This window comes from Lepus europaeus, chromosome 9, assembly GCF_033115175.1.
Source record: "Lepus europaeus isolate LE1 chromosome 9, mLepTim1.pri, whole genome shotgun sequence".
Classification (NCBI taxonomy): Eukaryota; Metazoa; Chordata; class Mammalia; order Lagomorpha; family Leporidae; genus Lepus; species Lepus europaeus.
The window spans coordinates 71,592,265-71,646,199 of NC_084835.1; the positions used below are offsets into that span (position 1 = coordinate 71,592,265).

Here is a 53,935-nt window from a genome sequence, read left to right on the forward strand (position 1 = left end):
ACAAACAAACAATTCTTTAAAAAATAAAGAAAAAAATAGGCCGGCGCCGCGGCTCACTAGGCTAATCCTCCGCCTTGCGGCGCTGGCACACCGGGTTCTAGTCCCGGTTGGGGCACCGATCCTGTCCCGGTTGCCCCTCTTCCAGGCCAGCTCTCTGCTGTGGCCAGGGAGTGCAGTGGAGGATGGCCCAAGTTCTTGGGCCCTGTACCCCATGGGAGACAAGGATAAGCACCTGGCTCCTGCCATCGGAACAGCGCGGTGCGCTGGCCGCAGCGCGCCTACCGCGGCAGCCATTGGAGGGTGAACCAACGGCAAAAAGGAAGACCTTTCTCTCTCTGTCTCCCTCTACTGTCCACTCTGCCTGTCAAAAAACAAAACAAAACAAAACAAAACAAAAAACACACATTTAAAAAAAAAGAAGAAAATAAAAAAAAAAGCATATTAGATGGAATGTAAAAATACTACCACAATGTCATAGTGCTTTATCAAAAGTTTGTTTTGATATCTGTACCACTACGGGACACACTAATGGCTAGTATCCCTAAGACATCCAGATGAATGTGTTGCCTGCTTTTCACAGGAACAAGCCGTCTGTTCCTGGAAATAATGGACACACTAAGGGCTGGGCTTCCTGGCAGCAGGTGCCCCTTCCTGACAGTTGCTTTGTTTTCTCATTTTCCGTCTTCTCTGTATTAACTGTTCTATGTCTCCGCATTTTCACTGGAACTTGCATCTTCAACCTCTGAGGCGACAGCAGTGCTGCAGGGTCAGCACCTGTGCCTGTGGACGGCACATTTGTCTTCAAGTCCCCTTAGGTAGAGTTGTCTTAGGGAACGTTCCTGACACACCTCGGAGCCACCAGCTTTGCAGAAGCTAGGCACACCTGAGGGGAGTCCCAGGGCCTCGGGCACCAGTGCTGACACACGGTGGGGCCAACCAACACCTGACGCTTGCTGTAGATGATGTCGGAGGGCAGGGACTCTACCTGGCCTTTCCAATTCCCAAGGCTGACTTGAACTTGTCTTCTTGCACTTTGCTGTGTCTCACCTTTGCCACCGTTGAATCACTGCGTGAGTATTCACCATCAGGCACATGGCAGGGTGTTCCGGTTGGGGCTCTGAGTGCTGGTATTTCAACTGTGGCACAGGTTTTGGTGACACGGCACAGATCTGTCAGGTATGTATGTAGTGGAGGAGCTACGGCATAGAAGCTGCATCTCTGCACCCTGGGAGACACTGCCGGGTTCCTGGAATGCTTGCAGCATTGCACACCCACAGCACGAGCTCCCTTGCATGCCCCCCTCCCTGCCAACGAGGAGCTGTCATTCCCATGTGATTGCCTGACTGCTCTGTGCATTCATGCTCAAAACATCATGTTATACAAAATAATGTTATCAGTCAATTTAGGAATTCAAGCACCAAAAAGGGCTTCAAGACCAGAAATTAGTGAATTGACTGAGGTATGTAAGTATTAGGCAAACAGAACAAACAAGTTAAAGCTGTAACTTCGACATCATTTAAATAAATAGGCACGTCAGTCTGCTCATCAGGCATGTGGCGTGACCACAGTGTGCATAAGCTGTGCTGGGGGGGGGGGCTGCTTTGCTCTCCTTCATTTTTGGGGTGCAGTTTTCTGTGTGCTCCCCTGAGGCTCCCCGAGGCCAGCGCCTGTCCACATCGGTGTGGTCCGTGCCTGGTCATCCGACCCAGGCACTGAGCCCAGCATCCACAAGCACGTGTTCCCGGAAACTGCACCCCCCAGGGAGCGGCGGCCTCTCCCCCACCCGGGTTGCACCTAGCAAGGACCGGACCTGGGGCCACACATAGATATAGCCCCAATAACGGGAATGACCCCATGGAAGTGGCAGGTGCTGAGATGACCACGCGTGGGAGTCAGGCGAGGGAAGGCTGGTGTGAGGGACAGAGATCCCGGCAGGACAGTGGGGTGTCGTAGCCAGGGTCACCTGGGCCCCCCGAGTCCCCACGCTTACTTCAGCACTGGCTGCTGCTGGGAAGCCCTCCTGAGCCCTGCCGCCGTGGCGAGGAAGCTGTATGTGCAGCTCTGTCGCTGAGGGTCGTGCACGGGGAAGATGAGGAACAGAGCCACGGATCCCCTGCCAAGGACAAGTCTCCTGAGAAGAGATGAGCCTTGCTGGCTCACGCCCCTGATGGGTTGTTAGCGCGCCCCAACCTGGCCCATCCCAGTGGAAGGAGAGAAATGGAGCCCAGTGCTGACGGGCTGGGCACGGGTGCTCTTCTTCCACGGCGCTTGTGGGAATAGTTTCCCTCGTTTCTGGGGAAGACTGGACAGTCTAGATTTCGTGAAAACGGAACTCTGTTAATTTCCCCAGCCCCAGAACCTAGAGAGTCACTTTGGACATACAAGTCTCAGTCAACAAACACTTGGCCAAGTGGACGCTACGTGTCGGGTCCTGTTGTCGCAGGAGTTCTGGGGTTGGCATGTGGGAGGCGTGAGAGAGCAGTGGCCGCATCTGCCGCTCCAGCCACTCAGGTCTGTGTCTCTTCCCCACGAGGGGTGCCGGCTGCTTCCTTTTACCGAATCCCTCGGAAGTGACACCGCGTCTGTGTCGCAGCTCTTGCTGTTACAGTTCTGATGTTACCGCTCTGTGGACCACTGCCTCTCCTCTTCCACCGGGTCACAGCTTCTCTCCCCTTTGCTCCCTGAGCATCGTGGTCTCCTGGGCTACAACTGTTCTTCTCTGCCAGATTCTCTGAGGAGTGCGGCAGTCTTTGGTGCCACAGCTCCTGCTGTCTGCTGGATCCTTGTCTGGGACGAGTGAGGCACTGGGACAAGGAGGGAGTGAGCAAAGCGAAGGTTTAAGAAGGAGGCAGAGAAAGCCCCCCCCCCTCCCCGTAGCCACAGGGCTGCTCCCCAAGTGCCTGGGGAAGGTACCGCCTATGTCACTGGCATTCCACCTGGGAGCTGGTTTGAGTCCCAGCTGCTCCACTTCTTGTCCAGCTCCCTGCCAATGTGCCTGGGGAGAGCGGCAGAAGATGGCCTGGGGGCTTTGGCCCCTGCCACCACATGGGAGACCCAGATGAAGCTCCTGGCTCTGGCTTCAGCCTGGCTCAGCCCCCGCCATTCTGCCAACTGAGGAGTAAACCAGCTGAAGGAAGTTCTCTCTCTCTCTCTCTCTTTCTCTCCCTCTCCTCCTCTCCCCCTCTCTCCCTCCCTGTAACTCTGACTTTAAAATAAATGAATCTTAAAAAAAAAAAAAAAAACTGCCTGGCTGGGATTTTTATCAATTCCAAAGGTTCAAGTTCACCTGATTGGTCAAGTTGAAGATAATGAGGTAGTATATATAAACCAATCAGGGAGCCACCAGAGCCTGAGTATGATTGGCTTGACCAGGAACCAATCACCGAGCTCACGGTACATGTGGAAGTGGGAAGTGTGTTCAAACAGGTCCACGACAGGCGGCACCGTTCAGCAGATGGAACCACATCTGGAGGTGACGTTGAACCTGTGTCCCACCCTCCATCCCTCAGAGTTCCTGGATGGCCAAGTCAGGCGGGGTCTTCCTTTCCTACCCAGGGCCCTGGGGTCCCTATCAGAGGCAGGAGGAGTCTATGTCTCCTCCCCAGGAGATGGGGCACATGCTTTCACCTCATTCCATTTTTTAAAATTTTTAAAAATACTTAATTGAAAGAGTTACAGAGAGAGAGGGAGAGACAGGGATAGAGGTCTTCCATCTACTGGCTCACTCTCTAGATGGCCACAATGGCCAGGGTTGGGCCAGGCTGAAGCCAGGAGCCAGGAGCTACTTCCAGGCCTCCCATATGGGTGCACAGCACTTGAGCCATCTTCTGCTGTTTCCCAGGCCACTGGCATGGAGCTAGATCAGAAGTGCAGCAGCTGGGAGAGGAACCAGGACCAGACGGGGTGCGGGCGTCCTGGGTGCCAGCCCCCGCCACATTGTCTGATGGAGCACGGCTCTCTGTTCCAGCTCCCTGACGTTCGCAGAGGCTCCTGTGTGACAGCCATCTGTCTCCAGGTCCCTCTCTCGTGTGTGACAGCCGTCTGTCACAGCTCCCACTCTCCTGTGTGACAGCCGTCTGTCACAGCTCCCTCTCTCCCGTGTGACAGCCGTCTGTCACAGCTCCCTCTCCTGTGTGACAGCCGTCTGTCACAGCTCCCTCTCTCGTGTGTGACAGCCGTCTGTCACAGCTCCCTCTCTCCTGTGTGACAGCCGTCTGTCACAGCTCCCTCTCTCGTGTGTGACAGCCGTCTGTCACAGCTCCCTCTCTCCCGTGTGACAGCCGTCTGTCACAGCTCCCTCTCTCCTGTGTGACAGCCATCTGTCCACAGCTCCATCTCTCCCGTGTGACAGCCGTCTGTCACAGCTCCCTCTCTCCTGTGTGACAGCCGTCTGTCACAGCTCCCTCTCTCGTGTGTGACAGCCGTCTGTCACAGCTCCCTCTCTCCCGTGTGACAGCCGTCTGTCACAGCTCCCTCTCTCCTGTGTGACAGCCGTCTGTCACAGCTCCCTCTCTCCCGTGTGACAGCCGTCTGTCACAGCTCCCTCTCTCGTGTGTGACAGCCGTCTGTCACAGCTCCCTCTCTCCCGTGTGACAGCCGTCTGTCACAGCTCCCTCTCTGCTGTGTGACAGCCGTCTGTCACAGCTCCCTCTCTCGTGTGTGACAGCCGTCTGTCACAGCTCCCTCTCTCCCGTGTGACAGCCGTCTGTCACAGCTCCCTCTCTCCCGTGTGACAGCCGTCTGTCACAGCTCCCTCTCTCCCGTGTGACAGCCGTCTGTCACAGCTCCCTCTCTCGTGTGTGACAGCCGTCTGTCACAGCTCCCTCTCTCCCGTGTGACAGCCATCTGTCCACAGCTCCCTCTCTCCCGTGTGACAGCCGTCTGTCACAGCTCCCTCTCTCCTGTGTGACAGCCATCTGTCCACAGCTCCCTCTCTCCTGTGTGACAGCCATCTGTCACAGCTCCCTCTCTCCTGTGTGACAGCCGTCAGTCACAGCTCCCTCTCTCGTGTGTGACAGCCGTCTGTCACAGCTCCCTCTCTCCCGTGTGACAGCCGTCTGTCACAGCTCCCTCTCTCCTGTGTGACAGCCGTCTTCACAGCTCCCTCTCTGCTGTGTGACAGCCGTCTGTCACAGCTCCCTCTCTCCCGTGTGACAGCCGTCTGTCACAGCTCCCTCTCTCGTGTGTGACAGCCGTCTGTCACAGCTTCCTCTCTGCTGTGTGACAGCCATCTGTCCACAGCTCCCTCTCTCCCGTGTGACAGCCGTCTGTCACAGCTCCCTCTCTCCTGTGTGACAGCCGTCTGTCACAGCTCCCTCTCTCGTGTGTGACAGCCGTCTGTCACAGCTCCCTCTCTGCTGTGTGACAGCCGTCTGTCACAGCTCCCTCTCTCGTGTGTGACAGCCGTCTGTCACAGCTCCCTCTCTGCTGTGTGACAGCCGTCTGTCACAGCTCCCTCTCTCGTGTGTGACAGCCGTCTGTCACAGCTCCCTCTCTGCTGTGTGACAGCCGTCTGTCACAGCTCCCTCTCTCCTGTGTGGCAGCCGTCTGTCACAGCTCCCTCTCTGCTGTGTGACAGCCATCTGTCTCCAGGTCCCTCTCTCGTGTGTGACAGCCGTCTGTCACAGCTCCCTCTCTGCTGTGTGACAGCCGTCTGTCACAGCTCCCTCTCTCGTGTGTGACAGCTGTCTGTCACAGCTCCCTCTCCCCTGTGTGACAGCCGTCTGTCTCACAGCTTCCTCTCAGCAGGTGTGGGTTGAGTAGCTTCTTAGGCTTCTATGCTGTAGCTTCTCTGCCCAGTGCTTTGTCTCCTGACCACAAAGAATGAGGCCACAGACAGGAAGGGGAGCCGAGTAAGGAAGTTTACTGAAAGGAAAGAGAAAACACCCCGCAACCACCTGCGGCCCCAAGAGAGGGGCTGGGCAGCACCGCCTGGCTCTAATTTGTATGTGTTTCTAAAGGAGGACGTTTGCCTGATTGGTCAAGGCATATGCTAATGAGGTAGTCTATGAGAACCTATCAGGCAAGCTGCTGAGCCTGACTGTGATTGGCTTGGCCCTGAACCAATCATCAGAGGGAAGTTAGGCCTAAGCCCACAGGGGCCCATGGTGGGCGGGGCCTGGTGAGAAGCAGGAACCAATCAGCAAAGCCAGGAGGGGCCGGCAGCCCCAGGACTCAGTAAGGTCACCCAACAGCAATGTCCTGGGCTACTCAGGTGGGTGCCTGCCCTCCAGGGGCCGCTGCGTCACTACCTTAATTTTCAAGATAACACATGGACCTTCTGAGCCGGCGCTTCATTAAATTTGCCCTTGAAGAGTTCAAAATAAAAGTGTTGGCCGGCGCCGCGGCTCAATATGCTAACCCTCCACCAGCGGCGCTGGCACACTGGGTTCTAGTCCCGGTTGGGGCGCTGGATTCTGTCCCGGTTGCTCCTCTTCCAGGCCAGCTCTCTGCTGTGGCCCAGCAGTACAGTGGAGAATGGCCCAGGTGCTTGGGCCCTGCACCCCATGGGAGACCAGGAGAAGCACCTGGCTCCTGGCTTTGCATCAGCGCAGTGCTCTGGCTGCAGTGGCCATGAGTGAGTGAACCAATGGAAAAGGAAGACCTTTCTTTTCTCTCTGTCTCTCTCTCTCACTGTCCACTCTGCCTGTCAAAAGAAATAAATAAATAAATACATAAATACACAAATAAAATATTAAGACATCACCTCTGAGCACACTTATGGCAGCATCGTTGCTTGGTAGCAGAGAAAATGCACACAGAGTGAACGCCACGTGAGAGAGGCTGACAGACCCACGCTAGGAGCAGCATCAGCCACAGAAAGGAACACGTCCGCTGACCAGACTTCCCTGAGAATGCAGAGAAAACAGAAATAACACGTATGATGGAACCCACCCTTTCACCAAGGCAGGCCAAACGAAGCCCGAAAAGTAGGCAGAGTAGTTGGGGGTTAGCAGCAGCCCCTGGGGACAGGTGGAAGCTGGCCCTCACGACAGAGAAATCCCCCCAGGTCCTCGATTTGGGCGTATCGGAACCCCACGATCGCAGTTCCCAGTCGCCAGACAGTCAAGAGAGGGCCCCTGTGACCATCAGCAGAAGAAGGTCAGGAGGTTCAGACCCCTGTGGACCACACATGTGGACAACGGCAGGCCTGCAGCACACGGTGCTTGAGAGGTTAGAAAAGTGGTCCCCAGGCCTGTTTGGTCCATCCCACGGGTCCATTCAGCATCTGGAAGCCCAGGGCCACTGCTAGTGGTAGGTCAGCAGTCAAGAGGGCTGGATTTGGGGTATCCAGAGAGAAGCAAGGACAAGCCAGACCTCGCTTTGTCTTTGCACCTGCATGGCCGGCTCGCGAGAGTGTAGGCTGTTGCTGCTGCTCTGCCTTCTAAGTCCCCCACGTGCCATGCTCTAGGGCGACTCCACACAGGACCCAAACCAGGAAACCATGGCTGCCATGAAGATGCACCAGTGGGGCCGGGGCCCTGGGGCATCACGGGCACCCGGCCTGCTCGTGAACCCACCAGCGCGCTCACCCGAGACAGTGCTTCGGGGGCGGCTCTACCACGCTTGGGGCAGGGATTCTGAGACACGCCTACTCCATGGGCTGGAATCTGAGAAGTGAGCCGGCTCTGGAGTATGCCTGGTCAGGCCTTGCTGGAGCTGAACCCCGTCGCACCTCGGCCTGCCGCTCCCTTGTCATCACTGGGTCTGCAACGTGGGCTGCCGACTGCCAGGACTCATCCAGATCTTTCCCTGGACACACTGCTGCACGGGTACTCGCATGTTGGTGTCTGCTTCAAACGGGACTGTGTTTAAACAGCCAGTGCTGAGAAGGTGGGAAGATGGGGGGCTGGCGCTGGCTGCTCACCACTGGTAGATGAAGAAGCAGCCACGCTGGCTGGCTGGGGAATGGATGGTGCCCGGCGCAAGGTAGGAGGCTTTGGGAAAATGTCCCAGAAGACAGATACCGTGCACAATGCAATGATCCAGACGCCCAAATAACCTGGGGCAACCGCGAGCAGAGGGTTGGCTGCTGCTGCCCACCTGTACCCACACACCGCAAAGGGATGGTGAGGGACCGAGGGCTGTTGCTGAATGGCTAATTGGCAAACGTGGAGGCTGGAGAGGCTCTGAGGGGCTTACAGAGAAAGCTGCATCTCTCACGGGGCACAAGGCAGAGTAGTGGGCAGCTGGCCCAGTGTTAAAATCAGAATTCCTAAGACGCTACTTGGCAGGGCCAGTGCAGTGGCATAGCGGGCAAAGCCACCCTGCAAAGCCAGCATCCTGCATGGCTGGAGCCCTGGAAGCTCCACTTTTGGTCCAGCTCCCTGCTAATCCACCTGTGAAAGCAGCAAAGGATGGCCCAAGTGATTGGGCCCCTGCAGCCATGTGGGAGACCCGGAAGAAGCTCCTGGCTCCTGATTTGGCCTGGCCCAGCCCTGCACACTGCTGCCCTCTGGGGAATGAACCAGCAAATGGAAGAGATTCTCTCTCTCTCTCTCTCCCTCTCTCTCTCTCTCTCTCTCTCTTCACCCCTGTCTCTTTCTCTCTCTCTCACTCTCTCTCTCCCTCTCCCCCTCCCTGCCTCCTTCCCTCCCTGTCTCTTTCACTCTCTTTGCCTTTCAAACAAATAAATAAATGTTTTTTTTGAAAAAAGACTGGAAATCCATGCATATAAGAGGTCTTCAAAAAGTTATGAATTGTGAAAAAACCATGCATAGATCTCAAAGCTGTTTGTATTAATAGAAATGGATGTTTTTGTTGCACTTTCCATGAACTTTTGGAAGAGTTCTTGTAACACTGAACACTTCCTCAGAAGCAAGGACAAAAGAACCACTCAAGGAGCCAATGTCAAAGTCACTGCTGGGTGCCTCGCAGCACTGTCTCTCCCGGCTGGGGTGTGGCGGCCGCTATTCGGTGAGCGGACTTGCCAGGGAAAGGCCTGGCTCTCACCAGAAGATCATTGCATGAGGATGCATGGAAAGAGGGGTGAACCAGGCACTCGAGGCTGAGAAGAATGAGTGTCCCAGGAGGCTGACAGGGCACAGAGGAGGGACACTGAGGAGGCAGACAGTGAAACGGGGGCCGCAAGGTCACTCCCCAGAGGACACGTCACTCCCCAGAGGACACGTCACTCCCCAGGGACACCTCATTCCCCAAGGACACGTCACTCCCTAAGGACACATCATCCCAAGGCCATCCAGTCACTGCATCCATGATGGAGACCCCAGGATCACTAAGAAGCTCACAGTCAGCACTGAGGTGAGAGAGCTGGACACGAAGCTTGTGTCCCGAAGCCACAGAGGCTGGTGGCAGCAATGACTAAATGCATGTGAACTAGGAGCTTGGAGGGACCAGCATGTGGGGAGTGGGCAGACGGCCAACTGCAATCTCAGGAGCAAACAGACGCACAAGCAGCTTGCTCTTAGCCAAGCAACCCCCAAGGCCAACATCAGAGGTGGAGACTAAAGCTGTTGTCCAGTCTAGAGTCCCAGTTGCACACTTTGTTCTCCATCCCTACACAACACTCAGGGCCAGAACCCACTGATGGAAGCAGACTCAGATTCACGGAGTGAGCAGCCGGCAGGGCGATGGCGAGCGTGTCCAGGCCGCACATCTCTACTCTGAGGTGCTCCTAGATTGCTCCAACTGCCACACTTCCCACGAGCTAGCAGGCAGCTGCCACAAGAAAGGTTCACGCACAGAACTGTGCGGCTGCGTGTGGACAGATTGCTCGGGGAGGGGTGCAAGTCTGGGAAGAGACCCTCTGAGGTGTCAGGGAGGGCCTCACGGGAAGAGAGTGAACAGGGAGAGAAGCCCACGTGGCTGTCCAGGGACACAGTGGCCCCGGGGTGTGCAGTGCACTGACCCAGAGTCCGACCCTTCCCCTGCAAGGCAGGGAAGCTGGAGCCTGGAATGTGCATGTTTAGCTGTGGAGATCATGGCAGCTCATCGTGTGAGGCAAAGGCATACTCACATGACGCTGCCCTGAGAGTGCGCGCTCACGCCTCGAACGTGAACCCCGGTAGGTGCACCCCACACCTGGGGCTCAATAAGCCCCTTTCATGAGCATCTTGCACTACAGGAGATGCCATCAGGGTGCAGATTGGACTTTGGAATTAAAATGATTTGCTCTGCTAAATACCAGACACACTTGGCAAAGGTGAACCCATTTTGTGACCCCAGCATGGGTTCCTAATGTATTTGCAGGAACTTTAGAGATTTCAGAGCCGATTTAATGAAAACATGAAAGAATTGTAATAGGTTCCTGACTTGATAAGGCTCCAGGGATATTTACAACAAAAGCAAAGCAGCCTCCTGCAGAGGTCTGGGACTCACAGCCAAAACTTCATTCAGAAAGAACTCTCATCATGGTCTCCTGAAGCCGCGAGCACAGCCCGCTCCCCCAGCCCGGCCTCTGCTCTGCTCACCCCCACAGCCTGTCGCTGTCTCCGCTCCCTAGGAAGCCCCACACCTCCCCGCCAGCTTCCGGAGTGCAGCCAGCACCTGCTTGTTCCTCAGGCTGTAGATGAGGGGGTTCAGCATCGGGGTGAGCACGTTGCTGAACACAGACAGCGCCTGGTCCTGCTCTGGGCTGTGGGAAGAGGTGAAGCTCATGTAAATGAAGATGTTTGGGCGGGCGGAAGAAGAGACTCACCACCGTGAGGTGGGAGGAGCAGGTGGCCAGGACCTTCCGCCTGCCCTTGACGGAGCTCATGCGGAGCACAGCGAGGAAGATGAGCGTGTAGGAGGCTGTGATGAGACCGAAGGGGACGACCAGCAGCACCACGCTGGTCACCACCACCACGGACTGATACACGGACGTGTCCTCGCAGGACAGCTTGATGAGGACAGGGACCTCGCAGAAGAAGGGCTGGATCTCCCGGGACCCACAGATGGGGAAGTGCAGAGGGTAAACTGTGTGAACTAAGGAGCTGGCCGAGCCTCCAACCCAACACCCAGCCACCATGTGCAGGCAGAACCTGGGGCTCATGATGGCGGGGTAGCGCAGTGGGTTGCACACAGCCACGTAGCGGTCATACGCCATGAGGGTCAGGATGAGGCACTCAGACATCCCCAGCAACAGGAAGAAGAAGCTCTGTGTCCCGCAGCCAACCCAGGAGATGCCCCTCTCCCCTGTGAAGAAGTTGGTGGCCATCTTGGGGACGATGGTGGAGGTCAGTGTCAGGTCGATGAGGGAGAGCTGGCTGAGCAGGACGTACATGGGCGTGTGCAGCCGGGCGTCCCCCAGGATCAGGACGATCAGAAGAGCGTTTCCCAGGAAGGCCAGGACGTAGACGAGGACCACGGCGGCATTGAGGAGCAGGGAGTGCCGGGACCCAGGGAAGAGCCCGGCCAGGAGGAAGTCCGTGGCCGAAGAGGCGTTCCCACCCACCATGCCGCTGCAGGCACAAGGGAGACCACAAGTGCCACCACCACGCGTGACAGACTCGTGTCAGTCTGGGGGCCAGCGTTCGAGAACCTTCCCCCCAGCTCCGGGTTCTCACATAGCCTTTGCCCGCATCTCAGGGAGAGCACTTTCCCGTGTCTCTTGAACAATCACCTGACTTGGTAAATACAGAATACTGGACACACGACCCACGCCAGCACTAACCGGCCTCTGCTGAGCTGAGTTCTTCCGATTTTCTTCTTTCTTTCTTTCTTCTTTCTAAGTGGGAGAATCCTATAAATACGAACACCCATTTCTAGAAATACAGGCTTAAACTGCTACACACTGTTTATGTTAGCCGTGGGCCCTAGCTAAGAACTTTTGTGCATTGGAGCACAAATGAAGGAAATTCTAATCAGTTCTTTCAATTTGGCTTTATAAATTATAAATCAATTACTTGGTTACATCCTAATGAAATATCCTACTGTTTGCTTTCCTCTTGTTGGGTAATTGTCCTTATGTTATACACAGGGTGACAGAAATTGCTAGACGCACAGAACTGCCAACCATCAGTGTTCTGAATTACTGACCGAGGAAAGCTCTGGGATTTAACAGAGAATCTGACATCTACAGTGACTGATGACACGCCTGTCCTGTGTCTCAGACACAGACCTGGAGCTCTGCCCAGTGGTCTCCGCGGCCCCTGGCCCTGCTGCACGCGCCGCTGCACCTCTGCTCTCTGCAGGTTGAGCAGCTCCAGGAGCGCAGCCGCCCGCACTTGCACAGGCACCTGCATGCAATGAACTTCTGGCGAGAGCCAGGCCTTTCCCTGGCAAGTCGGCTCATAGAACAGTGGACGCCCCACCCCAGCCGGGAGACAGTGCTGCCAGGCAGAAGTTTCCAGATGCTCAGCCTCCCGAACAGAGGGGCTCTGCTCAGCACGGGTCAAAACTCCCTGAAGTCCAGTCTGTTACTGCAGCCAGAGACCACTAATGTAAAGCCATGCCCCCCTCGGTCTTACACTGGCTGTTCAGCTGGCCGTCTGTATTCACAGTACTGTGTGCATTTTGGACAAAAGATCAGTTCAGAAGAAAAACCACTGCTTGGATTTGAGCCGTCAGTCCAGTGAACTACAAATGCGGCGGGACTGGCTGACCTTGCCGGTCAGCGACCATGAGCACAAATTTGCTGCACACCACACTCACATCAGTTCAGGGAGTGCCAGCAACGAGTGCGTGCGCAGCCTGCGTGGTCCACTCACTATCATAGCACACTTGCTGAGCGCTCACGAGGGCAGCAGTGACCTGGGACAGGGCCTAAGCAGATCAGAGGCCAGTGTGCAGCACTGCCCAGCACCAGCCCCTGCGGTGACCCTTGACAGTGGCCGTCAGAACCTTTAACTGCCCTGTTCTGTAATCCTCTCCGCTCCAGACGCCACCTGTCCGTCATAAGGCTGTGGGCTTACAACTCAGAGAATGCAACTGTCAAGTTTAGACACAGCCAACTAATGTTCAAACACTAAAAGCTGGAGCAAAGAAACATTCAAATGTGTCTAGCTCACTCCCACTTTAACTTAAGGACATCAAACTTTTACTTTGTATCTTATAAATACACATTAACTCTGTGGGGACTGAAACCAGACCCTGACAGTGTTCTTTGAGTAGAAATGCAAACATCACAGCAAAGAACTCTGCATCACTTCATACAATAAAGCCTATTGCGCCATTAAATGATTTCAGCTGACTAAGCCTTTTTGGGGTCAGCTCTGCACATGTTTCTGTTACTTGCTTTGTAAACAAGAAGGCTGAGCTGTGGGAGGGAAGAGTGCGATGCTGTGTGCGTTAGCCTGTAGGCTGCACTGCAGTCTCCCAGGTCCTGACGACCTTCCGGGCTCCGGACCCCTCTTGTTAGCGTGCTCGAGGTTGGGCTGTGAGGGCACAGACAGTGCAGACATCGACAAAGTCAGCAAACGGCCATAGCTCAGGAAGCAAACTACCACAAGCCACAGGATAAGTTCAACGGGTTGTCCTACCTGCTGACTGAGTTTGGGCACATGATGGTGCCCCGTGTTCTACTGGGTTTGGTCAGACAAGAGTACCGATCACACCACAACCCCTGCCTTATACCCTCGACAAAAAACAGCTCAAAATGGATCAGGGATTTAAACATAAGACGAGAAACCGTAAAACCACTGGAGGAAAACACAGGGCAAGGACTCCAAGACATCGGCACAGGCAGTGGCTTTTTGGATCAGACTCCCCAAGTCCCAGCAATAAAGGCAAAAGTAGACAAATGGGAGTGCATAAAGCCAAGCAGCTTCTGTACAGCCCGGGAAAGTGAAGCGGGAGGAGAGAGCTGACAGAATGGGATCATATGTCTGCACACCTTGCGTCTGGATCTTTCACACAGAGCCCAAACAGAAATACCGATTCCAGGCAGACTTCCCCTCCACGCGGACTCTGAGCAGGCTGAGCCTAACACAGGCCTGGCCCAGCGCTGTGTTGCACGCATTGTATAGGGTGAACCAGCAGATGAACAATTTCTGTCTCTCTCTGTTACTCTGCTTTTCACATAAATTAATGAAATTAATCTTTAAAAAATAAAATAATGCACTGAGATACTTAAATATATATTTTAAGGCAATAAATATGAAAATGTAACTGAATATCTCTGAGGAGAAAGGGAAATAGGATCTGGAAAATATGAATTACTTTACCTGCAACTGTTTTCAATAAAACGTATAAAGCAAATAAAAAATAGAAGTTTCAGTAAAAACAGAATGTGACCAGTTCAGTAGGAGACAGACCAGGAAACGTAAGACTACTGCAGTGCCAGGATCCCATTTGGACATTGGTTCAAGTCCCGGCTATCTACTTCCGCTACTGCTCTATGGCCTGGGAAGGCAATAGAAGATGGCCCAAGTCCTTGGGCCCCTGCGCCCATATGGAAGACCCAGAAGAAGCTCTTGGCTCCTGGTCAGATTGGAGCAGCTCCAGCTGTTGCGGCCATTTGGAGTGAACCAGCAGATGGAAGACCTCTCTGTCTCTACCTCTGCCTCTCTGTAACTCTGCCTTCAAATAAATACATAAATCTTAAAAAAAAAAAAAGATTGGTGGAAAGAATTGTGGAAAGACCCCTGATGGCTACAGGTTTCCGATGGCTCTGACACACTGCCGTTGGCGGGGTCAGGGTCTGGAGAGCAGTGGGGCTCCGTGGCAAGCAGGCCAGACTTTGCAGCGTGGGGCTGAAGGTCCTGGGAGAGGACCCGTGTGGTGCTCAGGAGCCCGCTGAAGCTGACACTCGTGTTTGAAGGCTTGGGGGTGTCTGAGACGTGGGAAGACAGCTCTGTCCTCACAGCAGGACAGAGAGCAAACACTGGTTCCAGCTCAGAGATTTTGACTGGGGGGCAGCGTCTGAGCATGGGAACAACCAGGACCAGACCCGACTCAGGGTGGAGGGCCACCCTTGTGGAGTGGAGAAGACCCTGGCCCAGGCTGGGCTTCCACGAGTCACTCAGACTCCAGGTGATGCCATGACCTTGCCACCAGTTCCACCATTCACTCTCAGCATTCTAAATAAAAGCTCACACAGGAGCTGGTGCTGTGCTCTAGCAGGTGAAGCCACCGCCTGCTGTGCCAGCATCCCATAGGGGTGCCGCTTTGTGGCTCAGCTGTGCCACTTCTGATTCTGCTCCGTGCTAATGCGCCTGGGAAAGCAGCAGAAGATGGCCTAAGAACTTAGGGTGCGCCTAAGACACTGCCCTTGGCTTTCCTCACTGACCTTAGCTTGGATTTTAGGGGCCTTCCTAAGAAGCAGGCTACTGTCTTTGGGAAATGATAGGAAAAGGAGGTTTAGACTCCAGCTGAGTGCCCTTCAGCCTGGGATCCTGACCCCATCCAGGTCTCCCAGGCACTGAGGGATGGGGCTGTGTTTGCCTAATTGTGCACAGTCAAGGGGATGGCATCGGGGCAGGATAGGAACAGTCAGCAGCCCAGAGGGCCTTGGGAGCTCTTCCTGCTGGAAGGGTCCATATACTGGACCTGGAGGAAGTGACCTCACTTCCTTGGTGATGGGCCACAACAGACCATGGAACTCTGGTAACCAGGCACCCAGATTCTAGTGGTAGCCATTGCCAGCTCACTTGATAGGAAGCGTTGCAGGGAGAACTATGTTCCCTTGCTGCTGCCCTTCAAGGCGAGGCTCTGGCCGAGCCAAAGCCCAGAATGAAGGTCTCTTCCAGCGTGTAACACGCTGGCTGAGCTCTCACTATGGACGCCTGTGGCCACGGGGCAGGAGGCAGCCACAGGTAACAGGGTTTAGCAGCCCTGGGAAATCCCGGCCAGGCCCAGAGTCTCTGGTGACCCCGCGTGGGCTGTCCTCCCAACCCCATGAAGGGGACAAGAGGAGGGGCCCTTCCTGCACAGCACCAGGATTCAGGCATTGGATGAGGGTTGTGGTGTTGTCCGTACACATTCCAGGGATGGAGCGGATGGGAAATTGGGTGTTGGGGGCCATTTTGTCTACTCAGGGTTTCCACGTGAGTTCTCCTGTGTCACCTGGAGTCCTCCTGGCTGGGGGTATACCCACATGTCCCTCCGTATGTGACCTGGGGAGTGGAAATACTCACAGGGGTGTCTCCTGTGGGACATTGACGCCTTCTGGCCTGGCTCCGGGCACTCTGTTTGCAGGGCTCCACGCTGGAGATCAGCAATGATTCCCATGAGGAACTCATCTTCTCAGGCAATGGACAGGTGCGTCAGGCCAACAGCCGTGGACAGCGCTGGGCTGGGCTGAGGGAGGGGCCTAGGGAGATACACAGGTGGGGACTCAAGATGACCAGGCTGGGCCGAGGACCAGAGCCTGGATATAGGCACCTCTGGGCCCCGTCCTGGTGTTTCCCACCCGAGTGACTGACCCCAGTCTGGTTCCTAAGAGATCTCACTCCTTTGCTGTCCACAGACAGCTGGGTTATGGCAACCCCATGTTGGGTACTGGTGGGATGTTCAGGGGACAGGTTACTACTGGTACCCTGGATACGAAGTCAAGAGCGTCCACGTGTGTGACAGCAATGGGTTCCCCCCCAGCCCATGAATCCCGGGCAGGGGTCAGCTCCACTGTGCTTCATGACCTCCCCACAACCCCCGATGGAGAACCCAAACCCCACACACAGGGTGAGGCTTACACGAGAGAGAGAGAGAGAGAGAGAGAGAGAGAGAGAGAGAGAGAGAGAGACTACTCCATGCATGTGTCAGCAGCATGTCCCTGGGTCTCAGCCCTGGAGCCCCCACCCATCTTCATCCTGTTCCATGAGAAAGGACATTTGTCCTGTGGCTCAGAGGGGATTCCAGTGCTTGTCCCCAGCTGCCCTGCTGCAGGTCACGGCCTCAGAGAGCGCCCCTGGAGCCTGGTCTGCTGGACAGTCACAGCCCAGGGCCCCACACGAGGGCGGCCCTCACACAGGAGTTTGCACACAGTGCTGGGGGCTGGATGTCCCTGTCTCCTGCTTGTGCATGTCCATCTCCGTTCCCATGTTCTCGTGTTCTCCTGTGCTTCTCTGTGTCCTTGTCCCCTCTCCTTATCAGCACGGCAGTCCTGGGGCCCACACCATGGCCTGGCATAACGTCCATCAACTCCTCAGGAGTGCATGGCACATGCAACCACACTCAGGGACCCAGGTGTCAGAGCATCACCGTCACTCTCACAGGAGCTAATGCCCTGCTGAGACAGAGGCCCAGACAGCACATTCTGGGAGAGGGGCTGAGGTGTCCTCCTGGAGCAGCCATGGTCAAATCACCGTGCAGAAGGGCTGTGGCCGGGACACCGCCAGCTGCCATCTCTGCACTGCTGCTCCCAGCTGCTGGCCTCCCTGGGGGGATACTCTGCTCTCCCCACTCTCCCAAGCTGCTCTGTATGTGGCCAACAGTCACTCTGGACCTTTCAGGCCCAACCCCCCAGGGATGTGAGCGATCACCTGCTGCAGCTGGATGCCCTCTGTGAGGGGGTCTTCTCCCAGCCCAGACTCCCGTGGTTGGGGGTCCCTGGAGCCTCCTCTGACTCCTGTCCCTGCTGGTCCTCCCTAGTTTGGAGGTGTGTCCACACTGCACCTGGCAGAGGTCTGCCCCCTGCGGAGCCTGCAGCCAGGCACCAAGGCGAAGCTGGAGGAGTCCCTGGTCCCGGCCTCCCCAGGAAGAACCATTGCTTACCTGTCCATTTTGCTGTGCTCATATGGCGACTTCAGCACTGTTCCGTATTTCCTGGACCAGATATTCCACAGGTGAGCGTCTGTGCCCTCCAGGCACAGGGGCCTCTGCTGCCCCCTAGCCGTGGCTCTCTGTGCCTGCGTGCTCCTCTGAGAAGGGGGGTGGTGTGGGTGTGAGCCTCAGGAGTTGTACAGGGACCATGTGACTGCAGACATGGCAGGGGCCTGGTGCCTGCTCCGTGGCCAGGGCTGCTGGCACTGCGCTCATCCCTCTTCTTCTGGTCTCTGCACCCTCGGGACTCAATAGCCCACGGCACTCGAGGTTTGGAAAACCCCACAGAGAGCAGCCCTGCCTTCCCATCTGTAAAGGAGGCCTCCCAGCCCCAGTCCCTGATACAGACAGAGCAGGGCCCGGGCACTGGGTGTTGGGCCCAGGCCCCTCAGCTCTCTGGCAAGGATCCGTGTGGGGTTCATCCCCACAGCACGTGAATTTTAAACACTCTGGGCAGTCACTTTGCAGACACGTGTCACAGCTCAGCGAGCAAAGCAGACAGCATTCCCGGGGCCTCATGACCTGGGAGGACCAGACTCTCCCAGCTGAACGCCTGCCCGGGTCCTGTCCACAGGGTCAGAGGGGAGAGGATCGTCCTCCCATGGTCTTGCCAGGATGTCAGAGCCCAGGCCCCACTAGGACGTCACGGACTGTGGGTCCAGTCGGAGGCCTTCTGTCCCTGCCAACTGTGGGAGCAAAATGTGGGCTGTGGCTGGGGAGGGACAGACAGGGTGTGGATCTCCCACTTCCTGTGACTCCTCTTAGAGCACTGAGGCCCGGGGACTCCCCGCGAAGGAAAGGAGAACAGAGCTGGGAAGGGGGTCCCAGACCTGCAAAGGAGAGAGGATGCTAGGGCGCAGAGCAGCCAGGGGTCCATAGCCAGGACAGGTGCTTCCCAGCTCCACCCATGCTCCCGGCCCCCTCCCCAGGATGCCAAGACCTACAGAGGTCCTAGATACCTGCTCCTAAGTCTGCCTGGAGCCTCTGTGCTGAGCACCAGGGGCCCTCCCCTCAGGAAAGAAGGTCCCTGGGAGGCTGTCACCACGGGTGTGCACCAGCCCTGTTGACCAGGTCTGCCACGGCCAGGACAGCCCAGGAGGGCTTGGGGGGTGGGTCATGCTCTGGACAGGCTGAGGCATGCCCAGGGCCCCAGAGCCACAGAGGGGCCCCTGGCAGTGCAGTGTGGTGGCCAAGGCCAGCCTCTGACCCCGCTGCCCTCGCTTGCGTCCCCAGCAACATGGCTTCCTTCCTGGGACGCTGCAGAGACCTGTACGAGGCAGAGCTCCATGGCCACACCAGCCTTCCACTGCTGAAGATGAAGGTGGGCTGCAAGCCTGTCAGCCTGCCTGGAGGAGACCTGGGGACCCAGGTGTATTTTCTGTATGCCCTGCCCGGACACGCCCAGCGCCCTGAGGCCACAGCAGACGGTGAGGGGCAGCGCAGTCTGCAGGTCTCTCAGGGGTGGTGTTTGGGGCTGGACTCCCCTTCCAGGCGGTGCGACCCCTCGGGGTTTGCAGAGGCCACTGGAAGGTGATTCACGTTGGCGACCCTTTCTCTTCTTCCAGCTCCCGCTCTGCGTGCAGGGCCACCACCCTTCCGCGCACTGGCTCTCGAGCCAGCTGCAGCACCGCTGGCTCAGCCAGGACCTGCTCCAGAGCCAGGGCCAGCTTCCCCACGGGGCCTGCCCCCATGCGCACAGTCAGCACCAGGGCCAGCTCCACAGGCCTCCTCTGGATGGGCTGGGCCTGCAGAGGAGCTGCCTGGGGCGGAGATGGTTGACATCACCGCCTTCTCCCCCAGGATGATGGCAGAACAGCTCACGCTTCTGGATGCGGTGAGCAGCCGGCTCTGCTGGGCAGGGCCAGGACCACGGCGTCCCTGTGGCAGCTGGCGTCCCACACAAGCCCTGGCCAGAGTCAGCCCAGGCTCCATGTCAGCCCCAGTGTGACCTGGGCTCGTTTCTCATGTCCTAACCCACCTGTCCCCTGTGGACAGCAGAGATGGGACACACTCATGCCAGGTGCACAGAGTGGCAGACAGAAAGCTGGGCACGGTGTGGCCCGGAGGTGGTGGAGGGCACTCACTGTGGTGCAGCCAGGCCCCTGTCCCTGCCAGTCTGCCCAGAATGCCTTACCTGTCTCAGCACTGATTAGGCTTCAGAGTTGGACGGGGTCCCAGAGCAGACACACAAACAGAGCCCCTTGGTGTAGCTGCCACAGGGAGGTGCGCTGGGATGGGACAAGGAGCATAGGGCTGATGGCGATGGGCCGAGTGATGGGGAGTTGGCCAGGACGCCCGGGAGAAAACACCTCTGTGTCTTCTCTCCAAGAATGGGCTCTGGGCCATGGGGCTCGGGGCACCCTCAGTGGGCTGCTGCTCCCACTGCTGTGAGCCCCATGCACAGCATCCTGGGAGTGTGGGCACCGGTGCACTCTGAGTGGGGGTGGCTGTGCCCATGGGTCACTCTCCTCCCCAGGAGCTGTTCCAGAAGGTCGTGCCCTTCCACTGCTTGGGCTCCGTCTGGACCAAGAGCAGCAAGAGAGGCAAGGAACACCTGGCCTCCACTGTCCATGCCACCGTCCAGCAGTTCAACTGCGTGACAAATTGTGTAGTAACCACATGCTTGGGGGACCCCAGCAGGAAGGCCACGGACAGGGCCCGTGTGGTGGAGCACTGGATCAAGGTGGCCAAGGTCAGCTGCGGGCAACCAGGACCATTGCTCCCTGCACTCTGGGAATGGCCACTTTGCTCTATCAGCCCTTGGGAATACAACCTGTGGCTGAAGACCCTGCACAGACCCTGGGCCCTTCCTGGCAGGGAGGGGCCTGACCTGACTCGCTTCCCCCAGGGGTGCATGCTCACCTGCCACCTGAACCTCCGTGTGGGTTGAACCCAATCCTCTCCCTGTGGGGTGGCCATGGTTCCCTCGTGCCTTCCTGTGGCTCCGTGGGCATCTGATGCAGGAGGGGGACGTCAGCCCAGGGGATCCAGGTGACTTCTCCCTCATCCGCTCTGCTCTCCAGGAGTGCCAGACCCTCAGGAACGTTTCCTCGGCCCATGCCATCCTCACTGCTCTACAGACCTCCCCAATTTGTCGCCTGCAAGAGACGTGGGGAGAAGTCTCCAGGTGGGTGCCTTCTCCCACAGGAGCACCAGGGTGTACCTGGGACCCTAGGACTCAGCACTAACCCCATGATCTGGGAGGTGCCAGACGTGGACTCTAAGGGGAGGCATGGGGAACGTCACCTTCGAGACCCCTAGACCTTCTGCCTCATGTTTGCCTCAGGATGCTATTTGCTTTGCTGTCAGGCACCAGTTCTTGAATAGTGCTCCTGGGCAGCACCGGAGCACCCTGTGCAGGTGAACGTGAGGCAGAACGGTGCTGCTCCGTGGAGGGGAGGGGCCCAGGAGAACCACTTGAGCTTCCCCCGTCCCCTGGGCCCCAGGGCTTCGGGAACTCAGTGGAAACTCACCTGGGCCGTGTGCATCCTCCTTGCTCTCGAGCAAAGGGAGCTGCACTCACCACCCTCCCATCACACCGAGTGGCTCCTCCTGGTTTCCCATCTCCACAGGAAAAGCTGCAAAAAATTTGAGCGCCTGTGTGAGAAGGACAATGGCTTGAGCAGGGATCGGCTCACCAAGGTAGGGGGCTGGGAAGTGGGGTAAGTGTTTGGGGGTAGGGTGAGGGGTGGAGTGAGGGCCTGGGGCAGGGGTGGTGTTGGCCGGCAGGACAGGCTCTGTGCGCCTGACCCCACCCGGGCTGTGTGGCAGAGTGGCAGGAAGGACTTCCCTCCTTCCACAGGGTGACCTCGGTTCCTCACAAAGCCAGGCCCTGCCTGGGATCTGCCTGCCCAGGACCTGCATGGGGAAGGCCACCCGCCTGCACTGGGGAGGGGGGAACTGAACACGGGTGTCCCAGGGCCAGTGGTCCATGGTTTCTGAGCATCAGGTGCAGTGGGCACATGAGAAACAGATGCACCTGTGGCTGTGATGCCCGTCCTGCCCTGACCCACTGCCCATCGCCTGAGGTCCTGGGATTCTCACCCTGCCCAGGGCAATGACATCATCTGCAGGTAGACGAGGAGAAGCTCCTGAGGCCTCCTCACACACGCCTGGTGGCTCTGTCCTGACCACATCTCAATGCCTTCCACCTAAGGGAGGAAGCAAAGTGTCGCCACCCAGAGCCTGTGCAGGCCCTGCCTGTCACTCAGAGATGATCCCTGGGGGCCACTCCCTGAGTGGCAGGGGAGATGTGCAGCAGAAGCTGTGGTTCGTCCTTGACCCTGCTGGGGGTGGGAGGAGCACCCAGTGGGGCTGGGTGGCCAGCACCTATCAGCCAGGCCTCCTGAGACCACCTGGCCCTCTCCCTCCATGGCTGTGCCTGGCCAGGGACCAGGACACAGAGAGCCCTGATGGACTCCTGGCCAGGGGTGCAGCTGGGGTTGTGGTGAAGCAGTGGGGTGCCAGTCAGCTGGGGGCAGGGCAGGCTCTCCTGTGTGGCCCTGGGCTGGTCACTGCCCATGGCCTCTGATTTCTCAAGTAGAGGATGGGGCTGGTGAGCCTGTTGTGCAGAGCTCACGGGGGTCGGTGAGGCACCAGGAAGGGTGATGTGTGGTGCAGGGCCTGGCCTTCCTCCCAGGGGACAGTGAGGAGGAGGAGGGCAGGCGTAGGATGCTGAGTCAGGACAGCTGTGGGGGGGGGGCACCCAGCACCCTCACTAGCCAAGGAGCAGACCCAGGGAGGCCCCTTGCTCAAGGTGCCCCCAGTGAGGGTGGGAGCCACAGCATCCAGACAGAGTGCACTTGGGGGAGGGGCTCAGACATGCAGGGCCCCAGCAGAGGGCCCAGGTGTGGGCAGGGGTGGGAAGGACAGGCCCTATGACCCTGACCTTGATCCTGGCAGAAGGGGGCCTTCAAGCTTGCTGCCCGGGAGCAGAATCCACAGAGAGCCCAGATGAGGCTGCGGAAACAACAGAAGGTGCGTGTGCCCGGGCGAGGGGACTCCTCCGTCACACCGGGGCCCGAGCCACAGGAGCAGGGCTAACACCTCCAGCCCTCCCTGCAGTCCCCACACTGCCTCAGTGGCCCCCACCGGAGAGACCAGAGCCAGGGCCTGGGGCAGCTGGGCTCTCAGTGCACTTGGGGCTGAGGTGGCGCTGGTCGAAACAGGGCCTGTGTGCCCTTGGACATCCCAGCAGGAGTCCTAGGGGTGCCTGCTGTCCTGGGAGTAGCTGGGAGGATGGAGAATGGGGGAGGCTGCCAAGGTCCTGGAGGGCTCCTGGGGGGAGACATGAGCCAGGGTCCAGGAGCTGGGGTGGAGGGGTCTCTGGGGCAGGGCTTGGGTGGCACCTGAGAGCAGGTGCTCATCACCACCCCCTGCGGCACAGGGAGTCGTCCCCTTTCTTGGCACTTACCTGAAATACCTGGTGATGTTGGACACTGTGATGGGGGACTCTGTGCATGTGAGTGATCCTGGGGCAGGTGGGGTGGGCCCGGGTCCCTGAGGCTGGCGGGGGGAGGTGCAGGGAGAGCCTGTACTGCATTCTTAGCCTTCTGCGCTGCCAGCCCTTCTCCTGAACCTCACAGCCGTCCCTGGGGCTGGGGCTTCACTGCCTCTGCCCTGTGAGTGTCGGGGCCTCCAACTGGGTGCCCCTCCCTCTCCTGGAGGGACAAAGCTACACAAGGTCTTGGCTGAGCCTCCTTGGCCTCCCCCTTGGGTAGGCTCCATGGGCAGGAGAGAAATTGGGCCCAGCAAGGTCAGGAAGCACTGACATGGCCAAGCACCCTCGCCCATCCCAGCCTCTGTTTCCCTCCTGTCACCAGGCAGGGTGAGAACAGCAGGTGCCTGAGCCTCAGCTGCCAGGTCCCCTCTCCAGAGCTCACCCAGATCCTTGTCCTTTCCCACCCGCATCCCCTTGACGGCCTCATGAAGGGGAGGGTCGGGGCTGGGCCTGGCTGGGGGCAGTTCTGATGGACTCTGTCTGCCTTCCAGCAGGCTGACTTCAGCTTCGAGAAACTGAATAAGGTGAGCAGCTGTGGCCTCACTCAGGGTAGGAGGGCACTGGGGGTCACAGGTGGTCCTGTTCAGGACCCCCATGCATCACCCCTGCAGCTTTGCTCTATTAGGAGGGCTGGGTGCACATGAGGGGGAGACCCATCCCTAGGGTGGGTGCGGGTAGAGGACTGGAATCAAGGAGAAGCCCCTGGGGAGGGGCTGTTGGCACCCCTGTCGAAGGCCAGGGTGCGGCCTGCATGGGCTGGATTGGAGGAGGCCTCTTTAGAGGAAACACCCAGAACCCCGCGGCCCCTCCCCTACCAGGTCCCCACAGCGTTCCCAGCCCAGGCGCTGACCGTGTCCTGTGTGTCCCTCTGTCCCCAGGAAATTAAAGTCCTGCAAGAAATCCAACTGCTGCAGGTGGCAGCGAGCAATTATTATTTTAAGCGTGATGAGGAGTTTGGCGTGTGGTTCCGGTCTGTGGAGTATCTCACTGAGAAGGAGAGGTGAGTGATGGGCAGGAATTGGGTGAAGCCCAGGGGTGTTGGGGGTGGGGAGGGCTCTCCCTGCTGTGCAGCTGGGGGAGCACCGTCCAGGCCCCCTGGTGGCAGCAGGCCCTGTCCTATGGGCACTGCTGGCCCCCAGGACTGCAGCTCCTGGGCAGGCCCTGGGAGGGAGGCCTGAGCTGAGGCTCTTGGTGGACTCATGGCTGTGCTCTCTCCGTTAGCTACGCCCTGTCCCGCCAGCTGGAGCCCTCTGCCAAGAGGCCCGCAGCAGCCTCAAGGCCATGAACACCATCGTGATGCCCTCGTGACCGAGTGCTGGGACCTCAGGGGCACATCTGAGCTCATTGGGAGCCTGGTGCCTGGGACAGTGGCCTCCCTGCTGTGAAGCTGAGGCCTGCGTTGTGTCAGTTTAATTGCCCCTCTTATGTTCTCTCCTTTCCCCCATTGAACTATAGTCACTGTTAGTAGCTCCCTGTTAGAGTTTTATTAAAGTTAATGTAAATATGTTGCACCATGAGTTTCATGCTTCCTCGTCATCGCTTCCCCGTAACTGAGGTTGTGAGCGGTGTTCCACCGTGCAAATGCGCCGTGGGCATGGGCCCCTCCTAGTTGCGGCTCCTGGAGCTGCACCTCGCTGGGTGAGGTTCCCTGAGGTTCTTCTCCTAAGAGGCGCTGGCAGATCACTTGGTGCCTGGTGTAAAAATCCTGCCTGGCTCCTCTTGCACTTTCTGCCCTGGGTTTAGGATGTTGGGTCCAGCCTGGCCTGGCCTGGCTGTGGTGGGCATATGGGAGGTGAACCAGCAGATGGAAGGTCTCTCTATCTCTGTGTTTGCCTTCCAAATAAATAAAAGAGGGGCTGGTGCTGTGGCATGGTGGGTAAAGCTATCACCTGCAGTGCTGGCATCAGGGGTGTGTTCGAGTCCCGGCTGCTCTCCTTCTAATCCAGTCTCTGCTATGGCCTGGGAAAACAGTGTGGGATGGCCCCAGTCCTTGGGCCCCTGCACCTACGCAGGAGACCCAGAAGAAATTCTGGCTCCTGGCATCTGATCAGCCCAGCTCCAGCCATTGTGGCCATTTGGGGAGTGCACCAGCAAATGGAAGACCTCTCTCTCTCTGCCTCTACCTCTAGCTTTCAAACAAACAAATCTTTTTTTAAAACTTTTATTTATTGAATATAAATTTGCAAAGTACAGCTTATGGATGACAATGGCTCCCCCCCCCCCATAACTTCCCTCCCACCCCCAACCCTCCCCTTTCTCGCCCCTTCTCCCCTTCCATTCACATCGAGATTCATTTTCATTTCTCTTATATACAGAAGATCAGTTTAGTATATTTTAAGTGAAGATTTCAACAATTTGCAGCCACATGGAAACACAAAGTGAAAAATACTGTTTGAGTACTAGTTGTAGCATTAAATCACAATGTACAGCACATTAAGGACCAAGATCCTACATGAGGAATAAGTGCACAGTGATTCCTGTTGTTGACTTAACAATTTGACACTCTTGTTTATGGTCTCAGTAATCTCCCTAGGCTCCAGTCATGACAAACAAACAAATCTTTAAAAAATAAAGAAAAAATAGGCCGGCGCCGCGGCTCACTAGGGTAATCCTCCGCCTTGCGGCGCTGGCACCCCGGGTTCTAGTCCCGGTTGGGGCACCGATCCTGTCCCGGTTGCCCCTCTTCCAGGCCAGCTCTCTGCTGTGGCCAGGGAGTGCAGTGGAGGATGGCTGCTTTGCTCTCCTTCATTTTTGGGGTGCAGTTTTCTGTGTGCTCCCCTGAGGCTCCCCGAGGCCAGCGCCTGTCCACATCGGTGTGGTCCGTGCCTGGTCATCCGACCCAGGCACTGAGCCCAGCATCCACAAGCACGTGTTCCCGGAAACTGCACCCCCCAGGGAGCGGCGGCCTCTCCCCCACCCGGGTTGCACCTAGCAAGGACCGGACCTGGGGCCACACATAGATATAGCCCCAATAACGGGAATGACCCCATGGAAGTGGCAGGTGCTGAGATGACCACGCGTGGGAGTCAGGCGAGGGAAGGCTGGTGTGAGGGACAGAGATCCCGGCAGGACAGTGGGGTGTCGTAGCCAGGGTCACCTGGGCCCCCCGAGTCCCCACGCTTACTTCAGCACTGGCTGCTGCTGGGAAGCCCTCCTGAGCCCTGCCGCCGTGGCGAGGAAGCTGTATGTGCAGCTCTGTCGCTGAGGGTCGTGCACGGGGAAGATGAGGAACAGAGCCACGGATCCCCTGCCAAGGACAAGTCTCCTGAGAAGAGATGAGCCTTGCTGGCTCACGCCCCTGATGGGTTGTTAGCGCGCCCCAACCTGGCCCATCCCAGTGGAAGGAGAGAAATGGAGCCCAGTGCTGACGGGCTGGGCACGGGTGCTCTTCTTCCACGGCGCTTGTGGGAATAGTTTCCCTCGTTTCTGGGGAAGACTGGACAGTCTAGATTTCGTGAAAACGGAACTCTGTTAATTTCCCCAGCCCCAGAACCTAGAGAGTCACTTTGGACATACAAGTCTCAGTCAACAAACACTTGGCCAAGTGGACGCTACGTGTCGGGTCCTGTTGTCGCAGGAGTTCTGGGGTTGGCATGTGGGAGGCGTGAGAGAGCAGTGGCCGCATCTGCCGCTCCAGCCACTCAGGTCTGTGTCTCTTCCCCACGAGGGGTGCCGGCTGCTTCCTTTTACCGAATCCCTCGGAAGTGACACCGCGTCTGTGTCGCAGCTCTTGCTGTTACAGTTCTGATGTTACCGCTCTGTGGACCACTGCCTCTCCTCTTCCACCGGGTCACAGCTTCTCTCCCCTTTGCTCCCTGAGCATCGTGGTCTCCTGGGCTACAACTGTTCTTCTCTGCCAGATTCTCTGAGGGGTGCGGCAGTCTTTGGTGCCACAGCTCCTGCTGTCTGCCGGATCCTTGTCTGGGAAGAGTGAGGCACTGGGACAAGGAGGGAGTGAGCAAAGCGAAGGTTTAAGAAGGAGGCAGAGAAAGCCCCCCCTCCCCGTAGCCACAGGGCTGCTCCCCAAGTGCCTGGGGAAGGTACCGCCTATGTCACTGGCATTCCACCTGGGAGCTGGTTTGAGTCCCAGCTGCTCCACTTCTTGTCCAGCTCCCTGCCAATGTGCCTGGGGAGAGCAGCAGAAGATGGCCTGGGGGCTTTGGCCCCTGCCACCACATGGGAGACCCAGATGAAGCTCCTGGCTCTGGCTTCAGCCTGGCTCAGCCCCCGCCATTCTGCCAACTGAGGAGTAAACCAGCTGAAGGAAGTTCTCTCTCTCTCTCTCTTTCTCTCCCTCTCTTTTTCCCCCTCTCCCCCTCTCCCCTTCTCTCCCTCTCCCCCTCTCCCCCTCTCCCCCTCTCTCCCTCTCCCCCTGTCCTCCTTCCCCTTTCCTTCTCTCCCTCCCTGTAACTCTGACTTTAAAATAAATAAATCTTAAAAAATAAAAAATAAAAACTGCCTGGCTGGGATTTTTACACAATTCCAAAGGTTCAAGTTCACCTGATTGGTCAAGTAGCAAGATAATGAGGTAGTATATATAAACCAATCAGGGAGCCACCAGAGCCTAAGTATGATTGGCTTGACCAGGAACCAATCACGGAGCTCACGCTACATGTGGAAGTGGGGAGTGTGTTCAAACAGGTCCAGAGCAGGCGCACTGTTCAGCAGCTGGAACCACATCTGGAGGTGACGTCGAACCTGTGTCCCACCCTCCGTCCCTCAGAGTTCCTGGATGGCCAAGTCAGGCGGGGTCTTCCTTTCCTTCCCAGGGCCCTGGGGTCCCTATCAGAGGCAGGAGGAGTCTATGTCTCCTCCCCAGGAGATGGGGCACATGCTTTACCACATTCCATTTTTTAAAATTTTTAAAAATACTTATTTGAAAGAGTTACAGAGAGAGAGGGAGAGACAGGGATAGAGGCCAGGAGTGAGTGAACAAATGGAAAAGGAAGACCTTTCTCATGTGTCTCTCTCTCTCTCACTGTCCACTCTGCCTGTCAAAATAAATAAATAAATAAATAAATAAATAAATAAATAAATAAAATGTTTAAGACATCACCTCTAAGCACACTTATGGCAGCATCGTTGCTTGGTAGCAGAGAAAATGCACACAGAGTGAACGCCACATGAGAGAGACTGACAGACCCACGCTAGGAGCAGCATCAGCCACAGAAAGGAACACGTCCGCTGACCAGACTTCCCTGAGAATGCAGAGAAAACAGAAATAACACGTATGATGGAACCCACCCTTTCACCAAGGCAGGCCAAACGAAGCCCGAAAAGTAGGCAGAGTAGTTGGGGGTTAGCAGCAGCCCCTGGGGACAGGTGGAAGCTGGCCCTCACGACAGAGAAATCCCCCCAGGTCCTCGATTTGGGCGTATCGGAACCCCACGATCGCAGTTCCCAGTCGCCAGACAGTCGAGAGAGGGCCCCTGTGACCATCAGCAGAAGAAGGTCAGGAAGTTCAGACCCCTGTGGACCACACATGTGGACAACGGCAGGCCTGCAGCACACGGTGCTTGAGAGGTTAGAAAAGTGGTCCCCAGGCCTGTTTGGTCCATCCCACGGGTCCATTCAGCATCTGGAAGCCCAGGGCCACTGCTAGTGGTAGGTCAGCAGTCAAGAGGGCTGGATTTGGGGTATCCAGAGAGAAGCAAGGACAAGCCAGACCTCGCTTTGTCTTTGCACCTGCATGGCCGGCTCGCGAGAGTGTAGGCTGTTGCTGCTGCTCTGCCTTCTAAGGCCCCCACGCGCCACGCTCTAGGGAGACTCCACGCAGGACCCAAACCAGGAATAACCTGGGGCGCCCGCGAGCAGAGGGTTGGCTGCTGCTGCCCACCTGTACCCACACCCCACAGAGGGATGGCGAGGGACCGAGGGCTGTTGTTGAATGGCTAATTGGCAAACGTGGAGGCTGGAGGGGCTTTGAGGGGCTTACAGAGAAAGCTGCATCTCTCACGGGGCACAAGGCAGAGTAGTGGGCAGCTGGCCCAGTGTTAAAATCAGAATTCCTAAGACGCTACTTGGCAGGGCCAGTGCAGTGGCATAGCGGGCAAAGCCACCCTGCAAAGCCAGCATCCTGCATGGCTGGAGCCCTGGAATCTCCACTTTTGGTCCAGCTCCCTGCTAATCCACCTGTGAAAGCAGCAAAGGATGGCCCAAGTGCTTGGGCCACTGCAGCCATGTGGGAGACCCGGAAGAAGCTCCTGGCTCCTGATTTGGCCTGGCCCAGCCCTGCACACTGCTGCCCTCTGGGGAATGAACCAGCAAATGGAAGAGATTCTCTCTCTCTCTCTCTCTCTCTCTCTCTCTCTCTCTCTCTCTCTCTTTCTCTCTCTCTCTCTCTCTCTCTCCACCCCCGCCTCTGGTCTCTTTCTCTCTCTCTTCTCTCTCTCTCTCACTCTCTCTCTCTCTCTCCACCCCTGTCTCTTTCTCTCTCTCTCTCTCCCTCTCCCCCTCCCTCCCTCCCTCTCTCCCTCCCTGTCTCTTTCACTCTCTTTGCCTTTCAAACAAATAAATAAATGTTTTTTTTGAAAAAAGACTGGAACTTCATGCATATAAGAGGTCTTCAAAAAGTTATGAATTGTGGAAAAACCATGCATAGTTCTCAAAGCTGTTTTGTATTAAAAGAAATGGATGTTTTTGTTGCACTTTCCATGAATTTTTGGAAGAGTTCTTGTAACACCGAACACTTCCTCAGAAGCAAAGACAGAAGAACCACTCAAGGAGCCAATGTCAAAGTCACTGCTGGGTGCCTCGCAGCACTGTCTCTCCCGGCTGGGGTGTGGCGGCTGCTATTTGGTGAGCGGACTTGCCAGGGAAAGGCCTGGCTCTCACCAGAAGATCATTGCATGAGGATGCATGGAAAGAGGGGTGAACCTGGCACTAGAGGCTGAGAAGAATGAGTGTCCCAGGAGGCTGACGGGGCACAGAGGAGGGACTCTGAGGAGGCAGACAGTGAAACGGGGGCTGCAAGGTCACTCCCCAGAGGACACGTCACTCCCCAGGGACACGTTACTCCCCAGGGACACCTCATTCCCAAGGACACATCATTCCCCAAGGACACGTCACTCCCCAGGGACACATCATCCCAAGGCCATCCAGTCACCGTATCCATGATGGAGACCCCAGGATCACTAAGAAGCTCACAGTCAGCACTGAGGTGAGAGAGCTGGACACGAAGCTTGTGTCCCGAAGTCACAGAGGCTGGTGGCAGCAATGACTAAATGCAGGTGAACTAGGAGCTTGGAGGGACCAGCATGTGGGGAGTGTGCAAACAGCCAACTGCAATCTCAGGAGCAAACAGATGCACAAGCAGCTTGCTCTTAGCATAAGCAACCCCCAAGGCCAACATCAGAGGTGGAGACTAAAGCTGTTGTCCAGTCTAGAGTCCCAGTTGCACACTTTGTTCTCCATCCCTACACAACACTCAGGGCCAGAACCCACTGATGGAAGCAGACTCAGATTCACGGAGTGAGCAGCCGGCAGGGCGGTGGCGAGCGTGTCCAGGCCGCACATCTCTACTCTGAGGTGCTCCTAGATTGCTCCAACTGCCACACTTCCCACGAGCTAGCAGGCAGCTGCCACAAGAAAGGTTCACGCACAGAACTGTGCGGCTGCGTGTGGACAGATTGCTCGGGGAGGGGTGCAAGTCTGGGAAGAGACCCTCTGAGGTGTCAGGGAGGGCCTCACGGGAAGAGAGTGAACAGGGACAGAAGCGCACATGGCTGTCCATGGACACAGTGGCCCCGGGGTGTGCAGTGCACTGACCCAGAGTCCGACCCTTCCCCTGCAAGGCAGGGAAGCTGGAGCCTGGAATGTGCATGTTTAGCTGTGGAGATCATGGCAGCTCATCGTGTGAGGCAAAGGCATACTCACATGACGCTGCCCTGAGAGTGCGCGCTCACGCCTCGAACGTGAACCCCGGTAGGTGCACCCCACACCTGGGGCTCAATAAGCCCCTTTCATGAGCATCTTGCACTACGGGAGATGCCATCAGGGTACAGATTGGACTTTGGAATTAAAATGATTTGCTCTGCTAAATACCAGACACACTTGGCAAAGGTGAACCCATTTTGTGACCCCAGCATGGGTTCCTAATGTATTTGCAGGAACTTTAGAGATTTCAGAGCCGATTTAATGAAAACATGAAAGAATTGTAATAGGTTCCTGACTTGATAAGGCTCCAGGGATATTTACATAAAAGCAAATTGCCTTCTGCAGAGGTCTGGGACTCACAGCCAAAACTTCATTCAGAAAGAACTCTCATCATGGTCTCCTGAAGCCGCGAGCACAGCCCGCTCCCCCAGCCCGGCCTCTGCTCTGCTCACCCCCACAGCCTGTCGCTGTCTCCGCTCCCTAGGAAGCCCCACACCTCCCCGCCAGCTTCCGGAGTGCAGCCAGCACCTCCTTGTTCCTCAGGCTGTAGATGAGGGGGTTCAGCATCGGGGTGAGCACGTTGCTGAACACAGACAGCGCCTGGTCCTGCTCTGGGCTGTGGGAAGAGGTGAAGCTCATGTAAATGAAGATGTTCGGGCCGAAGAAGAGACTCACCACCGTGAGGTGGGAGGAGCAGGTGGCCAGGACCTTCCGCCTGCCCTTGACGGAGCTCATGCGGAGCACAGCGAGGAAGATGAGCGTGTAGGAGGCTGTGATGAGACCGAAGGGGACAACCAGCAGCACCACGCTGGTCACCACCACCACGGACTGATACACGGACGTGTCCTCGCAGGACAGCTTGATGAGGACAGGGACCTCGCAGAAGAAGTGCTGGGTCTCCCGGGACCCACAGATGGGGAAGTGCAGAGGGTAAACTGTGTGAACTAAGGAGCTGGCCGAGCCTCCAACCCAACACCCAGCCACCATGTGCAGGCAGAACCTGGGGCTCATGATGGCGGGGTAGCGCAGTGGGTTGCACACAGCCACGTAGCGGTCATACGCCATGAGGGTCAGGATGAGGCACTCAGACATCCCCAGCAACAGGAAGAAGAAGCTCTGTGTCCCGCAGCCAACCCAGGAGATGCCCCTCTCCCCTGTGAAGAAGTTGGTGGCCATCTTGGGGACGATGGTGGAGGTCAGTGTCAGGTCGATGAGGGAGAGCTGGCTGAGCAGGACGTACATGGGCGTGTGCAGCCGGGCGTCCCCCAGGATCAGGACGATCAGAAGAGCGTTTCCCAGGAAGGCCAGGACGTAGACGAGGACCACGGCGGCATTGAGGAGCAGGGAGTGCCGGGACCCAGGGAAGAGCCCGGCCAGGAGGAAGTCCGTGGCCGAAGAGGCGTTCCCACCCACCATGCCGCTGCAGGCACAAGGGAGACCACAAGTGCCACCACCACGCGTGACAGACTCGTGTCAGTCTGGGGGCCAGCGTTCGAGAACCTTCCCCCCAGCTCCGGGTTCTCACATAGCCTTTGCCCGCATCTCAGGGAGAGCACTTTCCCGTGTCTCTTGAACAATCACCTGACTTGGTAAATACAGAATACTGGACACACGACCCACGCCAGCACTAACCGGCCTCTGCTGAGCTGAGTTCTTCCGATTTTCTTCTTTCTTTCTTTCTTCTTTCTAAGTTGGAGAATCCTGTAAATACGAACACCCATTTCTAGAAATACAGGCTTAAACTGCTACACACTGTTTATGTTAGCCGTGGGTCCTAGCTAAGAACTTTTGTGCATTGGAGCACAAATGAAGGAAATTCTAATCAGTTCTTTCAATTTGGCTTTATAAATTATAAATCATTAAACAAACCTTTCTTAGCTCCTCTAATAATGACTCTGTCCTTTGTTCTAGGCCCTGTCTAGTGCACTTGGGCCTCATTCCTTTGTAATCATAACCTCTACTCTACCACAAATGGCTCTACTCCCAACCTGTGTGTACTGATGGTCCTCTTCCCCACTTAATGCTGTATAATTGTTCAAACCTGGTAAATGCCACTCTTAGGATCATTGGTCACTATCCTCACTCTGTCTTATATGACCTTGTCTAAATATGATCAGAGTCGGCAAAAAAAAAAATTATAAATCAATTACTTGGTTACATCCTAATGAAATATCCTACTGTTTGCTTTCCTCTTGTTGGGTAATTGTCCTTATGTTATACACAGGGTGACAGAAATTGCTAGACGCACAGAACTGCCAACCATCAGTGTTCTGAATTACTGACCGAGGAAAGCTCTGGGATTTAACAGAGAATCTGACATCTACAGTGACTGATGACACGTCTGTCCTGTGTCTCAGACACAGACCTGGAGCTCTGCCCAGTGGTCTCCGCGGCCCCTGGCCCTGCTCCACACGCCGCTGCACCTCTGCTCTCTGCAGGTTGAGCAGCTCCAGGAGCGCAGCCGCCCACACTTGCACAGGCACCTGCATGCAATGAACTTCTGGCGAGAGCCAGGCCTTTCCCTGGCAAGTCAGCTCACAGAAAAGTGGCCGCACCACCCCAGCCTGGAGAGACAGTGCTGCCAGGCAGAAGTTTCCAGATGCTCAGCCTCCCGAACAGAGGGGCTCTGCTCAGCACGGGTCAAAACTCCCTGAAGTCCAGTCTGTTACTGCAGCCAGAGACCACTAATGTAAAGCCACGCCCCCCTCGGGCTTACACTGGCTGTTCAGCTGGCCGTCTGTATTCACAGTACTGTGTGCATTTTGGACAAAAGATCAGTTCAGAAGAAAAACCACTGCTTGGATTTGAGCCGTCAGTCCAGTGAACTACAAATGCGGCGGGACTGGCTGACCTTGCCGGTCAGCGACCATGAGCACAAATTTGCTGCACACCACACTCACATCAGTTCAGGGAGTGCCAGCAACGAGTGCGTGTGCAGCCTGCGTGGTCCACTCACTATCATAGCACACTTGCTGAGCGCTCACGAGGGCAGCAGTGACCCGGGACAGGGCCTAAGCAGATCAGAGGCCAGTGTGCAGCACTGCCCAGCACCAGCCCCTGCGGTGCCCCTTGACAGTGGCCGTCAGCACCTTTAACTGCCCTGTTCTGTAATCCTCCCCTCTCCAGACGCCACCTGTCCGTCATAAGGCTGTGGGCTTACAACTCAGAGAATGCAACTGTCAAGTTTAGACACAGCCAACTAATGTTCAAACACTAAAAGCTGGAGCAAAGAAACATTCAAATGTGTCTAGCTCACTCCCACTTTAACTTAAGGACATCAAACTTTTACTTTGTATCTTATAAATACACATTAACTCTGTGGGGACTGAAACCAGACCCTGACAGTGTTCTTTGAGTAGAAATGCAAACATCACAGCAAAGAACTCTGCATCACTTCATACAATAAAGCCTATTGCGCCATTAAATGATTTCAGCTGACTAAGCCTTTTTGGGGTCAGCTCTGCACATGTTTCTGTTACTTGCTTTGTAAACAAGAAGGCTGAGCTGTGGGAGGGAAGAGTGCGATGCTGTGTGCGTTAGCCTGTAGGCTGCACTGCAGTCTCCCAGGTCCTGACGACCTTCCGGGCTCCGGGCCCCTCTTGTTAGCGTGCTCGAGGTTGGGCTGTGAGGGCACAGACAGTGCAGACATCGACAAAGTCAGCAAACGGCCATAGCTCAGGAAGCAAACCACCACAAGCCACAGGATAAGTTCAACGGGTTGTCCTACCTGCTGACTGAGTTTGGGCACATGATGGTGCCCCGTGTTCTACTGGGTTTGGTCAGACAAGAGTACTGATCACACCACAACCCCTGCCTTATACCCTCGACAAAAAACAGCTCAAAATGGATCAGGGATTTAAACATAAGACGAGAAACCGTAAAACCACTGGAGGAAAACACAGGGCAAGGACTCCAAGACATCGGCACAGGCAGTGGCTTTTTGGATCAGACTCCCCAAGTCCCAGCAATAAAGGCAAAAGTAGACAAATGGGAGTGCATAAAGCCAAGGAGCTTCTGTACAGCCCGGGAAAGTGAAGCGGGAGGAGAGAGCTGACAGAATGGGATCACATGTCTGCACACCTTGCGTCTGGATCTTTCACACAGAGCCCAAACAGAAATACCGATTCCAGGCAGACTTCCCCTCCACGCGGACTCTGAGCAGGCTGAGCCTAACACAGGCCTGGCCCCGCGCTGTGTTGCACGAATTGTATAGGGTGAACCAGCAGATGAACAATCTCTGTCTCTCTCTGTTACTCTGCTTTTCACATAAATTAATGAAATTAATCTTTAAAAAATAAAATAATGCACTGAGATACTTAAATATATATTTTAAGGCAATAAATATGCAAATGTAACTGAATATCTCTGAGGAGAAAGGGAAATAGGATCTGGAAAATATGAATTACTTTACCTGCAACTGTTTTTAATAAAACGTATAAAGCAAATAAAAAATAGAAGTTTCAGTAAAAACAGAATGTGACCAGTTCAGTAGGAGACAGAGCAGGAAACGTAAGACTACTGCAGTGCCAGGATCCCATTTGGACACTGGTTCAAGTCCCGGCTATCTACTTCCGCTACTGCTCTATGGCCTGGGAAGGCAATAGAAGATGGCCCAAGTCCTTGGGCCCCTGCACCCATGTAGAAGACCCGGAAGAAGCTCCTGGCTCCTGGTCAGATTGGAGCAGCTCCAGCTGTTGCGGCCATTTGGAGTGAACCAGAAGATGGAAGACCTCTCTGTCTCTACCTCTGCCTCTCTGTAACTCTGCCTTCAAATAAATACATAAATCTTAAAAAAAAAAAAAAAGATTGGTGGAAAGAATTGTGGAAAGACCCCTGATGGCTACAGGTTTCCGATGGCTCTGACACACTGCCGTTGGCGGGGTCAGGGTCTGGAGAGCAGTGGGGCTCCGTGGCAAGCAGGCCAGACTTTGCAGCGTGGGGCTGAAGGTCCTGGGAGAGGACCCGTGTGGTGCTCAGGAGCCCGCTGAAGCTGACACTCGTGTTTGAAGGCTTGGGGGTGTCTGAGACGTGGGAAGGCAGCTCTGTCCTTACAGCAGGACAGAGAGCAAACACTGGTTCCAGCTTAGAGATTTTGACTGGGGGGCAGCGTCTGAGCATGGAACAACCAGGACCAGACCCGACTCAGGGTGGAGGGCCACCCTTGTGGAGTGGAGAAGACCCTGGCCCAGGCTGGGCTTCCACGAGTCACTCAGACTCCAGGTGATGCCATGACCTTGCCACCAGTTCCACCATTCACTCTCAGCATTCTAAATAAAAGCTCACACAGGAGCTGGTGCTGTGCTCTAGCAGGTGAAGCCACCGCCTGCTGTGCCAGCATCCCATAGGGGTGCTGCTTTGTGGCTCAGCTGTGCCACTTCTGATTCTGCTCCGTGCTAATGTGCCTGGGTAAGCAGCAGAAGATGGCCTAAGAACTTAGGGTGCGCCTAAGACACTGCCCTTGGCTTTCCTCACTGACCTTAGCTTGGATTTTAGGGGCCTTCCTAAGAAGCAGGCTACTGTCTTTGGGAATTGATAGGAAAAGGAGGTTTAGACTCCAGCTGAGTGCCCTTCAGCCTGGGATCCTGACCCCATCCAGGTCTCCCAGGCACTGAGGGATGGGGCTGTGTTTGCCTAATTGTGCACAGTCAAGGGGATGGCATCGGGGCAGGAGAGGAACAGTCAGCAGCCCAGAGGGCCTTGGGAGCTCTTCCTGCTGGAAGGGTCCATGTCCTGGACCTGGAGGAAGTGACCTCACTTCCTTGGTGATGGGCCACAACAGACCATGGAACTCTGGTAACCAGGCACCCAGATTCTAGTGGTAGCCACTGCCAGCTCACTTGATAGGAAGCGTTGCAGGGAGAACTATGTTCCCTTGCTGCTGCCCTTCAAGGCGAGGCTCTGGCCGAGCCAAAGCCCAGAATGAAGGTCTCTTCCAGAGTGTAACACGCTGGCTGAGGTCTCACTATGGACGCCTGTGGCCACGGGGGAGGAGGCAGCCACAGGTAACACGGTTTAGGAGCCCTGGGAAGTCCCGGCCAGGCCCAGAGTCTCTGGTGACCCTGCGTGGGCTCTCCTCCAGTCCCCATGAAGGGGACAAGAGGAGGGGCCCTTCCTGCACAGCACCAGGATTCAGGCATTGGAGGATGGCTGTAGTGTCATCCGTACACATTCCAGGGATGGCGGATGGGAAAGTGGGTGCTGGGGGCCATTTTGTCTACTCAGGGGTTCCACGTGATTTCTCCTGTGTCACCTGGAGTCCTCCTGGCTGGGGGTATACCCACATGTCCCTATGTATGTTACCTGGGGAGTGGAAATACTCACGAGGTGTCTCCTGTGGGACACTGACGCCCTCTGGCCTGGCTCCGGGCACTCTGTTTACAGGGCTCCACGCTGGAGATCAGCAATGATTCCCATGAGGAACTCATCTTCTCAGGCAATGGACAGGTGCGTCAGGCCAACAGCCGTGGACAGCGCTGGGCTGGGCTGAGGGAGGGGCCTAGGGAGATACACAGGCAGGGTCTCAAGATGACCAGGCTGGGCTGAGGACCAGAGCCTGGATATAGGCACCTCTGGGCCCCGTCCTGGTGTTTCCTACCCGAGTGACTGACCCCAGTCTCGTTCCTAAGAGATCTCGCCCCTCTGCTGCCCACTGACAGCTGGGTTATGGCAACCCCATGTCGGGTCCTGGTGGGATGTTCAGGGGACAGTGTACTACTGGTTTCCTGGATACGAAGTCAAGAGTGTCCGCGTGTGGGACTGCACTGTTTTCCCACCCGGCCCATGAATCCCGGGCAGGGGTCAGCTCCGCTGTGCGTCCAGACCTCCCCACAACCCACGATGGAGAACCCAAACCCCACACACAGGGGTGAGGCTTACACTCGTGAGAGAGAGAGACTACTCCATGCACGTGTCAGCAGTGTGTCTCTCGGTCTCAGCCCTGGAGCCCCCACCCGTCTCCATCCTGTTCCATGAGAAAGGACATTTGTCCTGCGGCTCAGCTGGGATTCCGGTGCTCGTCCCCAGCTGCCCAGCTGCAGGTCACGGCCTCAGAGAGCGCCCCTGGAAGCCTGGTCTGCTGGGCAGTCACAGCCCAGGGCCCCACACGAGGGCAGCTCTCACACAGGAGTTTGCACACAGTGCTGGGGGCTGGATGTCCCTGTGTCTCCTGCTTGTACATGTGCATCTCCGTTCCCGTGTTCTCGTGTTCTCCTGTGCTTCACTGTGTCCTTGTCCCCTCTCCTTATCAGCCTGGCAGACCTGGGGCCCACACCATGGCCTGACCTAACGTCCATCACCTCTTCAGGAGTACATGTGCACATGCAGCCACACTCGGGGACCCAGGTGTCAGAGCATCACCGTCACTCTCACAGGAGCTAATGCCCTGCTGAGACAGAGGCCCAGACAGCCCTTGCTGGGGGGAGGGGCTGAGGTGTCCCCCTGGAGCAGCCACGGTCAGATCACCGTGCAGAAGGGCTGTGGCCGGGACACCGCCAGCTGCCATCTCTGCACTGCTGCTCCTAGCTGCTGGCCTCCCTAGGGGGATACTCTGCTCTCCCCACTCTCCCAAGCTGCTCTGTATGTGGCCAAAAAGTCACTCTGGGCCTTCCATGCCCAACCCCCCAGGGATGTGAGGGGTCACCTGCTGCAGCTGGATGCCCTCTGTGAGGGGGTCTTCTCCCAGCCCAGACTCCCGTGGTTGGGGGTCCCTGGAGCCTCCTCTGACTCCTGTCCCTGCTGGTCCTCCCTAGTTTGGAGGTGTGTCCACACTGCACCTGGCAGAGGTCTGCCCCCTGCGGAGCCTGCAGCCAGGCACCAAGGCGAAGCTGGAGGAGTCCCTGGTCCCGGCCTCCCCAGGAAGAACCATCGCTTACCTGTCCACTCTGCTGTGCTCATATGGCGACTTCAGCACTGTTCCGTATTTCCTGGACCAGATATTCCACAGGTGAGCGTCTGTGCCCTCCAGGCACAGGGGCCTCTGCCGCCCCCTAGCCGTGGCTCTCTGTGCCTGCGTGCTCCTCTGAGAAGTGGGGTGGTGTGGGTGTGAGCCTCAGGAGTTGTACAGGGACCATGTGACTGCAGACATGGCAGGAGCCTGGTGCCTGCTCCGTGGCCAGGGCTGCTGGCGCTGCACTCATCCCTCTTCTTCTGGCCTCTGCACCCTTGGGACTCAATAGCCCACGGCACTTGAGGTTTGGAAAACCCCACAGAGAGCAGCCCTGCCTTCCCGTCTGTAAAGGAGGCCTCCCAGCCCCAGTCCCTGATACAGACAGAGCAGGGCCCAGGCACTGGGTGTTGGGCCCAGGCCTCTCAATTCTCTGGCAAGGGTCTGTGTGGGGTTCATCCCCACAGCACGTGAATGTTAAGCACTCTGGGCAGTCACCTTGCAGACACGTGTCACGGCTCAGCGAGCAAAGCAGACAGCATTCCCGGGGCCTCTTGACCTGGGAGGACTCAGACTCTCCCAGCTGAACGCCTGCCCGGGTCCTGTCCACAGGGTCAGAGGGGAGAGGATCGTCCTCCCATGGTCTTGCCAGAATGTCAGAGCTTAGGCCCCACTAGGACTTCATGGACTGTGGGTCCAGTCGGAGGCCTTCTGTCCCTGCCAACTGTGGGAGCAAAATGTGGGTTGTGGCTGGGGAGGGACAGACAGGGTGTGGATCTCCCACTTCCTGTGACTCCTCTGAGAGCACCGAGGCCCGGGGACTCCAACAGAGCTGGGAATGGGGTCCCAGACCTGCAAAGGAGAGGGGAGGCTGGGGCACAGAGCAGCCAGGAGTCAATGCCCAGGACAGGTGCTTCCCAGCTCTGCCCATGCTCCAGGCTCCCTCCCCAGGAGGCCAAGACCTGCAGAGATCCTGAGAAACCTGCTCCTAAGTCTGCCTGGAGCCTCTGTGCTGAGCACCAGGGGCCCTCCCCTCAGGAAAGAAGGTCCCTGGGAGGCTGTCACCACGGGTGTGCACCAGCCCTGTTGACCAGGTCTGCCACGACCGGGGCAGCCCAGGAGGGCTTGGAGTGTGGGTCATGCTCTGGACAGGCTGAGGCATGCCCAGGGCCCCAGAGCCACAGAGGGGCCCCTGGCAGTGCAGTGTGGTGGCCAAGGCCAGCCTCTGACCCGCTGCCCTCGCTTGCGTCCCCAGCAACATGGCTTCCTTCCTGGGACGCTGCAGAGACCTGTACGAGGCAGAGCTCCATGGCCACACCAGCCTTCCACTGCTGAAGATGAAGGTGGGCTGCAAGCCTGTCAGCCTGCCTGGAGGAGACCTGGGGACCCAGGTGTATTTTTTGTATGCCCTGCCTGGACACGCCCAGCGCCCTGAGGCCACAGCAGACGGTGAGGGGCAGCGCAGTCTGCAGGTCTCTCAGGGGTGGTGTTTGGGGCTGGACTCCCCTTCCAGGCGGTGCGACCCCTCGGGGTTTGCAGAGGCCACTGGAAGGTGATTCACGTTGGCGACCCTTTCTCTTCTTCCAGCTCCCGCTCTGCGTGCAGGGCCACCACCCTTCCGTGCACTGGCTCTGGAGCCAGCTGCAGCACCGCTGGCTCAGCCAGGACCTGCTCCAGAGCCAGGGCCAGCTTCCCCACGGGGCCTGCCCCCATGCGCACAGTCAGCACCAGGGCCAGCTCCACAGGCCTCCTCTGGATGGGCTGGGCCTGCAGAGGAGCTGCCTGGGGCGGAGATGGTTGACATCACCGCCTTCTCCCCCAGGACGATGGCAGAACAGCTCACGCTTCTGGATGCGGTGAGCAGCCGGCTCTGCTGGGCAGGGCCAGGACCACGGCGTCCCTGTGGCAGCTGGCGTCCCACACAAGCCCTGGCCAGAGTCAGCCCAGGCTCCATGTCAGCCCCAGTGTGACCTGGGCTCGTTTCTCATGTCCTAACCCACCTGTCCCCTGTGGACAGCAGAGATGGGGCACACTCATGCCAGGTGCACAGAGCGGCAGACAGAAAGCTGGGCACGGTGTGGCCCGGAGGTGGTGGAGGGCACTCACTGTGGTGCAGCCAGGCCCCTGTCCCTGCCAGTCTGCCCAGAATGCCTTACCTGTCTCAGCACTGATTAGGCTTCAGAGTTGGACGGGGTCCCAGAGCAGACACACAAACAGAGCCCCTTGGTGTAGCTGCCACAGGGAGGTGCGCTGGGATGGGACAAGGAGCATAGGGCTGATGGCGATGGGCTGAGGGATGGGGAGTTGGCCAGGACGCCCGGGAGAAAACACCTCTGTGTCTTCTCTCCAAGAATGGGCTCTGGGCCATGGGGCTCTGGGCACCCACAGTGGGCTGCTGCTCCCACTGCTGTGAGCCCCATGCACAGCATCCTGGGAGTGTGGGCACCGGTGCACTCTGAGTGGGGGTGGCTGTGCCCATGGGTCACTCTCCTCCCCAGGAGCTGTTCCAGAAGGTCGTGCCCTTCCACTGCCTGGGCTCCGTCTGGACCAAGAGCAGCAAGAGAGGCAAGGAACACCTGGCCTCCACTGTCCATGCCACCGTCCAGCAGTTCAACTGTGTGACAAATTGTGTAGTAACCACATGCTTGGGGGACCCCAGCAGGAAGGCCACGGACAGGGCCCGTGTGGTGGAGCACTGGATCAAGGTGGCCAAGGTCAGCTGCGGGCAACCAGGGCCCTTGCTCCCTGCACTCTGGGAATGGCCACTTTGCTCTATCAGCCCTTGGGAATACAACCTGTGGCTGAAGACCCTGCACAGACCCTGGGCCCTTCCTGGCAGGGAGGGGCCTGACCTGACTCACTTCCTCCAGGGGTGCATGCTCACCTCCCACCTGAACCTCCGTGTGGGTTGAACCCAATCCTCTCCCTGTGGGGTGGCCATGGTTCCCTTGTGCCTTCCTGTGGCTCCATGGGCATCTGATGCAGGAGGGGGACGTCAGCCCGGGGGATCCAGGTGACTTCTCCCTCATCCGCTCTGCTCTCCAGGAGTGCCAGACCCTCAGGAACGTTTCCTCGGCCCATGCCATCCTCACTGCTCTACAGACCTCCCCAATTTGTCGCCTGCAAGAGACGTGGGGAGAAGTCTCCAGGTGGGTGCCTTCTCCCACAGGAGCACCAGGGTGTACCTGGGACCCTAGGACTCAGCACTAACCCCATGATCTGGGAGGGGCCAGACGTGGACTCTAAGGGGAGGCATGGGGAACGTCACCTTCGAGACCCCTAGACCTTCTGCCTCATGTTTGCCTCAGGATGCTATTTGCTTTGCTGTCAGGCACCAGTTCTTGAATAGTGCTCCTGGGCAGCACCGGAGCTCCCTGTGCAGGTGAACGTGAGGCAGAACGGTGCTGCTCCGTGGAGGGGAGGGGCCCAGGAGAACCACTTGAGCTTCCCCCGTCCCCTGGGCCCCAGGGCTTCGGGAACTCAGTGGAAACTCACCTGGGCCGTGTGCATCCTCCTTGCTCTCGAGCAAAGGGAGCTGCACTCACCACCCTCCCATCACACCGAGTGGCTCCTCCTGGTTTCCCATCTCCACAGGAAAAGCTGCAAAAAATTTGAGCGCCTGTGTGAGAAGGACAATGGCTTGAGCAGGGATCGGCTCACCAAGGTAGGGGGCTGGGAAGTGGGGTAAGTGTTTGGGGGTAGGGTGAGGGGTGGAGTGAGGGCCTGGGGCAGGGGTGGTGTTGGCCGGCAGGACAGGCTCTGTGCGCCTGACCCCACCCGGGCTGTGTGGCAGAGTGGCAGGAAGGACTTCCCTCCTTCCACAGGGTGACCTCGGTTCCTCACAAAGCCAGGCCCTGCCTGGGATCTGCCTGCCCAGGACCTGCATGGGGAAGGCCACCCGCCTGCACTGGGGAGGGGGGAACTGAAAACGGGTGTCCCAGGGCCAGTGGTCCATGGTTTCTGAGCATCAGGTGCAGTGGGCACATGAGAAACAGATGCACCTGTGGCTGTGATGCCCGTCCTGCCCTGACCCACTGCCCATCGCCTGAGGTCCTGGGATTCTCACCCTGCCCAGGGCAATGACATCATCTGCAGGTAGATGAGGAGAAGCTCCTGAGGCCTCCTCACACATGCCTGGTGGCTCTGTCCTGACCACATCTCAATGCCTTCCACCTAAGGGAGGAAGCAAAGTGTCGCCACCCAGAGCCTGTGCAGGCCCTGCCTGTCACTCAGAGATGATCCCTGGGGGCCACTCCCTGAGTGGCAGGGGAGATGTGCAGCAGAAGCTGTGGTTCGTCCTTGACCCTGCTGGGGGTGGGGGGAGCACCCAGTGGGGCTGGGTGGCCAGCACCTATCAGCCAGGCCTCCTGAGACCACCTGGCCTCTCCCTCCATGGCTGTGCCTGGCCAGGGACCAGGACACAGAGAGCCCTGATGGACTCCTGGCCAGGGGTGCAGCTGGGGTTGTGGTGAAGCAGTGGGGTGCCAGTCAGCTGGGGGCAGGGCAGGCTCTCCTGTGTGGCCCTGGGCTGGTCACTGCCCATGGCCTCTGATTTCTCAAGTAGAGGATGGGGCTGGTGAGCCTGTTGTGCAGAGCTCACGGGGGTCGGTGAGGCACCAGGAAGGGTGATGTGTGGTGCAGGGCCTGGCCTTCCTCTCAGGGGACAGTGAGGAGGAGGAGGGCAGGCGTAGGATGCTGAGTCAGGACGGCTGTGTGGGGGGGGCACCCAGCACCCTCACTAGCCAAGGAGCAGACCCAGGGAGGCCCCTTGCTCAAGGTGCCCCCAGTGAGGGTGGGAGCCACAGCATCCAGACAGAGTGCACTTGGGGGAGGGGCTCAGACATGCAGGGCCCCAGCAGAGGGCCCAGGTGTGGGCAGGGGTGGGAAGGACAGGCCCTATGACCCTGACCTTGATCCTGGCAGAAGGGGGCCTTCAAGCTTGCTGCCCGGGAGCAGAATCCACAGAGAGCCCAGATGAGGCTGCGGAAACAACAGAAGGTGCGTGTGCCCGGGCGAGGGGACTCCTCCGTCACACCGGGGCCCGAGCCACAGGAGCAGGGCTAACACCTCCAGCCCTCCCTGCGGTCCCCACACTGCCTCAGTGGCCTCCACCGGAGAGACCAGAGCCAGGGCCTGGGGCAGCTGGGCTCTCAGTGCACTTGGGGCTGAGGTGGCGCTGGTCGAAACAGGGCCTGTGTGCCCTTGGACATCCCAGCAGGAGTCCTAGGGGTGCCTGCTGTCCTGGGAGTAGCTGGGAGGATGGAGAATGGGGGAGGCTGCCAAGGTCCTGGAGGGCTCCCGGGGGGAGACATGAGCCAGGGTCCAGGAGCTGGGGTGGAGGGGTCTCTGGGGCAGGGCTTGGGTGGCACCTGAGAGCAGGTGCTCATCACCACCCCCTGCGGCACAGGGAGTCGTCCCCTTTCTTGGCACTTACCTGAAATACCTGGTGATGTTGGACACTGTGATGGGGGACTCTGTGCATGTGAGTGATCCTGGGGCAGGTGGGGTGGGCCCGGGTCCCTGAGGCTGGCGGGGGCAGGTGCGGGGAGAGCCTGTACTGCATTCTTAGCCTTCTGCGCTGCCAGCCCTTCTCCTGAACCTCACAGCCGTCCCTGGGGCTGGGGCTTCACTGCCTCTGCCCTGTGAGTGTCGGGGCCTCCAACTGGGTGCCCCTCCCTCTCCTGGAGGGACAAAGCTACACAAGGTCTTGGCTGAGCCTCCTTGGCCTCCCCCTTGGGTAGGCTCCATGGGCAGGAGAGAAATTGGGCCCAGCAAGGTCAGGAAGCACTGACATGGCCAAGCACCCTCGCCCATCCCAGCCTCTGTTTCCCTCCTGTCACCAGGCAGGGTGAGAACAGCAGGTGCCTGAGCCTCAGCTGCCAGGTCCCCTCTCCAGAGCTCACCCAGATCCTTGTCCTTTCCCACCCGCATCCCCTTGACGGCCTCATGAAGGGGAGGGTCGGGGCTGGGCCTGGCTGGGGGCAGTTCTGATGGACTCTGTCTGCCTTCCAGCAGGCTGACTTCAGCTTCGAGAAACTGAATAAGGTGAGCAGCTGTGGCCTCACTCAGGGCAGGAGGGCACTGGGGGTCACAGGTGGTCCCGTTCAGGACCCCCATGCATCATCCCTGCAGCTTTGCTCTATTAGGAGGGCTGGGTGCACATGAGGGGGAGACCCATCCCTAGGGTGGGTGCGGGTAGAGGACTGGAATCAAGGAGAAGCCCCTGGGGAGGGGCTGTTGGCACCCCTGTCGAAGGCCAGGGTGCGGCCTGCATGGGCTGGATTGGAGGAGGCCTCTTTAGAGGAAACACCCAGAACCCCGCGGCCCCTCCCCTACCAGGTCCCCACAGCGTTCCCAGCCCAGGCGCTGACCGTGTCCTGTGTGTCCCTCTGTCCCCAGGAAATTAAAGTCCTGCAAGAAATCCAACTGCTGCAGGTGGCAGCGAGCAATTATTATTTTAAGCGTGATGAGGAGTTTGGCGTGTGGTTCCGGTCTGTGGAGTATCTCACTGAGAAGGAGAGGTGAGTGATGGGCAGGAATTGGGTGAAGCCCAGGGGTGTTGGGGGTGGGGAGGGCTCTCCCTGCTGTGCAGCTGGGGGAGCACCGTCCAGGCCCCCTGGTGGCAGCAGGCCCTGTCCTATGGGCACTGCTGGCCCCCAGGACTGCAGCTCCTGGGCAGGCCCTGGGAGGGAGGCCTGAGCTGAGGCTCTTGGTGGACTCATGGCTGTGCTCTCTCCGTTAGCTACGCCCTGTCCCGCCAGCTGGAGCCCTCTGCCAAGAGGCCCGCAGCAGCCTCAAGGCCATGAACACCATCGTGATGCCCTCGTGACCGAGTGCTGGGACCTCAGGGGCACATCTGAGCTCATTGGGAGCCTGGTGCCTGGGACAGTGGCCTCCCTGCTGTGAAGCTGAGGCCTGCGTTGTGTCAGTTTAATTGCCCCTCTTATGTTCTCTCCTTTCCCCCATTGAACTATAGTCACTGTTAGTAGCTCCCTGTTAGAGTTTTATTAAAGTTAATGTAAATATGTTGCACCATGAGTTTCATGCTTCCTCGTCATCGCTTCCCCGTAACTGAGGTTGTGAGCGGTGTTCCACCGTGCAAATGCGCCGTGGGCATGGGCCCCTCCTAGTTGCGGCTCCTGGAGCTGCACCTCGCTGGGTGAGGTTCCCTGAGGTTCTTCTCCTAAGAGGCGCTGGCAGATCACTTGGTGCCTGGTGTAAAAATCCTGCCTGGCTCCTCTTGCACTTTCTGCCCTGGGTTTAGGATGTTGGGTCCAGCCTGGCCTGGCCTGGCTGTGGTGGGCATATGGGAGGTGAACCAGCAGATGGAAGGTCTCTCTATCTCTGTGTTTGCCTTCCAAATAAATAAAAGAGGGGCTGGTGCTGTGGCATGGTGGGTAAAGCTATCACCTGCAGTGCTGGCATCAGGGGTGTGTTCGAGTCCCGGCTGCTCTCCTTCTAATCCAGTCTCTGCTATGGCCTGGGAAAACAGTGTGGGATGGCCCCAGTCCTTGGGCCCCTGCACCTACGCAGGAGACCCAGAAGAAACTCTGGCTCCTGGCATCTGATCAGCCCAGCTCCAGCCATTGTGGCCATTGGGGAGTGCACCAGCAAATGGAAGACCTCTCTCTCTCTGCCTCTACCTCTAGCTTTCAAACAAACAAATCTTTTTTTAAAACTTTTATTTATTGAATATAAATTTGCAAAGTACAGCTTATGGATGACAATGGCTTCCCCCCCCCCATAACTTCCCTCCCACGCCCAACCCTCCCCTTTCTCGCTCCTTCTCCCCTTCCATTCACATCGAGATTCATTTTCATTTCTCTTATATACAGAAGATCAGTTTAGTATATTTTAAGTGAAGATTTCAACAATTTGCAGCCACATAGAAACACAAAGTGAAAAATACTGTTTGAGTACTAGTTGTAGCATTAAATCACAATGTACAGCACATTAAGGACCAAGATCCTACATGAGGAATAAGTGCACAGTGACTCCTGTTGTTGACTTAACAATTTGACACTCTTGTTTATGGTCTCAGTAATCTCCCTAGGCTCCAGTCATGACAAACAAACAATTCTTTAAAAAATAAAGAAAAAAATAGGCCGGCGCCGCGGCTCACTAGGCTAATCCTCCGCCTTGCGGCGCTGGCACACCGGGTTCTAGTCCCGGTTGGGGCACCGATCCTGTCCCGGTTGCCCCTCTTCCAGGCCAGCTCTCTGCTGTGGCCAGGGAGTGCAGTGGAGGATGGCCCAAGTTCTTGGGCCCTGTACCCCATGGGAGACAAGGATAAGCACCTGGCTCCTGCCATCGGAACAGCGCGGTGCGCTGGCCGCAGCGCGCCTACCGCGGCAGCCATTGGAGGGTGAACCAACGGCAAAAAGGAAGACCTTTCTCTCTCTGTCTCCCTCTACTGTCCACTCTGCCTGTCAAAAAACAAAACAAAACAAAACAAAACAAAAAACACACATTTAAAAAAAAAGAAGAAAATAAAAAAAAAAGCATATTAGATGGAATGTAAAAATACTACCACAATGTCATAGTGCTTTATCAAAAGTTTGTTTTGATATCTGTACCACTACGGGACACACTAATGGCTAGTATCCCTAAGACATCCAGATGAATGTGTTGCCTGCTTTTCACAGGAACAAGCCGTCTGTTCCTGGAAATAATGGACACACTAAGGGCTGGGCTTCCTGGCAGCAGGTGCCCCTTCCTGACAGTTGCTTTGTTTTCTCATTTTCCGTCTTCTCTGTATTAACTGTTCTATGTCTCCGCATTTTCACTGGAACTTGCATCTTCAACCTCTGAGGCGACAGCAGTGCTGCAGGGTCAGCACCTGTGCCTGTGGACGGCACATTTGTCTTCAAGTCCCCTTAGGTAGAGTTGTCTTAGGGAACGTTCCTGACACACCTCGGAGCCACCAGCTTTGCAGAAGCTAGGCACACCTGAGGGGAGTCCCAGGGCCTCGGGCACCAGTGCTGACACACGGTGGGGCCAACCAACACCTGACGCTTGCTGTAGATGATGTCGGAGGGCAGGGACTCTACCTGGCCTTTCCAATTCCCAAGGCTGACTTGAACTTGTCTTCTTGCACTTTGCTGTGTCTCACCTTTGCCACCGTTGAATCACTGCGTGAGTATTCACCATCAGGCACATGGCAGGGTGTTCCGGTTGGGGCTCTGAGTGCTGGTATTTCAACTGTGGCACAGGTTTTGGTGACACGGCACAGATCTGTCAGGTATGTATGTAGTGGAGGAGCTACGGCATAGAAGCTGCATCTCTGCACCCTGGGAGACACTGCCGGGTTCCTGGAATGCTTGCAGCATTGCACACCCACAGCACGAGCTCCCTTGCATGCCCCCCTCCCTGCCAACGAGGAGCTGTCATTCCCATGTGATTGCCTGACTGCTCTGTGCATTCATGCTCAAAACATCATGTTATACAAAATAATGTTATCAGTCAATTTAGGAATTCAAGCACCAAAAAGGGCTTCAAGACCAGAAATTAGTGAATTGACTGAGGTATGTAAGTATTAGGCAAACAGAACAAACAAGTTAAAGCTGTAACTTCGACATCATTTAAATAAATAGGCACGTCAGTCTGCTCATCAGGCATGTGGCGTGACCACAGTGTGCATAAGCTGTGCTGGGGGGGGGGGCTGCTTTGCTCTCCTTCATTTTTGGGGTGCAGTTTTCTGTGTGCTCCCCTGAGGCTCCCCGAGGCCAGCGCCTGTCCACATCGGTGTGGTCCGTGCCTGGTCATCCGACCCAGGCACTGAGCCCAGCATCCACAAGCACGTGTTCCCGGAAACTGCACCCCCCAGGGAGCGGCGGCCTCTCCCCCACCCGGGTTGCACCTAGCAAGGACCGGACCTGGGGCCACACATAGATATAGCCCCAATAACGGGAATGACCCCATGGAAGTGGCAGGTGCTGAGATGACCACGCGTGGGAGTCAGGCGAGGGAAGGCTGGTGTGAGGGACAGAGATCCCGGCAGGACAGTGGGGTGTCGTAGCCAGGGTCACCTGGGCCCCCCGAGTCCCCACGCTTACTTCAGCACTGGCTGCTGCTGGGAAGCCCTCCTGAGCCCTGCCGCCGTGGCGAGGAAGCTGTATGTGCAGCTCTGTCGCTGAGGGTCGTGCACGGGGAAGATGAGGAACAGAGCCACGGATCCCCTGCCAAGGACAAGTCTCCTGAGAAGAGATGAGCCTTGCTGGCTCACGCCCCTGATGGGTTGTTAGCGCGCCCCAACCTGGCCCATCCCAGTGGAAGGAGAGAAATGGAGCCCAGTGCTGACGGGCTGGGCACGGGTGCTCTTCTTCCACGGCGCTTGTGGGAATAGTTTCCCTCGTTTCTGGGGAAGACTGGACAGTCTAGATTTCGTGAAAACGGAACTCTGTTAATTTCCCCAGCCCCAGAACCTAGAGAGTCACTTTGGACATACAAGTCTCAGTCAACAAACACTTGGCCAAGTGGACGCTACGTGTCGGGTCCTGTTGTCGCAGGAGTTCTGGGGTTGGCATGTGGGAGGCGTGAGAGAGCAGTGGCCGCATCTGCCGCTCCAGCCACTCAGGTCTGTGTCTCTTCCCCACGAGGGGTGCCGGCTGCTTCCTTTTACCGAATCCCTCGGAAGTGACACCGCGTCTGTGTCGCAGCTCTTGCTGTTACAGTTCTGATGTTACCGCTCTGTGGACCACTGCCTCTCCTCTTCCACCGGGTCACAGCTTCTCTCCCCTTTGCTCCCTGAGCATCGTGGTCTCCTGGGCTACAACTGTTCTTCTCTGCCAGATTCTCTGAGGAGTGCGGCAGTCTTTGGTGCCACAGCTCCTGCTGTCTGCTGGATCCTTGTCTGGGACGAGTGAGGCACTGGGACAAGGAGGGAGTGAGCAAAGCGAAGGTTTAAGAAGGAGGCAGAGAAAGCCCCCCCCCCTCCCCGTAGCCACAGGGCTGCTCCCCAAGTGCCTGGGGAAGGTACCGCCTATGTCACTGGCATTCCACCTGGGAGCTGGTTTGAGTCCCAGCTGCTCCACTTCTTGTCCAGCTCCCTGCCAATGTGCCTGGGGAGAGCGGCAGAAGATGGCCTGGGGGCTTTGGCCCCTGCCACCACATGGGAGACCCAGATGAAGCTCCTGGCTCTGGCTTCAGCCTGGCTCAGCCCCCGCCATTCTGCCAACTGAGGAGTAAACCAGCTGAAGGAAGTTCTCTCTCTCTCTCTCTCTTTCTCTCCCTCTCCTCCTCTCCCCCTCTCTCCCTCCCTGTAACTCTGACTTTAAAATAAATGAATCTTAAAAAAAAAAAAAAAAACTGCCTGGCTGGGATTTTTATCAATTCCAAAGGTTCAAGTTCACCTGATTGGTCAAGTTGAAGATAATGAGGTAGTATATATAAACCAATCAGGGAGCCACCAGAGCCTGAGTATGATTGGCTTGACCAGGAACCAATCACCGAGCTCACGGTACATGTGGAAGTGGGAAGTGTGTTCAAACAGGTCCACGACAGGCGGCACCGTTCAGCAGATGGAACCACATCTGGAGGTGACGTTGAACCTGTGTCCCACCCTCCATCCCTCAGAGTTCCTGGATGGCCAAGTCAGGCGGGGTCTTCCTTTCCTACCCAGGGCCCTGGGGTCCCTATCAGAGGCAGGAGGAGTCTATGTCTCCTCCCCAGGAGATGGGGCACATGCTTTCACCTCATTCCATTTTTTAAAATTTTTAAAAATACTTAATTGAAAGAGTTACAGAGAGAGAGGGAGAGACAGGGATAGAGGTCTTCCATCTACTGGCTCACTCTCTAGATGGCCACAATGGCCAGGGTTGGGCCAGGCTGAAGCCAGGAGCCAGGAGCTACTTCCAGGCCTCCCATATGGGTGCACAGCACTTGAGCCATCTTCTGCTGTTTCCCAGGCCACTGGCATGGAGCTAGATCAGAAGTGCAGCAGCTGGGAGAGGAACCAGGACCAGACGGGGTGCGGGCGTCCTGGGTGCCAGCCCCCGCCACATTGTCTGATGGAGCACGGCTCTCTGTTCCAGCTCCCTGACGTTCGCAGAGGCTCCTGTGTGACAGCCATCTGTCTCCAGGTCCCTCTCTCGTGTGTGACAGCCGTCTGTCACAGCTCCCACTCTCCTGTGTGACAGCCGTCTGTCACAGCTCCCTCTCTCCCGTGTGACAGCCGTCTGTCACAGCTCCCTCTCCTGTGTGACAGCCGTCTGTCACAGCTCCCTCTCTCGTGTGTGACAGCCGTCTGTCACAGCTCCCTCTCTCCTGTGTGACAGCCGTCTGTCACAGCTCCCTCTCTCGTGTGTGACAGCCGTCTGTCACAGCTCCCTCTCTCCCGTGTGACAGCCGTCTGTCACAGCTCCCTCTCTCCTGTGTGACAGCCATCTGTCCACAGCTCCATCTCTCCCGTGTGACAGCCGTCTGTCACAGCTCCCTCTCTCCTGTGTGACAGCCGTCTGTCACAGCTCCCTCTCTCGTGTGTGACAGCCGTCTGTCACAGCTCCCTCTCTCCCGTGTGACAGCCGTCTGTCACAGCTCCCTCTCTCCTGTGTGACAGCCGTCTGTCACAGCTCCCTCTCTCCCGTGTGACAGCCGTCTGTCACAGCTCCCTCTCTCGTGTGTGACAGCCGTCTGTCACAGCTCCCTCTCTCCCGTGTGACAGCCGTCTGTCACAGCTCCCTCTCTGCTGTGTGACAGCCGTCTGTCACAGCTCCCTCTCTCGTGTGTGACAGCCGTCTGTCACAGCTCCCTCTCTCCCGTGTGACAGCCGTCTGTCACAGCTCCCTCTCTCCCGTGTGACAGCCGTCTGTCACAGCTCCCTCTCTCCCGTGTGACAGCCGTCTGTCACAGCTCCCTCTCTCGTGTGTGACAGCCGTCTGTCACAGCTCCCTCTCTCCCGTGTGACAGCCATCTGTCCACAGCTCCCTCTCTCCCGTGTGACAGCCGTCTGTCACAGCTCCCTCTCTCCTGTGTGACAGCCATCTGTCCACAGCTCCCTCTCTCCTGTGTGACAGCCATCTGTCACAGCTCCCTCTCTCCTGTGTGACAGCCGTCAGTCACAGCTCCCTCTCTCGTGTGTGACAGCCGTCTGTCACAGCTCCCTCTCTCCCGTGTGACAGCCGTCTGTCACAGCTCCCTCTCTCCTGTGTGACAGCCGTCTTCACAGCTCCCTCTCTGCTGTGTGACAGCCGTCTGTCACAGCTCCCTCTCTCCCGTGTGACAGCCGTCTGTCACAGCTCCCTCTCTCGTGTGTGACAGCCGTCTGTCACAGCTTCCTCTCTGCTGTGTGACAGCCATCTGTCCACAGCTCCCTCTCTCCCGTGTGACAGCCGTCTGTCACAGCTCCCTCTCTCCTGTGTGACAGCCGTCTGTCACAGCTCCCTCTCTCGTGTGTGACAGCCGTCTGTCACAGCTCCCTCTCTGCTGTGTGACAGCCGTCTGTCACAGCTCCCTCTCTCGTGTGTGACAGCCGTCTGTCACAGCTCCCTCTCTGCTGTGTGACAGCCGTCTGTCACAGCTCCCTCTCTCGTGTGTGACAGCCGTCTGTCACAGCTCCCTCTCTGCTGTGTGACAGCCGTCTGTCACAGCTCCCTCTCTCCTGTGTGGCAGCCGTCTGTCACAGCTCCCTCTCTGCTGTGTGACAGCCATCTGTCTCCAGGTCCCTCTCTCGTGTGTGACAGCCGTCTGTCACAGCTCCCTCTCTGCTGTGTGACAGCCGTCTGTCACAGCTCCCTCTCTCGTGTGTGACAGCTGTCTGTCACAGCTCCCTCTCCCCTGTGTGACAGCCGTCTGTCTCACAGCTTCCTCTCAGCAGGTGTGGGTTGAGTAGCTTCTTAGGCTTCTATGCTGTAGCTTCTCTGCCCAGTGCTTTGTCTCCTGACCACAAAGAATGAGGCCACAGACAGGAAGGGGAGCCGAGTAAGGAAGTTTACTGAAAGGAAAGAGAAAACACCCCGCAACCACCTGCGGCCCCAAGAGAGGGGCTGGGCAGCACCGCCTGGCTCTAATTTGTATGTGTTTCTAAAGGAGGACGTTTGCCTGATTGGTCAAGGCATATGCTAATGAGGTAGTCTATGAGAACCTATCAGGCAAGCTGCTGAGCCTGACTGTGATTGGCTTGGCCCTGAACCAATCATCAGAGGGAAGTTAGGCCTAAGCCCACAGGGGCCCATGGTGGGCGGGGCCTGGTGAGAAGCAGGAACCAATCAGCAAAGCCAGGAGGGGCCGGCAGCCCCAGGACTCAGTAAGGTCACCCAACAGCAATGTCCTGGGCTACTCAGGTGGGTGCCTGCCCTCCAGGGGCCGCTGCGTCACTACCTTAATTTTCAAGATAACACATGGACCTTCTGAGCCGGCGCTTCATTAAATTTGCCCTTGAAGAGTTCAAAATAAAAGTGTTGGCCGGCGCCGCGGCTCAATATGCTAACCCTCCACCAGCGGCGCTGGCACACTGGGTTCTAGTCCCGGTTGGGGCGCTGGATTCTGTCCCGGTTGCTCCTCTTCCAGGCCAGCTCTCTGCTGTGGCCCAGCAGTACAGTGGAGAATGGCCCAGGTGCTTGGGCCCTGCACCCCATGGGAGACCAGGAGAAGCACCTGGCTCCTGGCTTTGCATCAGCGCAGTGCTCTGGCTGCAGTGGCCATGAGTGAGTGAACCAATGGAAAAGGAAGACCTTTCTTTTCTCTCTGTCTCTCTCTCTCACTGTCCACTCTGCCTGTCAAAAGAAATAAATAAATAAATACATAAATACACAAATAAAATATTAAGACATCACCTCTGAGCACACTTATGGCAGCATCGTTGCTTGGTAGCAGAGAAAATGCACACAGAGTGAACGCCACGTGAGAGAGGCTGACAGACCCACGCTAGGAGCAGCATCAGCCACAGAAAGGAACACGTCCGCTGACCAGACTTCCCTGAGAATGCAGAGAAAACAGAAATAACACGTATGATGGAACCCACCCTTTCACCAAGGCAGGCCAAACGAAGCCCGAAAAGTAGGCAGAGTAGTTGGGGGTTAGCAGCAGCCCCTGGGGACAGG

The 53,935-nt window shown here is 57.1% G+C and overlaps 3 protein-coding genes and 1 pseudogene across 3 annotated transcripts; 2 read left to right on the forward strand and 2 right to left on the reverse strand.

Moving 5' to 3' along the window:
• Positions 1-10,458: 10,458 nt before the first annotated feature.
• On the reverse strand, positions 10,459-11,398 carry LOC133766316 (olfactory receptor 2L3-like). Its single transcript, XM_062200006.1, is given in 2 exon segments — positions 10,459-10,629; positions 10,631-11,398. Coding segments are annotated over 2 exon segments (939 nt in total).
• Positions 11,399-12,525: 1,127 nt separating this feature from the next.
• Positions 12,526-24,425, forward strand: LOC133766317 (ral-GDS-related protein-like). Its single transcript, XM_062200007.1, has 14 exons — positions 12,526-12,624; positions 16,078-16,140; positions 17,217-17,270; positions 17,470-17,663; positions 18,874-19,067; positions 19,206-19,474; positions 20,117-20,332; positions 20,664-20,767; positions 21,213-21,282; positions 22,543-22,617; positions 23,027-23,101; positions 23,632-23,664; positions 24,019-24,140; positions 24,362-24,425. Exons 1-14 carry the CDS (start codon positions 12,526-12,528, stop codon positions 24,423-24,425), a joined length of 1,632 nt encoding a protein of 543 aa, XP_062055991.1.
• A 7,070-nt stretch (positions 24,426-31,495) lies between these two features.
• LOC133766319 (olfactory receptor 2T27-like) lies at positions 31,496-37,101 on the reverse strand. Its single transcript, XM_062200008.1, has 3 exons — positions 36,979-37,101; positions 36,736-36,751; positions 31,496-32,424 (listed from the first exon to the last, which is right to left on the reverse strand). Exons 1-3 carry the CDS (start codon positions 37,099-37,101, stop codon positions 31,496-31,498), a joined length of 1,068 nt encoding a protein of 355 aa, XP_062055992.1.
• Positions 37,102-37,191: 90 nt separating this feature from the next.
• Positions 37,192-45,703, forward strand: LOC133766320 (ral-GDS-related protein-like; annotated as a pseudogene).
• The last annotated feature ends 8,232 nt before the right edge of the window (positions 45,704-53,935 follow it).

Excerpts from the sequence above, each read along its gene's own strand:
- LOC133766317 (XM_062200007.1), top strand. The coding sequence starts at position 12,526 with ATGCGGCGGGACTGGCTGACCTTGCCGGTCAGCGACCATGAGCACAAA. Across the intron at positions 21,283-22,542 it reads GCAGGGATCGGCTCACCAAG|AAGGGGGCCTTCAAGCTTGC; the intron begins GTAGGGGGCTGG and ends TGATCCTGGCAG. Across the intron at positions 23,102-23,631 it reads TGATGGGGGACTCTGTGCAT|CAGGCTGACTTCAGCTTCGA; the intron begins GTGAGTGATCCT and ends TCTGCCTTCCAG.
- LOC133766319 (XM_062200008.1), bottom strand. The coding sequence starts at position 37,101 with ATGGGGACTGGAGGAGAGCCCACGCAGGGTCACCAGAGACTCTGGGCC.